Source organism: Amblyomma mixtum, chromosome 5 (assembly GCF_055824585.1).
Source record: "Amblyomma mixtum isolate Tamu chromosome 5, ASM5582458v1, whole genome shotgun sequence".
NCBI classification, from domain to species: Eukaryota; Metazoa; Arthropoda; class Arachnida; order Ixodida; family Ixodidae; genus Amblyomma; species Amblyomma mixtum.
Window position 1 is genome coordinate 139,745,390 of NC_143016.1, and position 72,089 is coordinate 139,817,478.

The window sequence follows — 72,089 nt, forward strand, 5'->3', positions numbered from 1 at the left end:
GATGGCGTTAACGGCACGATTAGTATAACGATACTGAAGAAGGCTGAATGCGGCGAAAGCCGCAAATGAAACTGCCTCCTATAGACTCCAGCGCTGGCATGCATGGGTTGCACAAGCATGGGATTGGTCATTTGGGATCAGCTTCATTTCACAATGGTGCTGTTCTGGGCGGGAATACAGACTGTGTGGAGCGCGGACTTAAGGGCACAGGGTAAGGTAAAATTATAAAAAAATAGTTTTTTTTTCTTTTGCAATTTCAGAAGTTAAATTCTTTCTACCCATGTTCCATGATTGCACTTTCCTCAGAAAGGCATATTTCGGGCTCAAAAACGCTTTTTCCGCACCCTAGTAGTCAGCGGCCACACCCCCTTTCCGGATACCCTCCGCGTTTATCGCCAATTTTTTCAACCAAAAAGTCCTCCACCTGATTTGAAAGCTTGTCTGAAATCAGCTACATATAAAAAATTGTTTGGCAACTATTGTTCAGCTGTCTTTTTTAGCCAAGATAATCCTGAGACGCTGCGCACTTTTCCATGTTTCTGCAACTTTCATGCAGCTGCGTCCGAGTGCTTTCCCTTCCGATGAGTATTGTACTTTACTTTGTGCCGGTGTTGGTTGTTGTTGATAAGATGAGATGCCTTGGGCAAAGAAGGCCTTCGGCAGGCGTGAATTTCACGGCAGCCGTTACACTCATCGTGAAAAATCAGAAGGATCTCCACGACCTAATGAGGCGCCGAACGCTGAACGCGCCATCTCCTCGACAACAAAGTTTTCAAGGTTTTCTGTGTGCTTCCAGGAAGAGGATGTGCTACAGAGCAGCAGAGAATATGCCTTAATGGACATCGACGGCATTTGTGCCGCAATTACACAGAGTTGTGTGCGTAGACAGTGCGGCGGAAGGGTTGAGCTCACCGAAATTCTGACAAATCGCGCGTTTGTTAGACTTCAGACCCTAAGGATGGCAGCACTGGACGCTGTTCTTTCAATTAATGATGGTAGCATCGCAAGGGCCAATGTTTTGAAGGCGTGTGGATTGAACCCGGGGCGCAACACCATCGAGTGGCAGAGGGAAGCCGACCACAAGCGTATGTACTTTGCGGACCGAGCAACACGACAGCTGACGAAAGAGGCCTGGCAAGCAAATTGACAAGCCCAAACGCAAAACGTTGACTGCGACAGTGACTACGAAGAAAGGGGCTATTAAACCAATGGCTATGAATGTGTTTGTGCGAATAAAAACTTGTGTTTCACATCTTTTTTCAGTTTAGGCTCAATTATCTCAAAACAGTGTTTTTTCTTACAAAGGTACCATTATTCCCATTGTCTTTCAAGACAGTCGGCTGATTTTCTTTTGAAATCATCTACATAAGTGTTGGCAACTACTGAACTAGAATTAAGCAATTTCACTCAGTAGTTTTCTCGTTATGAATTTTCAAATGTGAAAATAAAGCCGATATTTATATTCTACAGGTAGAAATTTCGTTAAAAATAAAATTTTCAACGCATTTCAATTATTCTAGTTCAGTAAAAAGAGCGCAAAATTTGGAACAAAATGATATATATATTACCAGAGTACACTTATTAGTTGGCGAGAAACATGTACCTCAACATGGCCTAAAATGCATGGGAAGTATAGAGCTTACCCTGTGCCCTTAAGGCGATAAAAGTTCATTATTACGCAGAGTGATTGCCGAAGAATTATTGCAGAGTCGGGGAAAGAGAACGTATTTATGTTGAACTAAGTTTTTACCTGATTAATTCAACACTAACGTCCTCATTTTCAGATCCCCTCCAGTCTCGAAGTGGGCAAAATGACGATCACAGTTGCACTAGCTGTTGCATTCGAGCAAACATATGTGTTGCATTTAGGTTGCAATTCGAACCATGTGTTTTGTAAAGCATAATAAAAATATGCCATTAAATTTCCAGGGCAAGGCTTTTTTCATGGTGTCTGTAAAGCGAAAATACTTTAAAGCCCTAAAAATTTCTTCATCACTATCGTACTGCACAAACTTCACCAAAAGTAATCAGTCTGTATAGTTTGCTAGTCACAACTATAATGGTGCCCTTAAAGCACCTCCAACGGTCAAAAGGTATTTAAATGTGGGTAAACCTGGCCAGTTCATTAACAGTGTCATGGCAATGTCGAACAGACAGCCGCGCAAAGGCCTGCGACGAAGAGGTGTGGCGAAATAGTGGAGAACACGCGCGTGCGGGCAATGTGCTCACCGTTTTCATCGTGTTTTGCCGCTCCGCATTACCACAAACCTCTGTACGGCTATTTGCAGGATATTCTTGTGACACGGTTTGAAAATTTCACTGGTGTACGAGAAATATCATCGCATATACAAATCTTGAGCTTGAAGGGTGGCACAACTTGTCCGCTACACTACTGAGAAGCCAAACATGTAGCCTGAATGTTTTCGCCAAAGCCGCTACATTTTATGAAGACATAGGCCACGCATGGCAATCAAGGAAAAATGTCTTGCTACTGATTTCGTGGACCTTGTTCGAAGCTGACCCCAAGCCCGCTATCGCATCGTTCCCTCTGTTCCCTTTTGTGCGATGCGTTTTGAAGTCGCTGTCGACCACTTCATCACCGCAATGCCTTGACTTTTTTTTATGGCCCAGGCATGCTCAACTTCCCGCAGGTGGACCTCGTGGAGATATACTTCTGTTCTTAGTGAGACGGCTTCTAAAGTATATTCTGCTACGATTTGAGAGAGTGTATTTGTATGCACAAGCATCTAAACTTCAAGAGATGCACGGAGAGAGCTGAGTGAATTGGGCATTCAGCAAGTGTGGTATGCATTGTCAGTGGGCGTTAACGAACCCCAGCGTTTTCTATTCAGACGCCCTTAACTGAAGTCATCCTTCGTAGCCCATGTACCGTTTGGGGATGTTAAACCTGTCAATCTACAATTTAAAAAGTAGAAGCAGTATGAAATACTTAAAGTGCACGACATGCATGGACTATGGCAAAACAACAAATATCAACATCATCATATTGGGGCAGCGTCACTCGAAACGGCGTTATAACCTCGGTGCGTCACTTTGCTGGCTGCGCTTTCTTACCAGGTAGAAAAAAGCGCGGAGACAAGCCGTTACGAAATGGCAGGTTCCTTTTGATCATAATTTTTTATTATGTTTTGCAGCGAACTTCTTATAACATGTGCTGGTCCACAAGACCAGTTTTTTTTTTTTTTGGAGGGGAAGGGAGGGGGGTATTGTTCTCACAATGCAATTTTTTCGCTCACTTTGTCTAACTCTATTTTCATTGCTAGCGACCACGAATAACATTTCTTAGTTCCTACCAATACAAATAGCACAGACGATAGATTTTGACGATAAAAACAAAAAAAAGAGAAACGAAAAATTAAGAACTCAAAATGCAGAACATTGACTGATTTTGTTAGCGTTGGCGCGAAAAATTTTTGTCGGCTAGAACAAATCCTTCGCCGATTGTGTATACTTGCGTAATAACCGGCATACATTATGATGCAATTTTAGTGCCACGATAGCTGCTGTTTAAAATGCACCCCCTGCGGTCAGCAAGCGAACTAAGTTGAAGACCACCAAAGCGTGCCAAAAGGCAGTCAGCGGGGAAAGGAGAAATTCCTTCTACAGCAATTGATATAACGAGCAGCGACGTCGCTCTTTGCAACTCGCTGCAAGGTATAGAAAGGAAAAAACGAGCGTATTGTTCAAAGGTGAAACCAAACTTGAGAGACCAGTAAAAATTCAGTAAAGAAAGACGGTCTTATGCGAAGTACAATCATGACAACACTACGGAGTAACCGTGCATGCTTTCGAACAATCGAAGTCACGTATGAGAAACAACTTCAATTTAAACATCAGTGCATTTCATGCTCTTTATAAGGCATGCCACCATTTTGCATGAAAAGCATTACATGAAAAAGCAATTGCAATTGAAAGCAATTGCATGAAAAGCATTCGGGCTGGCCCGTTTATATCCCGCAGAAAACCGAGCAGATGTAGCTATCAGAAGTGTTGGACCAGCCTCATTTGCCCATGTTCTGGCCAACAGGGGCTCCTCATCGTGTGCTGCTTGGGTATATATTTCTTCCCTTTCTCTCATTACCAACGCCAATCGCCGATGTTTACTTTGCGTCATCGCTTTTGGCGTGGTCTTTTCTACGATATGTTACGGCCGGTGAATACATTTTTCAGTGTGAAGGCGCTTCCAGCCGCACTCCACGCGTTTCAGTGGTTTCCATATGTACGAAACCTCTGAGCAGGAAATGCAACGGGGTCACTGGATCAGTGGACACCTCAGTCGCGCTGTGAGTATGGGGTGGCGCGCACCTACAAATTGAGGCAGTAATGCACCTTTCATTTCCTCAAAGCCAGGAAAGGTTTAGATATCCATTTTCGAGGTAAGGAAAGGCAGATAATTGGCTCCCTGGGTAGTGAACACTCAATCGCGCTTTGAAGTACTTGGCGGTGGTGGCACTCTTCAAAAACCGAGCTTTCGCACAATATTTCCTGCTGGCCAATGTTAAACCACCAGCCATTTTTTCTTTACGAAATGTTCTTGCCTTCAGCATCCCCTAACGGCACAATAAGATGTTGCTCATTACAAAATATTGCGAGGAAGTACGTCAAGCAAAAATAGTAGAAAATCCGTTATTTGTAGACGAGTAAAACCAGAGCTTTGCAGAGCTTTGCTCTGAGGAAATCTACAGCAGGTGATGCGAGAGGCTGGAGATATGCTAAAACCTGTCTTGCCCACGGTTCAGTTACCCTATGGCTCTCTCTCCTCTGCGCAAGCATCCATAACCAGCAGGGGAGCTTTGGTTGCGCGTTATGAGGACAGCCTGGGGAAATCTTTTGCCTCACTTTCGAGGCCTTTCGAGTAGCTGTTTGCCGATGTGTTCCAAAGCTCAATGTTCAATGTCGCGCTGACACTCGACAAAATTTTTTTTGGAAAATGTGTACAGCGGAATGTGACCGCGACCTCTATCGCAGCTGCTGCCTCAGCTGCAGAAGGGTTCTTTTTCTCGCCAGAAGTTCTGTTCTTGTTCCCCCACAGAGTACATAGAAATGGATCACTGATTTCACCCAGCCTTTCAATTTGGGCTAGACTGCATCATCAGTACATCAACTATGATCCGGGGAAGCAAACAGAAGCTGAGATAAGTAGCTGAAGTGCTCTGTGGGTGATAACTAGAACGTCACGAGGTAACTATTAGGACGGCCTCCCACAGGACCAAATTATTCGCCGTTACCGCACGCAACGTGATCATACTGATTCCACAAATATCGCGGCTCTCGTTACGTGCCGTGCGATTGGATGCAGTGAACACGTCACAAGGAACAAGGACGGCATCGTCAGGCAATTGCGGCGACCCGATCAATAGCTTGTGCACTTAATCGTGTAAGGCAAGAAAACTCTTCATGAACAGCTTTATTTTCTTCATTTACTTCACAGGGGTAGAGAAGAAGAATCTTTGTGAGCGATTCAAGGGTAAATTATACATTTAGCTATTTCTTCTTGAAGGCACAAGAAAAAAGATGGCAAAGGGGGGCATCTTGGTTCTTGTAAAACGTGATCGCACTTCCGTTGATAACGGAATGACACAAGGTGCGCTTTTGTATACTCCTCTTTATGTACTCTTCAGCCACTCTAGAGCAAACTAGTGATCTTTTGAAACATAAATGAAAAATTATGCTATATTTAACATGCATGCTGTGTCACCAAGGCGCGCAAGAACGCAAAAGGCTAACAGCTGGAAAGAAGCGCGAAATTGTAAAATTTGGTGGACATTGTTTTGTATGGCTTAGACCTAATTACACGACGAAGCTAATTTTCCCGGTTGTTTACAATTTCACTCATTGAAAAAGACGTTCAAATTTAGAAACAACTCAATTGATCCTAAACCATATTCGTAATATAGGGCATGGCAATGTCACTTACAGTACAGTGGAATCAGCTTCGCCCTGAGCGTACACGTCGGCCCTGTATCTGCATTTTCTTTTTGTCGTGTAGACCTAGAGCTTTGCTTTTGGCATTCCGGAGTGGAATATCGCGAGGAGATGGAACCTTGTTTTTTTTCTTTCATTCTCACAAACGAAGGCAGTCTCCTACACGCATTACCTCTTCTGTCGAAACCATGTCCTCTCGCATCGTATAGACTACAGAATAGAAAGATATATTTCAGTTTCTGGAGTTTAACTTTTTTACGCACTAAATTTGCAACGAGCTTGATGGTATGTGAAGATCGGACTTTTTCCTCAGCAGCAACTGATGTTTGTTGCCGCCTAATACGGTAACAAATATTATGGTAATAGGCGACCGTTTGTTCCCGCAGCACATTTATTCCACAACTGCTTTCGCCGCTGCATCATTCTCTCCTGGATTGCATGCTTCTTATTACAAATTGAGACAACGTTTTCAACAATGCCTTTTCGCAATAACCTAACGCATCAATACTTCGTACGCAAGTCTTTTCCGGCTATCATTGCTTGATGCTTCCGAAGCATGAATTCCAGGAAACTTTTAGTGAACGTGTAGCCCAGGGTCCCCACTCTTGCAGAAGCTACTCGACTTTATGCTTATCCAAATATATTCAACTGAAATAATCTGCTTAGGATGGCTTGAATACTCCATGATGTCTACCGTCTTCTTCATCCAATCTTTCAGAAGCGTAGAAAATTGCTTCAGTTTGTAAATCTTTTGAAACACATATTGAAATCTCAGACTCCTGCGTGCCTATGAAAGCATGACCGCTTCAAGAATGCCCTAATCAACCTCTTTGCTCATGATGCCATGAATACAATCAAGGGGATAATGTCAACATTCGAGAAATCAGTCCTATGCTCCTACGTTCCCAACACTGTGGTTTAATGTGGTAAGCTGGCAACGAGGTCCATATAAATTCGAATCCCATCATTCTCGCACGAGTAAAGCTGAGATTCATCTAATATATTTACTCTTTTCCAGTCGTTACCTATCCACAGCAAGGGGTATTTTGAAACCCGATTCTCTTCACAGATACGCGGGGTTGGAGCTTGGCTGTAGTTGTTTAGTTCAGCACATTGCACATGACGTATCACAGTAAATAGAATTACTCCAGACCCTGAGAAGAGGGTCAACTTTTCTGAAATGCCGGTAACAGGCAGTCTAGATTTTTGTTTGAATCGCGCGAACAATGCCTTTCTCAACAAATTTGGTTCGTCATTTTGGCGTATCTCCTGCGAAAATGAATAAACCAAACTTCCTCTTAACCTATTTCTCTTCTAAACTTGTACAGGCGTGGACCCCACTACTCTGAAATCCAGTGAAACCTTTTGTTGTGTTATCACATTGCTGCTATCGCAGGTAACTACTATTTGAAGAGATCCGGTGGCGTTATGTTTAGCTCACACTCCGTCCATTGCGAGTAAAATATACGCAGTAATACATTTAATCGTAGAATATGCTGCCTAAAAGTTACGGTGTTAATAATAATTCAGAACAGACAGAAAACAGAGGCCCTGAGAAGCGCCCATGAAAGAATAAACATGGAAAACTAACTGAAGACAAACAGTAACACCCCAAAGACTTCAAACACAAGAAGAGGGCATTATTATTATAACATATTCAGGAATAGGAAATAGGCAACTTACGCCCGTGATTCTTTGGATTTATGCGAAACAGTTGATAATAACATATATAATTATTCACTACCGTACGTCCAGCATGCTTAAAGGAGGGGGACAGAGTGCAGAACACCCATGTCTGGAAGCGATGGTTTTTAAACATATTGTCGAGAACCAGTGCAGCTAATGTCTTCATCTTAAACCAGTAGTCATGCTTCTAGATGTTTATTGCTGCTCACTGCACCAATATTTCGTCCGGCAGCCTCGGAACCAGAACACCACGGGAAAGCTAAAAAATTTCAACATCCTAGTGTACGAAATTGAAAGGCGTTAAGGTGAGCCGGAAAAAAATTTTATTTGAATCCGATAAGCAGTCGACTTTCACTTTTACTGAGGCCTTTTGTACTTAATGCGTGACACCAATATAAGCAAGGGTATTTTAATCATCCCTATTGCATATTACATGCTATGGCGGTGACACCGCAGCGCAAGTAACCTATCACCTGGGCTTTCGGTGCGCGCTGAATAATCTTTGGAGTACAGCACTCAAGGGCCCCCCTCAGGTGCACGCAGCAAAGATGAGTGACAAACACTCTTCCGGTTTCGGCGAATTTTAGAGCAGCCCATTACATTCGAATAGAACCAGCTGCTCGCTCTCTGTTCGCGTACTCTTTGAAGGAGCGACGCCGACATCCATGAGGTAATTTTTGTATCCTGGCCTCTCCAGAACTGCAGTTGCCGCAAGACCAGAACAATCTCGAGGGCGCAAGCAAATGCAATAGGAGCCTTTCAGATTTAACGTCCCAAAGCTGCACGTGGGCTATTACAGACGGTAGTCATGAATGTAGTCTTAATACCGCCTAGGGAACCTGTGCCTGCGGACTTCGCCCCCTGTATTGAACAGGAAAACAAAAGCACCGTTTTCTCTCCAGCTGCCACGACTGCTAACGACCATGATGGCACTTACAAAGCGGTACGGCATTCCACGGTATTTTTCAAAATACATACTTATTTCACTTGAACTAGAAAAACAATCTTGCTACCACAGTGAGTTGGGAAAGACAAGCGCCATGGAGGAAAAGACGACAGGCTAGGCCAGAGAAGATCACGACGAAGCCATTTCGGTCATCAGCTAGAGATTTTGTTCACAAAGACATGACGGCCTTCGGTAGCAGAGGATGACGCCGAGATGAACATCTTACATTTAATGGAAAGCTATGCAGGCACACTTTTCTATAGCAACGTGAGGAAATCATAACCCTCTCCTCGTGAACTAAAAAATCACGGACGCGATTCTCTAATGTGAGGAAGCCTGAGAAATGCGTGTCTTGAAAAGTGCAGAGAATTATCTCTGGTATTTTTTCGAATGTTTCGTGCCCGTTTACTTCAATAATTTCATCTCAAGCGTATATAATAAAGGCGACCGTAAATGTAACGCAGAAAAGCAACAAATTCACGTCAGCCTTCGAGTCGATGCAGTTGTTACTCGTATCTAAAATCCGAATTTCTTTCATTCATTTATCCACAGGGCGAGTGTACCTGCGGGCGGTACAGAAGCAGCCGAATAAGAAACGTTTTAAGACTGCGTCTTCCTTTTAGCTCCTATACTACCAAATTCTTTTCCGTGGATCTCATCCATATTTCCGTGATGATACTTATGGCAACGTTTACTAGACCCGCATTGCGCACAAATAGAGCTTCCTTTCCCGTTTCAAAGAACTTTTGGTAAATCACTTATTTACTTTCTCCTGCAGCTTCAATTTTCTATCATGCGTTTCAATAACAATGTTTACTTAATGTGCGACTCTGCGCCCAAGCTGCAGGTTTCCCACTTCTGGCTGTCTCTTGGTATCGGATGCAGACACACTAAATGATGCCTGGAACGAACGAATTTGTTGAACACCCTCAAAAAACAAGGTTAGCTTAACTCAGGCAGGATATTGGCAGGTATATTTTACTGCAAGTGTAAGCTGATGCTACTATACCGCTTCAATTCGCCAGTTCTTGCAGAAAACAGTGGCATTGTGTTCCTGTTACCTGGTCATTGAGGACTGCCGCGCAAACAACTGTTCCGAAAGAAGTCCAACGGTCTTCTTTTCCCTCGAGGGTAAGGAATAAGCAGTAAACATTCAATTGGCGCGACAGCAACAAACATATTAGTACGATGACGGCAGAAGCTATCTTTGCGGAAACAAATAAAATGTAGGATAGCATCAGAGAAGAGCTGAGATTCGCTGACGAGGAAGCCTTGCAAGAGTTGAGTCTCAAAGCACAGACAAAAGAGTTTTTTATTAGCTACATTGGCTGCTAGCAGTACAAACACGGTAGGATTAGGAAGAGAAAAAGTATACAAAATCCTTTTGAGAGATGTGCAACATCTTAGCCTTTTTTTCTGTGCACGTCACTGGGGACCACAGCTGATGATCGACATAACTACACTTACCTGTTTTCTTTTCTTTTTAATTTTCTCCGATAGTGCTTCATCCACTGACCAGTCTCCACTTTTCGCCTCTATTTCCTCGTCAGCGTTTCTTCCCTATTTTTTTTTGTGCTCTCTTCCTTACTGCTTTTGTTTTTTCTGTTTTCTGTCACAGAGTTGCCTTCTCTCATTTTATACTAAGTTATTTTGTAAATATTTTCACCGGCCTTGTCAGCCCTAAAAGGCCTGAGTGGAGGAAACCGTGGCTTCGTCTGTCGTGGTTTTCCTGTCGCGTCGTCATGAGCCGCCAGGCGCAGCGAATTAGGAACGACGTCGGGGGAACGTACAATAGTGGTCGCTGCGGTGAAGGCCTGGTGACCCAACCTAGGAAATGAGGAGTGAAAGGAAGTCGATAAGAGTGACGTGAATCAAGATGTACTTCCTCGGTGATAAAGATTCCACCAGAGAGAGGAGACATTGAAGCGCTATACCACGTTGGTGGTGGCTAAACAAGTGGACGAAAAAGACAAGTAAAAGTAGCTCCTGTCTACATTTTCGACGTGGGACGCAGACAATGCCAGTGAGCCAAAATTAAGCAATCTGCTTTTTTGCGACATCTCGAAACGTGTTTCTTCTTCAGTGATATGACGTGGTGATTTAGGATGTATTTCTTACAAGTTTACTTCATTAGGGAAGACTAAGGACGCACCAACTCTACTTAGAATCTAAATGTAAGCTTAGCTGAGAGGAAGTGAGTTCTTCCTGTTCATGTTCTTCCAATGTTGTGGATCCCATTTGATAGAAAGCGTGTTCACATGTAAGATTATGGAACAGGAGACTTTACAGAAGCGGTAATCATATACTGATTTCTTTTTGGTGAGGCGACCATGCGCAGCGTCTGTGGAATTGTATTTCTGCCAATATTTATCAAGAAAAAAAGTTCTGAAACTCGCGAAGACTTTCTGAGCAAAATCTAAATCACCATAAATTACCACGCAATATTTTCCATGCACACAGTACTGTACAGTGACGATGAGATCAGGCCAGACTGTGATGCGCTAGTCACAATGCCTATTCCACCATCCGTCATTCTAGAGCCGCACATAAATACCCTTGAACGGAGCGAAAACATTATAGGGCAAAAAATAAAACCAATCACCTTAGAGGGAACGAAAAATGTTGTTTCATTTATTATCACATTAGACTGCAGTTCTATTTTGTGCTCGCAAATGGGCAGCTGGCGGGAAAATAAAAGATAGACTGAATGGTAGGCTTGCGAAAGAAATATTGACGTGCACTTTCCTCATTTCCTATAATAAAGCAAGATAAAGTGCGGCGAAACGTATTTTCGTATTTGGCGTCGTCAAATATTTGAATGTGTAATCATAACTGAACAATAGCAAGCGTGAGGCAGCACGCGGCAACTGCAGCTACAAAACGATGACGAGATTCACCTTTCCAAAGGATGATAAAAAATTGGGAAATGAAGTTTGGCGAACGAAGAAGTGGTCTATTAGCACTGAATTTCTTCACGTCACATTGTTGGGTACTGTGCACCTAAACGAACGATGTTTCCTGTGTTACCTTAAGTATTTCTTATTACCATTTGTTACCGCTCTTATCCCGTGCGATATTTAAGAATGTTCGCGCCTATAGCTCTTGGAAAGGTGTTTAGACAGCAGAATATAAGTGAGGTAAAACGTAACATGGTCGCGTTGGGCTGGGCCTGAAGTAACGATAGCGATTTTATTGTTCGCTCCAAATATTTCTCCTTGCTTACATAGAAAGAAAATGGCAATTGCAGGCTGGTGTGCAGGTGATATGAGGAAAGCTGTGGAGAGCACAGAGCAGCGTGTTCCATAAGACACTCACAGAAAAACAGTAAAGAAAATGGGGGCAGGATCCGCGTGGAGTTTATTGTAAGCAAGCGGAGCACCCCTTCCGGCCATCAGCAACGGCTACTTTCGGTCGAGGTATTTTCGGTCTGAGCTGAAATTAGTCTCAAACATCGTGTCCACGTACTGCGCAATATAACTAAACCGGAAGGTTATTCTACAAGGACGAAGAGAAAGAGCAAAAACAGTGAAGATAAACGAGAAATTGATTGCCAAGAATGCCAGTGTTTCAAAAGACCGCGTAGGCAGGCTTCACACGAAGCTTTGCTGTAGAAATGCCCATTCTGTAGCTGGACGTTGATCAAAAGAGCGTCGGGTTCTGTCTGAATGCATTGCTTCTAGTGCACATAAGCTTACCAAGATTGTGCAGGTACCCAATGGTTAATTCGTGTGAATGTATTGCGATACTGAGTAATGCTTAATTTTTCAAGGGCGTCTCACTGTGCCCCGCCCACAGCGCTATTTTTCCTCAATGTCGGGGAAGGAGCATTTTCAGCTTCTCAAATATTATTTTTTCCTGCCTTATGCTCGAGCTAGTCAATTCTTATTTGCTCAGTTGTCAATTGCAAATTGTAGGGTCCAACCTTCCGAAGCGACACGTGGGCCCTGACAGACGCCGTATTGCAGGGTTCGGATTATTTTAGATCGCTTAGGATTCTTCACCCAGCGGCGACATCGCACAGCACACCGGGGTATTTTATTTCGCCTCCATTGAAATACGGCCCCCATGGCCTGGTTGGAAACGGCGAAATCGATGATCATTATAATTTTTTTGTGATGCAAGAGAGCAAGAACAACTTTATACTTGTAGAAGAACGAAAGGCCCTCAAGGGTGTGCGCCTACTTGTCCGAGAGTCCACTGGCCTGGGCCTCACAGATAGCTGTGTCCACAAGCCATGTTTTGTCAGCTGGTTCAGCAGCTCGCAGAGCGGCCTCCCATGAGGAGGAGGATGGGCTGGGTAACGGTGGAACTGTCACGGGCTGGGGGCGTTCTCGCAGGCAGCTTAAGACGGTGGCCTTGGACGCAAGAGCATCTTTGGCCAACGAGTGCCATGGCACAAGGTTTTCCGTCCACATAACGCGGGTTGGGAGACGCATTTCCTAAGCAGTTCATCCTACATAAGCCCAGCACCAGTGATGGGAAAGCTTGCTCCTATTGCGTCACCAGTTGGTACCGGGTGGTTTTGGGGATCAAACCGAGCGTCTCGCGCATGTGCGCAGGGCGGTAAAACAACCAAGGCACCGCTGATGGCACCAGCCACATTGGATTCAGGATTTCGACTCAAAGCCACTGATCCACCGCGGTGGATCTGCTCCTGGTACTGGCCACGTTGCCAAGGGGGCACCAAAAAATTCTGTAATATGCGCTTTAACGCGATCGCGTTAAATTCCCTGTTCTCCATAAAATCTGGTGCCAGCTTTGTCTGCGTTGTGAGCAAAAAATCACGAGCATGGATCCTGCAAGTGATCCCCAGAGAGCAAACTAGGAAGCAGGCGGACCAACTAGGACACTTGAACTTGCAGCGTCATCCCAGCCTGCCTCACAGGGCCAGGCGGCAGAGAAATAAAAGCTTGGTCGCTGGGGAAGACCAACCTAGGCCGCACAAGGCCCACTGCTGGGAGCACATGTCATCGTAAGGCAGCGGCGCACCGCTTACTCGGTGTACCACTACGCCAGGAGGGGTATGAGGACTCCCAGGGATCTATGAATGGAGAGGATAACTTTATGCATTTAAGGGAATGTGCCCGTTACGTTATGACATCATACCCTTAAGGCGGACCTTGTGTTTTGTCCCTTTAATTTTTTTATTTCTCATTATTAAAACTGCAACAACGCGGTAATTTTTGTGGCGTTTTATTCTATCTTCCCTTCATTTTATTGTAATCTCTATACATAAGCGCACCCATACTACGAGCGAGCAACTGCAACGTTGTTTCAGAATCTAAATGGTAGCTATCCTTATGAAGAAATAAGCTGCACTACACCAGCCGCAAAAGTATCCACATAAAGGCGGTATAATTTTCTTTTTTTTTTCACACAACCAATTAATACAACGGAAGAAAAACTATAACGCGATTGATTGGTTAGTAAACATTTATTAAAACAGCCAAGGGGCGAAGGCCCAGATCTAGGGGCCGGTCAAGACTCCTTGGAATCTGGCAGCTTCTAGAGCGAGACTGATGAGCGCGCGTTGGTCGTCCAGGGTAGAGCTGCGTAGACGAGCCTCCCAGGCATGTTGTGTGGATGTTGGCATGTGTTGTCGTGGAGAAGTCCAGACCATATGAAGGAGGTCTGCTGGGATATTGCAGTGCTTACACATCGGCATATACCGTTCAGAAAATATATTATGGAATCTTTTGGGATTGGGAAAAGTGTCCGTCTGGAGTTGGCGCCTTATGGTGGCCTCTGTGTTTGTAAGTTCTTGATGCGGACCTGGATAGAGTTGGCGAGGAAGACAATAGTGTTGGAGCATGTCGCGTGAAGTGATTATAGCATCCTTCCTGACCAAGGAGGGCATGTTGGGGGCGGGATGATAAGCTGCTCGGAAAGTGAGCCCTCGAGCTAGCTCATGTGCTCCTTCATTACCCTTGAGACCCCTGTGGGCTCGAGCCCATATCAGGAGGGTCAGGTGTTTAGGAGGATTTCACATGAGTACGCGAAACGCTTCTACTGAAATACGGCCATGAGTAAAATTAAAAATGGCGCGCTATTAGTCACTTATGACTACTTTAGCTTTAGAAGTGGAGAGCGCAAGCGCAACAGCTATTTCCCCCTCTGTAGTGATATGTGAAGTGCGTACGGAGCAGCAGGCATGAAGAATCATGTTCTCATCAGTGGCACCCGCTGTTGCAGCAGTACGAGTAGGATGGTCTGCCGCGTCTGTGTAAAGCACGTCAAGTCGGCTAGCATATCGCTGCTGGAGTGACGCGGCCCGAGCTTCTTTGCGATCTTGATGATGAGTTCGATGCGTGTTGCGGGGGAGAGGGAGAGTTTTGATGTTGGCCATGATGGCAGGTGGGAGATTTATCACCTAGGATGGCGGACGGAGGGGAGCGATGCGTAGTTGTTCGAGGGTAGAGCGGTCTGCCGAAGTTAGTGAGAGGCGTTGGCGCTGGGCTAGGAGGGCCGCCTCAATGAGCTCGTCAACCGTGTTGGAGACACCAAAGGCGAGGAGCTTGTGGTTGAGAGTAGACAGAGGAAGACCAAGGGCTGTTTTGACGCCGCTGCGTATAAGGCAATCTAGGCGGTGCTTGTCCGTGAGCGTGAGACGTGAATATCGCACATTGTAAGCAATACGACTTACGACAAATGCTTGAAGAGAGGAAGGAGATTGGCCTCCTTCATGCCTGCCTGCTTGTTGTCAACGCGCCGTATGAGACCGGCTGTCTGATGTGTGTATCGATGCAAGCGTTGTATTGTGTTGGCGTTGGCTCCGTTTGCTTGCAGGTGGAGGCCAAAAATTCGGATAGTGTCGACCGCAGGCACGGGAAGGTTGCTAATAGTAAGGCGGATATTTAGAGATGTGGGGGGGTTTCCGGGTGCCGTGATAACGCACAAAGAAGAGCTCAGATTTTGCTGCTTTGCACTTCAGTCCTTTTCCCGATAAGTAGTCTTCAACTGTGTTGATCGCAGCCTGGAGAGTCTCTTCAATGTGTCTGTCACTGCCCCCAGTCATCCAGTGGGTGATGATATCCGTGTAAATGCTATGATAAAGGCCCTCGTGTTGCGCGAGCCGAGCCGGAAGGCCCATCATAGTGATGTTTAAAAGTAGCGGAGAGAGGACGGAGCCGTGCGGCGTGCTCTTGTTGGCCAGGGAGATATCCTCAAGGGAGTGGGGACCGGCAACGAGCGTGGCAGTGCGATCCGTAAGGAAAGCACGGATATAGTTGTACAGAGTTTCGCCCACCTGCAGATTCTGGAGTTTGGACAGAATAGCAGTGTGTTGAACGTTGTTAAAAGCTTCAGCGACGTCGAGACCCAGGATGACCTGAGTGGCTCGAGTCTTGTGATCCAGAAGTTCATGCTTGATTTGGAGCATAACATCACACGTGGATAGACGGGGCCGAAAGCCGATCATGCTTAGAGGGAAGAGATCATGATCATCTATGTATGTCGATAGCCGCGCCAATATAGCGTGCTCCATGGCCTTACCCACGCAGGACGTGAGTGAGATCGGACGGAGGTGGTCGAGGCTTGGGGGCTTACCTGGGTTGGGGATAAGAATGATTTTTGAACGTTTCCAGTCCTTTTGGAGAACGCCGGACTCCCATAATTGCTGCATGTAGGCTTTGAGTGCACGGATAGAGCGGTCGTCGAGGTTACTCAGAATCTTGTTATTGATGCGATCTGGGCCGGCTGCAGAGCCCAGACGTAACTTAGCTAGCTGTCGCAAGCAGCTGCAAACTATAACGCTAGTTTGGTATAGTTAGCGACTATTCAGATTTCCCAACAGCGCTCTTCTTGGTAGCCAAACAAGCTAGAAATCGGTTTCTGTTCCAGTTACTTTTCACTAGAGCAAGGCGGTATCCGAAATTGGGAAGAGTTGGTCTGGCGGCACTATGACGGAATCCCCCTCAGTGACTCGTGCGCGCGAGATTTAATTGAGACGCACCGTTCTGGGCAGGTCGCAGTAGGCATACCTTCGAAGCGCTACTGTAGTTACCCATGGATTTATTCTTCGCCGCTCAGCAACAAAACTACGGCTTCTTACTGTGCCGAACGCCCGGATGAACGGACCTGCAGGCCGCCTCCATACGTAGACGTATGGGGAGACCTTCCGCACAGTAGGCCAGCGCTTGCTGTAATATAACTCATCAACTCTGTAATTTAACTGTCTCCCTGGGGTGCGGAAGTTGCTCTCTGGAGTGAATGTTCCTCGAAAAGCATGTGGAAGAAATAACTGTTTCGTTCTTTTGGTTTTAATGCGGTGAAGTGAGGAGCACTATGAAGGGGATAACTCTGTGGCGTCTGCGCCTGTTTGAAGCCTGTAGACGCCATACGTAGCAGGTGTCAGGTTGTGTTTAGGCGGATATCCTTCCCACCACCTGCCCCCTGCAAACCATTGCCCTCTTTCCGCCGCTTTACCCTCCGCCTCCAGACTTGTAAGTGAGAGTAAGGTGACTAAAATTGCCGTGCAACAAAACCGACCTTTGAGGCATTTGGCATCGATCCGTCCTCAAATACGTTCGCAGCATGAAAAATGCGGGGACACGAAGAAAACAGACACGTCAAGACGAATGCTGCACTTCCAAAAACATTTTTATTTAGAGAAACCGGGCTAAAGTACAGTGCTTTTAACACCTCCTTGCAGTCGACCGCGTTTGCCCAAAAAGGACAGTTTTTTACGGATGGGGTGCTGACACATTGGCCAACAAGAGTGGGGTACTGACACACAGACCCCCCGCTTTTTTGATGTGATACGCCTCAGTTATTTCTTTTTGAATCTTTTTCTGGCACCCAAAAAACTTAGTTTTCCTAAAAATGCGTTTACACTTACAATCTCGGCAGTCAATTGAGAGACTGCTACCTTTCCCGTCTTTGACCTGACCGCAGAGATCCTTGGCTCTCTGATTAAAACAACGTTCGGTTTGACCAACATAATGTCTATTACGAGTGGAATGCAGTAAACTGCCTTGCTAATGAACTGGGTCAACCAAAGGAGGTATTTGATAGTACACTTTGGCTTTACCTTTTTCACTAGCACAGAACATACTTTCGATAGCTTGCTTTGCGCGGAGAAGAGCACGTTTACATTGTATCTTATTGCACCTTTAACATTATCAGGTACTCTGTGAAGGTACGGAATTACTTGAGTGGACAGCCTCTGATCTTGCTTATCTTGCTTTTTAATGCTGTTTTTATTTTTTAGCAGGCTCTCTGCGGGTGCTGAAAAAGTGTCTGGAGGAAACCCGGACATGCGAAAACGCTCTGTTTGCATCTTAGTTTACTTGGAAGTGCAGCATTCGTCCCCGCTTTTTTCGTGTCTTAACGTGTTTCAAGAGAGACTAATAATTGCGCTGCAAAAAAGAAAATGGCCTCAATGACTCTTCAAAAATAAATAAAAGTTACGACTAAAAATAGCAATAACACCGAAATCAGACTAGGAACAGAACAGGGGTAGAATCCAAGTTGAAACACCCTCAGGTTTGGAATGTAATCAGGAGTCGAATAGGTAGGCGAGTAAATGTAGTGTGCTACAGTATTTCCTCTGCATCAGTCCAGTTAATCGTCCCAAACTGGTTCACCGTAATCTCGCCGTCCAGCCACCCTTCTCGTCTGAAAATGTGGCGCCTCTGATGCGGCCAAAGTACTATGTATGCTACACCCAAAAGTCGGCCTATAATCTTCGACGGTCCGTTGAAGAGCATGCAGAGAAGGATATCGAAGTTCCATTTTAAATTTTAGCAGCAACTGAGTGGCATTGATGCGAAGGAATACTATTGTTCGCTTTCCGGAGCGCTGTCTGCTAATCAAGCGCAACTAATTAATCATTTAGAATCACGAATTTCTGTAAAGCTGAAATGGTGACTTTTATCACGAACCACTTTCGATGCGTGACGCGCAGCATAGCATGAACCTTATGATATCATCGCAAGCTGCCTGCCGTAGCACGTCGAAATATGCCTACCAGATTTTGAGCCACCTTCTTACCGTGGCAGGTGGCAGTTAATGATTGGTCGCGAGTGGTCGCTCAAAAAGAGCAACCTGTGTCTCACAAGCCCCATCAGTGGCTGTGTTTGAAACAACCACCTTCCGGAGCAGTGGCGCATTGCTCAACCAGGGCACCTCTGCGCCAGGAGTGGCAAGATGACCAGCAGCGATCCATGAATATATATAAATTTTCCATATATGACAACAACCCATTGACGCTACCGCATCGCACTCTTAAGGCGGAGCTACAAAGCAACCAGCAACAATGAAAAGCGCTAACGTATTCAAGTTATCTAAATATACCAATATTGCCACCAGTTTCGCTTTGCACAATTGTTGTGCTTCTATGGACCTTTATCTGTATGCATTCTTTTTTTTAATTCTCTACCAATAAAAAAGGTGATTTCCCCTTTTGCTGCATTCCAAGTCGCATCAAATGCATTGATGAGGTAAATGTTGGTTCCGGAGAAGAAAAAAAAAAGATTGCGCGTCAGCAAGCCCATTGTATTTCTACATCACAAACAGATTGGGTACAATGATCTTACTTACCAATACGTGCCTTTGGTTTTGTCGCTTGCTTGCCTGCCCCCGCTTGGCTTATATAAAGGCGTTTTCGGTTAATAATTTTCAGTTGTGAATCAATGCAGTTGTGTTTCATTGCCACTCGTCCATGTCCTTCTCGATATTCCTCTTAAAAATAATAATACATTTGATGGTGTTCCTTTTAGCTGCCGCCATTGTGCAGCAGGCCTGCCTTATTATCTTATCAGATCTGCAAAGGAAAAACTTTCAATGTTTAAGCCCCATCAGCCACTTTGAATCTCCTGCACAGCCTTTCCGAAAAATGGTCTGCCCACGGTCACTTTGCAAGTAAGAAAGCAACTTCATGCTGCTTTTTTTTGAGGCGACAAGCGCTTTATGGTTTATGGGCGATCAACGTCTCTATTCGACTCAGGCTATGGGGACGCCGTAGGAAAAGGCTCCGGAAGTTTCGACAAAAGGGAGTAGCAACCTTCACACAGCGAAGGAATGCATTCATCTAAAGTGTTAGTGGGCTATATTGTGTTATTTTCGTGGATTTCCGTAAAAATATTAAATACGGCATGTTTAAAAAAGCCAAAAGTGCACATGTGCCAAGCGTATTTACTCAGAGGTCTTCTGTGCGTACCTTGTGACGAACGACGAGATCATCAGAGACCTGCTGTTGGTAGGCTAAGCCAATGCTGCTGGGAAAGAACGCGGTGTGCACCGATCGAAGGTACGACATTCAAGCCAGAAAGGCGCAGATGCTTCTTAGCCCGAAGAGTGTGAGAAAAAGAAAAACCAACCATCGCCTTTAGTTCCTGTCGCCCCCAGCTTCCACGCAGGATATTACTCTCAAATGTTTACGCTGAAAAAGCTTTCAGACACTCCCGCCTTCTTTGCATGCGACGTACCGACAGTTTCTGTTTGGTAAAGCAAAAAAAAAATTCCGCTGCCTTCTTATAAGCGTTGATACACGCGCAATACAGCATATGGTATTGGCATCGGCTGATATTTAGCATTTGTTTTAGATTTTATGTTGTTCCGTGTTTGCTGAAGAGTTTCGTCATCAGGGGCACTCTGTACTTTTTCAAGTGCGCACACATACAGCTAACTGTTCGCAGGTGCCTCATCCCAGGACCAATTAGGCAGCATGGGTGCGCAGCTCGATCCACCAGGCGGTGTTTAAAACATATGCTTTGAGAAAAACTCGTAATTACTACCTATTCGGCGCGCAAGGAGTTTTCTACTCTGGATCAATATTTTCTGTTGTAGCCGCTCAGTCAGCGCTCCACAGCGCACCTGCCGCACGGTTTTCGAACGAATATAGTTAGCCACGATATAAAAGGCCCGATGCATCACTGTGAAAGAGCTTTGCAAAGGTCTCCTTCATGCATTGGAGTCTTCCACTGAAGATTCGTCTTTGGTAGGAGCAGTGACAGTTATGCTGCTCTCTCACAGTATCTTTAGCGCCTAGACTTACTGGTGAAACATTATCTACCTCTGATTAGAATTATTCCGAGCGCTTTTTGCTTTGAGCAGCAACATTTACTGTAGGTTTGTGTTTTTTCACCGGCGTAAACATGGGACAAAAGAAATCTAAATGAACCTCGCCTACAACAAACACCGCATTTTTAAATGCACACGGTAATCGAAATATTGCCGAAACCATAGAGAAAGGGGATAAAATCGTAGAAAGCCATACAGAGAGCGCAGTACTTCCTAATATTTTTCATGTTGTGCGGACGCCGCACTTCCACAATTTCGTAAGTACAACTTATACGGAAACGTTAGAATAGAGAGGGAATTAAAGTATTTGATTTCTTATTAAGAGCAAGCAGCGGCAGCCTTGCGTTAAGGATTGTCTATGTCGTATCTACCACCGCCGACAGGAGCTAGGGCACACTCTTTGTCCACGGAACGGAGTCCGGTTACGATCAGGATGAACAAATCGTTCAATGACCTTTATTTTTAATATGCATTCGTGGAACCCTGCTTCTGACCTTTTGTACTGCGCTGGCATTTATAATGTATTACAGGAACTGTCGTGGTAAAAAAGAACTTATAACTCCACTCTCCTCATGTTCGCGCGCTGACTGCACCTACCTTCGGAGAGGTTGCCGAATTCGAAGCTGTTTTTTTTTGTAAGCGGCGGCGGCTCATTTACGAGGCGGTCCCTGAACTTCATCTTGCACTTCTTGCAGTGAACCCAAGTACCTCCCGCTGTCGCGCTGGCTCAGTGGTTATGGTGCTCGGCTGCTAACCCGAAAGACGCGGGTTTGATCCCGGTCGCGGTGGTTTAATTTCGATGGAGGTGAAGTTCTAGAGGCCCGCGTACTATGCGATGCCATTGCATATTAAAAAAACCCCAGGTGGTCGAAATTTTCGGAGCTCTTCACTAAGGCGTCCCTCATAGCCTGAGTCGCTTTGGGATGCTAAACCCCTATAAATCGAAACTCAAGTACGGCCTCATCAAAGCATTGCTGCTTTTCTGCTCTGTCCTTTTTCACACCGTAATGCGGAGTTCCAAGCTGAAGATGGCTGCAATGAAACAATTTTGATCGCCTTCCCGAGGCCAGCGACATAGCCGGATATCGCTGGTCTGCAATACTAACAGCTAGAAGCCAGCTCCGCCTGATTTCCGTCGTTGAGTTGAACCCGTCATTTGGCAGCGGCGGCGGCTCATCTACGGAACGCTCTCTGTGCTTTTGTCTTGAATTTTTGCAGGTTAGTTTGAAGTTCACCTCTCTTTTATACAGCTTCCGCCGCTGCTGCCAGTGTGGAGTGTTTGAAATCAGTGGTTGCTGTTGGACGAATATTACCATGTCGCATTGCTGTGCTTTCAGGGGTGTGTTTCTTGGGGATGTTCGTCGCTTGGCTTGTACTGAATGCGCGTTCCTTTTCCATTTGTGGGAGTGGTCTGGGATTGCTGAGGAGGCACTTGGAACCAAATCAGAAGAGACTCAGTCAAGAAAAATTAGAAGTACGGCTCATGCATGTCAGGTGTGTTAAAAGAAAACACTTCTGATCCTCAGGTAAACTGACCTCTCTTCTTTGGGTACCAAGTAAAATCAATTCAATCGATAGTTAAATTGAGTCCCGCTCAGCTCAATTCGACAACTTTACTACCCAGCTATTTTTGTTAAGAAAAAGAAGCAAACCAGCTGAAAGAGAGGGTAAACATCATCGAAACCGCATATGAATTGAATGATTTGGCACACCTTAAAGCTTAACTGAGCGACATTGAATGGTGGAGATGAATTTTTGAAGTTTCATAGCATGGAAATTGCAAATAAAATTCTTTTTTAGCAAGTCAATGAAACTGCAGCAACTTTGAGTCTGGAAGCGCTCGTGACGCAAGAAGTCACAGCTATACATGGGCTACCGTGCAAAAGAAATAAAATACATGGCATCATCGTTCTGTTTACCCGACAGGAACTAAGAAACAAATGACTTGCTAAGAGACCTACTGAGAGTGCTGAGAAAAGTGAGCAGTAAAATCTGACAAAACACAACCTAAATCTGCTCTTTTACACAAAGAACTAGGCTAAAGAGCATGGTTATGCGTTTGTTTCACATGTAAACGGTAGGATTCTTATCAGAAAAAAGCTAGGTGATTCAGTAGTGGTGATCCGATCTGAAGCTTACCTTGCTCAGTTGTCTTAGACTTATCTACATAATTATACAGTACCAGGAACATCTCCCACATAAAGTGAATAGCAGCTTGGCAATAAAAGCTTTTTCGGCTTTACATCTAAATGTTCAATCCATAGGAAACAAGTCTGAAAACTTTCTATATTTCGTAGCGCACGTTGAACACAGCTTTGATGTGCTGTTGTTTAAAGAAACTTGGGCGAGGCATCAAATCTATTTTAAACTTTCCTGGGTATTCGTTTTTCTATTTGAATTGGAGCACAGGTGGTGCAGGTTGTCATTTGCGTGAAAAGCCATCTTCAAGCAGAAACGTTTCAGTTTTCATTATTGAAGGCTGAGTTCGAGATACTTACTAGTAAAATTCCTGATATTATTGTCTGCGTGGATTATACGCCGCCATTTGGTTATGGAGACACGTTTGTTAAATCTTTTCATGCCTTTCTCCACTTTTTCTTTTGAAAAATGCGCACTGATTGGAACATGGAACATATTGATACATGCATTCGAAGAGACAGAAGTAGTGCATGCACGATAAGAGGAAGAAGTTAGTTCGTTCTCACTCGCGCGCTTGGCCACTGAGGGACCGCGGCAGTTTTGTCGTCTCAGCTCAGGTGTTCTATTTCGCGTTGCACGCTACAGTTTGGTGGAGCAGTGCGGGGTACGCTTCCCGACCTGCGCACTCCGTACAGCGTCACTACGGACCTCACACCGGTTCACCAGCGACCCAGCCGCCGTCTCCGCGGAGAGTCGCCTGAATTTGGGCCCCTTCCCCCGCCAACAAGGACGACGCAGCCTCGACCGCCGAGTCCAACTGACATGGCCACTGACACCAGGACCCCGCCGCCGACCCAGCTCCTACCGTCGAGTCCAATTGCCACGGCCGCTGACACCAGACCCCTGGCGCCGATCCTTTGCCACCCACCGCGAACACCGCCATCTTTCCACGGTGACGTGTTCGAACACGCTGAGGACTGGCTAGAGACCTTCGAGCGGGTCGCACGCTACAACGGCTGGTGCGACGAGCGCAAGCTCAATAACGTCTACTTTGCCGTTGAAGAGTCTGCTCGGACATGGTTTGAAAACCACGAGGCTACCCTTCCCACCTGGGAGACGTTCTGCCGGAGTCTCCTGGCTACGTTCCCCAACGCTGACCGCCGGGAGAAAGCTGAAGCTGCGCTGCACTCCCGAAATCAGCGCACGAACGAAAGCGTGCGCATGTACAACGAAGACATGACCTGTCTTTTCAAGCGCGTCGACCCCAACATGACAGAGGAGAAGAAGCTGCGCCATCTCATGCGTGGGGTTAAGCAGGAGCTGTTTGCGGGCCTCGTGCGCAGCCCACCCCGCACGGTGGCGGAATTTCTAACCGAGGCGACCACGATGGACACGACGCTGCAACAACGGGCCCGCCAGTACAACCGGGACATCAACTGCATGGTGCCCGAAGGCTTTTCGTCGTGTCTCGGCGGCACTGCAGACACCTTGCGCGAACTAATTCGCTCTGTTGTCCGGGAGGAACTTCAACGGATCCATCTGCCCCAGGTTGCACCTGCGCCGCTGGCAGAGCTGACAGAAGTTGTCAGGGACGAGTTGTCAGGCACCTCCTGTCCCCGAAGCGCCGTCCCGGTTGGATTTCCGACCCACGTACGCATCTATTGTACGTCGCACGGCAGGCTACGGTCCCATTACCCCAACGCCCGGCTTAAGCAACATCGGCACATGTCACGCAAGCGTGCCTGGCTACGGTGTGACCCCGCCAATCCCTGTGAGTAACATCGCCACATATTCTGCAACCGCATCTGCTACCGCTCGGCCACGCCATCGCAACTCGGATTTGTGGCGTACACCGGACCGCAGGCCTCTCTGCTACCACTGCGGGGAGCCTGGTCACCTCTACCGCGCCTGTCCGTACCGCCAAGTGGGCCTTCGCGGTTTCCATCCCGACGCACCCTGCCCTCAGAACGGCGAACGACCGCATGAGGTTGCGCAGCATCTCTGGGCACGCCAGAACCCTGCCTACTCTGGAAGGCGCGAGACCCGTTCCCCTTCGCCTCTCCGTTAGCGCTCTTCCAGCCCTGGCCGCCAGAGAAGCTCTGCTGGCCGTCGCTCGCCGAGTCCGCGTCGGGAAAACTAACACCAGCGACCTCTGGAGGCAGAGCCGCTGACGTCGGGACGTGTCAAGATCCTCCATCGCGAAACCCTCGAGCCGACGATACCCGGACAGAGAGAGGCAGCAACAGTATCAGATACGCTGCATCCGATTTACGTGTGACAGTTGGTGGGACTGAGATTACCGCGCTGCTCGATACCGGTGCTGATTACTCTGTTATGAGCCGTGCCTTTGCTGGAGAACTTAAGAAGGTTCTGACACCGTGGACGGGGTCCCCCTTTCGCACCGCTGGTGGCCACCTAATTTCCCCAGTGGGCAAGTGCACGGCTAGAGTTGGAATTAGTAGTTTCACGTACGTTGGTGAATTGGTCGTACTCCCCGAGTGTTCCATAGACTTGATTCTGGGGATCGACTTCCTGCAGTCGAACGGCGCCGTGATTGACTTTCAGGAGGCACGTGTCACGTTCTCGACCAAACAGGCCGTGGCGCGCTTTCACTCCCGCGATCCCTGCAGCAACGCTCTGCGCATTGTCGAGAACGACGTTACGGTGCCGCCGCGGTGCAGTGTTCTGGTGCTCGTGCGGAACGACCTCTTTCAAGACTACGAGGGCCTAGCGGACAGCCATAGTCCACTGCTGCTTAAGCGGGGACTTGCCGTTGCAAGAGGTCTCGTCCAACTACGTGACGGCCGCACCCACGTCCTCCTGACTAACTTTGCCAACGAATATCAGCACCTGGCCAAAGGCATGGCTATTGCCTTCCTCCACGACGTTGCTGAGGTTCCAAGTTTGTGCACCGTGGGAGGACCCACTCCGGAGTATGCTGGCCCCCATCACGTTCTTCAGTCAGCAGAATAAATCCTGCCCTGCCGTCGGTTCAAAGAGATCTTCTGTCGGACCTCTTGGCAGACTTTGCGGACTGTTTCGCTACGTGCTCGAAGGTCGGCCGAACTCCACTCGCCAAGCACCGTATCATCACTGATGACACTACGCGACCCGTCTGCCAGCGCCCATATCGTGATTCCCCGTTGGAGAGAGAAGCCATTCAGAATCAGGTTGCCGAGATGCTTGCAGACGATGTCATTCAGCCGTCCACCAGTCCGTGGGCATCGCCTGTGGTTGTTGTCAAAAAAAAAAGGACAATACTCTGCGTTTCTGCGTGGACTACAGGAAACTTAACAACGTGACCAAAAAGGACGTTTACCCGCTGCCCAGGATAGATGACGAGCTCGACCGATTGCGGAACGCCAGATACTTCTCGTCATTGGATCTTAAAAGCGCATACTGGCAAATCGAAGTGGACGAGAGAGACCGGAAGACAGCTTTCGTGACGCCTGACGGCCTATATCAGTTTAAAGTGCTCCCATTTGGTCTGTGCTCAGCACCGGCCACGTTCCAACGCATGATGGACACTTCTCTCCGGCTTGAAATGGCAGTCCTGCCTGGTGTACCTGGACGATGTCGTTATATTTTCGACCACCTTTGACCAAAACTTGGAGCGGTTGCGCATTGTGCTACAAGCGCTCAAATCCGCGCAACTCACCATCAAAGCCGAGAAATGCCATTTTGGCTTTGAGGAACTTCGCTTTCTTGGTCACGTTGTCAGCGCACAAGGTGTTCGCCCGGACCCTGACGACACCGCTGCCGTCTCAGGTTTTCCACGCCCAACTGACAAGAAGGCCGTTCGCCGGTTTTTAGGCCTGTGCTCCTATTATAGGCGCTTTATTCAAGATTTCTCGAAAATCGCGGAACCGCTGAACGCACTGACCCGTGACGACACGCCCTTCCTTTGGGGGCCGACGAAGAGGCTGCATTTGTCGAGCTTCGCAGCCGTCTGCAAAGCACTCCGGTACTCAGCCATTTCGACGAGCATGCTGCCACGGACATCCACACTCACGCCAGCAATGTTGGCCTTGGTGCACTACTGATCCAGTGGCAAGACGGTGCAGAACGGGTCATCAGTTATGCTAGTCGAACACTTACGCGCTCCGAGACCAATTATTTTACGACGGAGGAAGAATGTCTTGCAGTGATATGGGCCATTTGCAAGTTCCGACCGTACCTCTACGGACGACCCTTCCGTGTGGTAAGCGACCACCACTCCTTATGCTGCATCATGGGAAGTAGCGGGGCCAGTTGGTTCATTTTTCTACTTAAACCAGTGCGCAGGGACAGGACACAGTCGAGAAACACACAGACACAGCACTGACTGACAACTGAGGAATTTACTGCTTTGCTTGCAATAAATACAGAAAGTATCGTCTAAAAATACAAAGAAAGCCTTGAAATCGTCATTTTGTCACTTCTGTCGTGATTGCTTGTCCAGATAACCCATTTCTTTTTTCGTCAACGTTAGTGATGGTGTGCTTACGCAGGCTGGCTGGCGAGCCTCAAACACCCCTCAGGACGCTTGGCTAGATGGAGCTTACGCTTGCACGAATACGACTTAACAGTAGTTTACAAGTCTGGCCGTAAGCATCAGGATGCTGATTGTCTGTCGCGCGCGCCTATCCCAATCAATACCGAAGAAACCACCGATGATTTTCCTTTCCTGGGCTCTGTTAGTACCACCCAAATGGCACAGCTTCAGAGGGCGGACACGGAGCTGGCGCCGCTCATTGATTACCTCGAACGCAGTGAAGCTCCCATTCCGCGTGTTTTTCTTCGAGGGCTTTACACCTTCACTTTACGGTCTGGTGTTCTCTACAAGCGGAATTTTGCCAACAGCGAGGAAGTGTTCCTACTTGTGGTACCATCACAGCTGCGGTGTGAGATCTTGAGTGCCTGTCATGATGCACCATCCGCCGGCCACCTTGGAGTTAGCCGTACACTCGCGCGCATTAGACAAAAGTATTATTGGCCCAGGTTACTCCCATCGGTGCGGGCCTACGTCAAAACATGCCGTGAATGTCAACGACGGAAGACTCCGCCATTGAAACCGGCCGGATTTCTTCACCCTGTCGATCCACCGAAGACCCCTTTCCATCAAGTGGGCATGGACCTCCTTGGTCCATTTCCGAAGTCCTCGTCTGGAAAGCGTTGGATAGTCGTTGCGACTGAATACCTCACACGGTACGCTGAGACCACGTCTCTTGCCAAAGGCACTGCTGCTGAAGTGGCGCAGTTCTTCGTCCACAACATTGTCTTGCGTCATGGAGCACCCGCCGTTGTTGTTACTGACCGGGGAACTGCTTTCACGGCCCGCTTAACCAAGTCTGTGATGACTTTGACGCACACGAGCCACCGACATGCTACGGCGTATCACCCGCAGACAAACGGATTGGTAGAGCGACTCAACCGCACCCTAGCCGACATGCTATCAATGTACGTTGACGTTGTTGGGACTGGGTGTCCGAGCCAGGAAACGGTCGAGGCGACGGTGAGTAAAATGACTTTTATGTACAATATGTACAAGGGCTTTTACATGATACAAGCGTCAAGAGCACCACGGGCTAGCACAAAGAAGAAGGGCGGCCCCGGCGGCGTGCGTAGCTCCGGCGTGATGGCTCTTCTGCTGCCCGTCTGCTGGTCGGGTTCAGCGCGGCTCCGCTTTTAAAGCCGCTGGTAACGGTTGCGGCAGCCAGCCGTTCAAATCCTCCAATCAGGTCACGGCACTGGCCACCGTTCAAATTAGACCAATGGTCGAGAGGCGCTGGCCGGCGACGCGTCGGAGGAGCCCGCACCGACAGAGAGGAGGGAAGGAGGAAGGGTCCGCGTCGGCGCCGGCGAGACGGCATGAGTCACGCTGCACGCCGCGACATGCCCGAGAGAGTCTGGGCCTGCTTTGAGCGACGGCGGGGGCGCAGCGCTTGTTTCCAGAGAAGCCAGCTAGCGAAATGTGGGCGCCGGCACTACAGCACCACCGCCGCCAGACAATGCGCCACGAAGACGAGCTACTTCCGCGTGGCTCGGATGCGGGGCGCGCTCGTACGCCAGGCTCCTCCAAGTTCTCGTCCGGTGTTCAGCCGCAGGTAGCTCCAGGCTCCTTTCCGAGAACGGGTCCCGCTCGTCAGGACAGGATCACTGTTCCGCAGCTTTGTCGCCCAGGTGACTGGATCAGCTTCGCTCGCTCCTTCGGAAGAGCATGCTTCTCAGCATCGGTCGTTGATCGTTCTGCAAGTTGCCAAGAACCGACCGACAACAGGCAACACCCAACACGAGCAAGAGCCCTCCGTCACCTGTCAAAACACCAGACTCAAAATCACAGAACTCTGCTGGCTATATTTCTGTCCCCTTTTTGTTCCCTCTTCCACAAGAGACACATGTGGGATACTAGAACTCCAAAGTAATTAACTCAAACAAAGTGTCAAACACAGGAAACACTCGGAATGAAATGAATGCAAAGTAAATTCGCTCTCTTGAGATCACTCAGCCAGGAAAACACTCAGCTGAGGCCACAAATGAGGATATCAATGTTCCCCCGATCTACGAGCGAACTTCACAGCTGTTCGCGAAGTGGCAAAATGTAAGCCACGAGGAGGCGAAGGCAGCCTTGCTTAGAACACACGGCTCAGTGCGTCTACGCCAGCGTTTAACTCGGTTAAACGACACCCGCTACTGCGGAAGCTAATGACTCAGCCTCTTTCGCTGTAGCTGCGCTTTTCTTTCTCCCTGTACTTGTCTCTCCAGTTTCTAGGGGGGGTACAGGACGAGAGCGATTCGCTTTCATTGACTTGCGACTTGTCCCTTTCTTTGCGCTTCCCGCGCCAGTCGCGACGTTCACCTGCGAGTGCGCAACGCTTCCGGTGGGACGGTTCTTTCTTTCTCTTTGTTCGTGGTGGCACGTGAGACCCACGAGTCTTCAATTTCTCGCGTACCTTTTTGCCTCTCCGCTGAATGTGAGGTTCGTATCTACACGGCCTTTTGATTTCACGCCTACCGAATAGCGTTATCCTGACACGCGGCTTTTCATCGCGATAACTGTGCTCGGCCGAGCGCTTAGACAGTTTCTTCTTGGCAATTTTCTTGCCCCTGTCACTGCGGCCTCGTACAATCCTTCGCTCTTTGAGCCTTTGAGCCGTACACGCGCTTTCCTTCCGCGCGCGTGCCGCTTTCTGTGGGAGCGCGGTTTCTCCCGTGACAGCAGCGGAAAGCGAGAGCCCGCATGAGAGCACGTGCCTTTGCGCGTCTTGCTCTCTCTGTGCTCGCGGCAAGATTCACCCCTGCCTCGCTCCTTTATTTTGAGCTTCTTGAGCACCACTTTCTTGTATCTCGGTTTCATCCCTTGATACTCTTTCTCGCGTGAATGCTTGTATGCTTTCTTTTTGCAGTTTATTCTACTGCCCAGATCAATCTGCCTCGGAACAATTATGTGCTTCGCTTTTCGCGATAGTGATGCCTCGCACATTTGTTTAGCTCCGATTCTCACGCTAGATTCAGGGCTAACAACGTTACTGACGTTGCTGCTGTCAATGTGCCGGTGAAGCTGATACTTCCTACGGCGGCAACTACTTCTCGCGCGCTTGCCCTTTCTCTCTTTTCGGCGGCGCCACTGTTTCTTACGCCTGCCTTTCATTGTCTTTCGGTGACAGCTCTCTCTCTCGAGCTTGCCTTTACTGTCCTTTCGGCGGCAGCACTGTTTGTCTATCACCTTGTGGTGATAGCTCACTTTTCGAAACTGGCGGTTCCTTTCCTTCCGGTTGCAGCTTGCTCTCTTATGCTTGCCTTTCATTTTTCGGTGGCAATACTGTTTCGCTAGCTGGTTGTTCGAAAGCACATGCTGATTCCGTAGTCTAGGTTCCTGCTCTCTGACAATACCGCTCTGATTGTTAGCCGATACACCTGAGCTACCTACATCAGGCCTGTCTCTAGCGCCTTTATTAAGTTCCTCCAAACTGTGCTCTTCCTCGTCAGCCTTTACGAGTGCACATTTGTCCTTATCTATCTCGGATGGAACGGCATCTACAGCCCCGATATTGTCTGGAAGGTCCTGTGCTCCACTGTCGTCCAGCACCTTAGCTTCTTCAGGCGCAGACGAGCCAGTGTTTTCTACTGACATGAGTGCTGGTGTACAGCTCTCGTCATGCTCCTGACGCGTTTCAGCCAATTTCGGATGAGGGTCGGCTCTGCACTCAGTCGCGGTGTTCCCGCTACTGCAGCTGCTTTCTGAAAAGTCGCGAAGCTCAGAGCAGTGCGAAAGCACGGGACTCGTTTCGCATCGCTCGCTGCAAACACTAGCGCACAACTCCGCGTCCGCAAACTCTATATGCGTCCGCATCCGTTGATCGGAAGTCTCAGGTTTCTGCATTTCTGTCGAATGCGATGCACAGCGCGGTGTGTCATCCTCGTTTACTTCGCTAGCGTTGGTACTGGCGCTTTCATTAAGGTCCAGACGGACATCCTCTCTGTCCTGTTCGGCAACTTCCCCTGCTTTCGACATGCAAGGAGATCCGCTTTCCGGTACCTCCGCCACAATTTCAATGGGCGAGACCTCTGTAAGTGCATTGTCCGATGCTGTGACTACGTTATCCGATGGTAGAGAGGTTTCCTCGGTTGGTGAATGCGGGGCAATTCCCAATGTTACAGCAGCAGTTACATCTGCCAAGTACGGACTACGTTCCTCTGTGCCGCACTGGCAGTGCTGCTCCACAGCGACGCACTCTACCTCTGTGTCACGATCTTCCGACCCTTCAGCATTTTCGAGCCACTCTAAAATGTCGGCTTTAAACTGGTAGGGAAAATCGTTAAACGATGGGGTGCTATTCTCTCGCAGGTACCTTTGGCGAAGGTCCAGCGGTGACACGTTATATTTCGCCAGTAAGAAGCTTTTCAGCTCATCGTAGTCTGCCAAGCCGCCGTCCAACAGGCGCTTGACAAGGTCATACGCTTCGCTGGAAAGCAGGGCTACCAACATCTGTGCCCAACCATTCCGCTCAACGCGCTTTCTCTCGCAGACGCTCTCAAACTCCGCCAAATATTTCGCCATATCCTCGGCGATCACGAAAGGCTGTGGCCTGTCTCTTGGCTGCCGACTATTAGTCTCATTCAGAACGGATAATGTTTCATATCTCTCGAAACTCATCTCATGCGCCTCAAGCTCGAGGCCCCTCAGATTCCTGACGCGAGCACGCCGTTTTGCCTCAAGCTGCTTCGGTTTTTCGGCCTCTTCGCGCTCACGGCGTTCTGTGATCTCTTCCCAGGCCTCATTAGCTTCCTCAGCCGTTACATTCTCCTTCCGCATGACCTCAAGAATCGCATGCTTTTGTTTTGCGGGGCCCAAATCAATGCCCAACTCTTCACAAATTTCGATGAGTTCCTTCACTTTGAAGTTCTCCATCGCGCACAATAGCCTCTTGTAGTTTGCCCTTTTCTTAGAATTCCCTTACCGTTCACTACTATAGCGCTACTAGCATGACACGCGCAAGTAATTCTTTCCAAAACGCCTCGTTTACCCCCTCTGCACAGGTTTCGTTTCAAAGCGCTCTGACTTGGCTCGAAACAGCAAAGCTCTCTCCAGTGCAACACACAGCCCTACTCTAAACTACAATCACGTGTGCTAGAGCAGTCTGGCGAATTGAGGGGAAAATATCAGGCACTTACCGAGCCGAGGTAGCTGACGCCGGTCGATCCCGCAGCTGCCATCCACTGTTTGGACTGGGTGTCCGAGCCAGGAAACGGTCGAGGCGACGGTGAGTAAAATGACTTTTATGTACAGTATGTACAAGGGCTTTTACATGATACAAGGGTCAAGAGCACCACGGGCTAGCACAAAGAAGGGCGGCCCCGGCGGCGAGCGTAGCTCCGGCGTGATGGCTCTTCTGCTGCCCGTCTGCTGGTCGGGTTCAGCGCGGCTCCGCTTTTAAAGCCGCTGGTAACGGTTGCGGCAGCCAGCCGTTCAAATCCTCCAATCAGGTCACGGCACTCGCCACCGTTCAAATTAGACCAATGGTCGAGAGGCGCTGGCCGGCGACGCGTCGGAGGAGCCCGCACCGACGGAGAGGAGGGAAGGAGGAAGGGTCCGTGCCGGCGCCGGCGAGACGGCATAAGTCACGCTGCACGCCGCGACATGCCCGAGAGAGTCTGGGCCTGCTTTGAGCGACGGCGGGCGCGCAGCGCTTGTTTCCAGAGAGGCCAGCTAGCGAAATGTGGCCGCCGGCACTACAACGTCGAGCATCGAACTTGGGACGCCATTCTGCCGTACGTAACGTTTGCGTACAACACCGCCCTGCAGGAAACCACCCGACTGACCCCCTTTCAGCTTGTCTTCGGTCGCCAGGTGACCACTCCGTTGGATGCTATGTTGCCCGTTGACCCTTACTGCGACTCTGACGCTGACATCGACGTAGATACCTTGGTTCAGCGTGCTGAGGAAGCGCGTCAACTGGCCCGCCTGCGCATCCACCGTTAACAGGAGACTGACGCCACTAGGTACAACTGTGGACGCCGTTTCGTCAGTTATGCTCCCGGCGACCTTGTATGGATTTGGATACCTGTTCGTCGCCGCGGGCTCTCTGAAAAGCTGCTGCGCCAATACTTCGGCCCTTACGAAGTAGTGCGCCGCATCAGTGATGTGACTTATGCAGTTGCTCCCGCCCCGACAGCCTGTTCATCGCGCCGGTCGCACCGAACTGAAGTCGTACACGTTGTTCGCATGAAGCCTTACCATGACCGGCTACCTGACTGAACTGCGGTTCACTGCAGCTCTGTTCTCCCCTTTCGGTGACTTTTCTCTCCTAGCCGCATCGCGTCGATGCTGCAGAAGAGGGGGGCAGTGATACATGCATTCGAAGAGACAGAAGTAGTGCATGCACGAGAAGAGGAAGAAGTTAGTCTGCTCTCGCTCGCGCGCTTGGCCACTGAGGGACCGGCGCAGTTTTGTCGTCTCAGCTCAGGTGTTCTATTTCACGTTGCACGCTACAATATTATTCGTAACAGCAGAGACATTTTAGGAGGAATCTTGGCAAGTGGCTTCCTGAAGTCAATAAGAACGCCTACTGGGTTTACAGTAATTTTTTCAGGCGGCTTAATTTTTGTTGACATCGCTTTGTGTGTAAATTGTTCTAGAAGTGTAGTTCCTGGTATTAGTGATCATTCTGCTTTACTTATCACTGTTGTTGCTCAACCTTCGTCTGCCAATTGGGAACGCGATGTTTTCCCTCATCAATTTATTACTAAAGAATCGCTTCACTGTTTTACTCTGTGAATACTTTCTGAAGTACTTCAAGCCGGATGGTTTATAAAGTTATTTCCTGAACAAGCTAAAAGTATACTACACACAGTGCTTTCCCTGGAATGCGAAAATTAATATCTAAGATCCGAAAGCCGTAGATAACTCCCCTACATATAAAAATTATGGTACGGAAAAGCAACCTTATTAAGCGTCTAAACTTACTAAACGCCCAGCTGATTTAGCTACGATGAAAACTTATCGTAATAATTTAATAACTGATCTAAGAAGTGCTAAGCCAACTCACAAAGAGCGCCAACTTAGTAATAACAGGCACAATATCCCACCACTCTTGAAGGTTGTGAATGAAGCTTTTGTTCACAAAAAGACATACCCCAGGATTAGATGAACTATGTGCTTAAAATGACCTTTACCTGTCATCTCATTTCCTGAAAAACTTCACTGTTTCTTCACTACCTATGCGCCAGTGGAAATGCTATTGTTGATAGTAATATAATTTTTAAGATGTCAAATAAATCTGCGGTTTTTTATCAACTGGTTTCCGAAAAACCTGTTAATGTATTAATGATTTCGAAATATATAGCCCTGCTGACTATATTGATCTGGTAGTAAAGCCGCTTAAGTTTCTTGTAGACTTAGCAGCCCCGTACCTTGCTTTCATTTTTAATCTATCTATTTTATCCGCTATTTGTCCAGATTAAAGGAAGAATACCAAAGTAAGATTTGTCTTTAAAGGAGGCGATAACGCCGTATTAGATAACTGCCGTCCCAATTCGGTACTTCCATTTTTCTCAAAGTTATGTGAAAAGATAAAACAAAAAGAATGATCAACTCTTTTACTAACTGTACCTTGCTAACTGATTCACATATCGGGTTTCGAACGGGACACTCTACTGAATCTGCTCTTCAACCACACAGAGGACCTATCTTGCAAAATTCTGAGCACAAATGTTTAACTCCTGCGATCTTTGTTGCCTTTCGTAAGGCATTTGACTTTTTTAGCCATGATATTTCGCTTGCTGAGCTAGGAAAATAAGGCGTTCGAAAAATTTGTCTCAATCTTCTACGTACTTACCTCAGTAATCGAAAACAGAGAGAGAGAGAGAGAGAGAGAGAAATCGAAAACAGGTTTTCTTCTGTGATGGACATGTGAACATTCTTCAGGTGATGAACTTCGGTATGACCCAGGGTAGTCTTCTATGTCCTTTACTTTTTAATGTGTAAATAAAATACCTTGTGAACATTGACAGTAACGAGAATTTCATTTTTTACGCAGAAGTGCCCCTCAACAAGCGATTAACAAAAACGCGTCAACACCGTTCTTAAAACATGGCATGCATGGTCCCGCAGCAATGCTTTTTCTATTATTACCGCTAAATCCAAAGTGGCTTGTCTAATACCCAAAAGCTTCAAAGTTAACCCAAACTGAGATCTTCTACTTGGGAACCGCAAAATAGAAATAGCGGAGGCTTTGAAGACACAAGGCGTAGTATTTGACGCCTGTATAAGCTGCACCACGCATGCAACACATCTCGTTAAAAAAACGGCACCTTTCTTTCGCTTTCTTGCTCGAAATCGCACTGAATTTCCGCTATGTACAACGCTAATAATTTGTTATGTCCTATACCACTCACACTTTAACTACTGCCACCTAGCTTCTGCCACCACGCCTAAAATGAAACTTCAGAAAATTGTAATTCATCAAAAGAAAGCTATCAGTCTTACCACAGGTGCTAGTTTTACTGCTCATAGGACTGAGTCATTTATCAAATAATAAGTAATCCGCGCAAATGTTTTTCTCGAGTATCTTCTATTATACAAACTAAAGTTTTCTGCGCTAATATTCTTTGATTTTTTGCTTAGTATCGCAATGTTTAAGCAGCAGGAAAAGTATGTAAAAAACAAGATTTACTGAGAACAGGTCACTTCCACGCACTAGCACAAATTACGGGGAACAAAGATTTATTTTCCTTATCTCTGATAGCGTTAGTGGGTACGAATCTAGCCGACTTAGAGCGCATAACTTCCGGATACCTGATTTTGAAAATGTACTTTCTAAACAAATTCATAACCTCTATCTGTTGCAGCATCCATGTCAACCTTTGCTGCTCCTGCTATCACCGCCCCACCAATGTGCGACACATAATATGTATTTTCTCCGGCTCAAATGTGTTTCCTAAGTAGTTTGTTCACAATTTCTCTCTCTTACTGAAGTATGTACGATGATCCTGTCTGCTGTTTCTTGCTCATATTTGGCCACAAGTGCGCTCATGTACAACCTGCCTCCGAAGCATTTTCTTTTTTTTTCCACGTGGCTTTTGTAAAGGGTCCACGCAATCCAAAACTATATTTAAGCTTTTGTCATGTGGCCAGTACACAACATGTACACACATTTGTAAATACAGTGGTGTCTGATCTTCTTCGCCGTCTGCACAAACTGGTGGATTGTGGCCGATGGGCATCAGTTCTTGTTACTATGTCTACTCTTTCCTATTGTGCGCTATCGTTCCGGCAAAGCGCTGTATGCAGTTTCCCCAAGCGTCGTTCAGACTCTGTTGACAAAATGATCACGCACTCAGAAGAGTGCAGTAGCTGCACTACTAGTGCAGCTACTAGTGCATTGTTTCGTATCTATGCAAAGCAAAGACGCGGCATGATTGCACGGTAGTAAAGAAACAGATTTACTGTTTCTATAAACCGAGTTCCTATTGTTAGCGTTCTCTGACACAAAACTTTTCGTGTGACGCGCACGTAATAATGGTAGCGGGAGGTGAAAACTGTCATAATTCAAGCAGTACAATGCACGTCACTGAAGGTATGGTGTGTCTTCGTGTACCAAGTACTAGACTACCTGGTTAGTCACGAAGGGCAGGAGCTCTCCTGTAGAGCTGTCTACTGCACATTTCCAAGGATTGTTGAAAACGCCAACTGCACCACCCGCATAAGTAATATTGGCAACGAACGCATTAGAACGACAAACATATTCTACAGGTTCATTTCAGGTCGGGCAGAATATATATATATATATAATGCAGAAAAAGGGAAAATCTTGGCATAGTTTGTAGTAGTAAAAACTTAGACCAACGTTTGAAACGCTTGAAACAAATTATTGACGTTTCGACCGTGGAACGCCCTTCGACAGAATGTCTGCACCGAAAGGGATAGCACAATATATGTTGTGCCATCCCTTTCGATCCAGACATTCTGACGAAGGCCGTTCAACGGTCGAAACGTCAATAAATTGTTTCAAGCCTTTCAAACGTTGGCCTACGTTTTTACTATATATATATATATATATATATATATATATATATATATATATATATATATATATATATATGTGTGTGTGTGTGTGTGTGTGTGTGTGCGCGCGTGTGTGTGTGTGTGTGTGTGTGTGTGTGTTTTGGCTCTAGAAAAGAGAGGCTCATAGAAAAAATTCAGGTGGCACTTTGACTGTCTAAAGTGCGTAGAGGCGAAAGCGTTTTCCGAACAACTTTCGCTGCTTCTGTGGCACTGGTGGCGTCATATATCATTGAGTACTAAATACTAAGCGATGACAAATCACTAATTAATGGTTCATTACTGATTAATACCAGAATACTAATTAACTGTTAATTAATGACGCTTAAGCTTCGCCTGTAGGAGTGGAACGCGACTGCGTGTTGTAGCGCTGCCAGGGAGTCCACGGAACGCCATCACCCGTTCGGCGCGATGCCTTGCCCTTTGAACGCAACGCTTTTTGAGGAAAGGAAATGGCGCAGTGATTTTCTGTCATCTCGTTGGACACCTGAACTGCACCGTAGAGGAAGGGTGGAAGTGGGAGTGAAAGAAGACAAAGAGGGCCCGTAATGAAGAAAATGAAAATTGTATGTGAGGAAAGGAAATTACGCAGCAACTGTCTCACATATCTCGATAACACCCGTCAAAATTCGGTGGGGCACTTTTTTACCTAAAGTGTGGTCACTGATGTGTGTGATTAGGATGTTAAGCTTCGCCTCTAAGAGTGGAACGCGACAGCATCTTGCAACGCTGCCAGGGAGTCCATAGAACGCCATTGCCCATTCGGTTCAACGCCTCGCTCGTCGGTAAATTGGATTTCGAGGAAAGGAAATGTATCTGTCTCTCATATCTCGGTGGACACCGAAACCTCGCCGGAAGGGAAGAAAGGATGGGAGTGAGCGATGACACCGTATTCACTAGACGCGCCTTTGTTCATTCCAATCCATCTAGCTGGCATTTTGGTTGTGCAATGTCATGAGCCAAAGCCAGGCACTAAAGAAAATAAAAGCTGGCATGGCGGAGTGGATAGCATGATCGTCTCGCACGCCGGAGACCGGGGTTCGATTCCCAAGCTCGACTAATTTCCTACTCGGTTTTATTTATTTATATGGCCTGACTGGAAAATTTAATTAGGCTAATTGGGTAATTAAGCAATTAACTAAGCTCAGTCCCACTTACTTGGAGCATCACTATACGATCCCTTCAATTGGTTGCGTAGTTACTAGCCAAAGTACAATTGGCCCCGATTGAAATTCGCGCGCTATGACGTCACGGCCGTTTCGACCAATTGAAAAGCGCCACATTTCTGTCGACAACTGCTGCTTACAACGATGAGACATTAAAGGCTTTCGCCTTAATATTTGACCGAGAAAAGCAGGTGCTTCTGTCTGTATTATAGTGTGCTGGAGTGACACGTGATGGCGCCCTTATCACCTCCTTGGATCTACTGTATTTCAGTAGTCGGTATATTAAGAGTGTTACCATCCGCGTGAGGACACAAAGCCCCAACATGTAACTGACTCCATTTTGACGCACTACTCAATGCGCATTTTGACTTTGCGATTGAATCGACGTATCTACCCGCCACCTCACAAACTCCTATCTTCGTAAGATGCCTGCATGCTCCGCCGAATCCAGACTCTTACATTCTTGCTTGCCTCCAACCAACGTATTTAACGATTCATGGTCATGGTACGGCGTCACAGCTACATTTCTTCATGTAACATAGACATGCACTCATAAACCACACAAGCAAAAGCAGCCTAATACCTCCTGGAGCAGTGGGAGGTGCTGCTGACCAGCGCCACCTTGTAAGACCAGGAGGCGCTCATCGCCATCTTCGACACGTCTTGGAATGACGACTCCTGGTTTTATTCAACCACATACTTGTTCACTCACAGGAAATGTTTTTGCTTCATTCTTCATTCCCACGCTAAAAACGGTGGTATTTTATTGGCACCAATGAAGAGTAACGCTCAAATACGTGCATGCCAGTACCGAGCCTCTTGAGCGGTTCCTGCGTTTATTTCTGAGAAATTCAACCTATGTTATTTTGGTACCATTTACTTCTTATTTTTCTGCGTGATAAATGTTTTTGCGACCTGCAGACTAACCATTGTCTTTTTTTCTGGCGTCTAACATTAAATTATAGCCGAGTTTTTAACCTGATTACGTTCCATTAGACGACAGTCCAAGGAAACAAGCCTGCTCTTTCTGTTTTGAGCTAATCGTAGCAACTGGTGAATATTATGTGAAACAAAAATAGAGTGACGACCACATATTTATTTGCGATTCAGGCGCGATGTACTACGCGAAGAGTACTTTCCATGTCCTTCCCAAGTTGACCTAGAACACGTTGCCAAGGAAGGTCGCACTTGATATCCAGGAGCCTTAGGAATCGACGGCGAGCTAAAGCAGCCGCATTTGCCAGGAAATAATGCCGGCAACAATATGGCTGAATTGGGTGGGAGCTGGAACGCTGTTTCTGTACGAAACCAAAGTTTCCAATGAAAAGCAGCCAGTTTGCTGCTTAAACAATCGATACTGAATAAAACTGGCGCAACAGCCCCTTCGGACGTTTGCGCGAACGACAGCAGGTGGCACAGCTCTTCCAGCTATATAGCCATATTCTGTGCTTTTGCGAGAACTTCTTACTCGCGAGTCCCCATTTGGTGTCTTGCTCCTCTGCCGTGGCCCCGTGGCGCACAGGGTAACAGCCTGCAGCGCATGACCCTGACAAAGTTATCGCTGCGAGAGTCTACAACAAAATAGCATCTGGTCGGGCATACGACGGAAAAGCGAGTGTTCTACAGAAACCGTAAATTGTGCGCCGTGACCTTATGGGTTCTTTATTTATTAATAAGTGCGAAAAGGGCGCAGTGACGCCTGAAACGTATACAGACAATAAAGGTGTACGTTGAGCAGAAAAGGTACACATCACGTTTATTGTTTGTCAGGTATAAGAAATAAAGTTTTACATGAAGAAATGAAGAAATGACATGCCGCGTGAAGAACTAGCGCTGAACCAACGCCGAAAATCTGGTGCTGTCATTCCCACCAGATGCTGCTGTTCGGGGTGGAAAGCCTGCAAGCGCCAGGTGTTCCGCTCATCATCCTTACTTGTGGCCCGTTTAGGGCTCTTACCTCGCCAAACATTAAAGATTAGTAGCATTGCCTCACAAGCGAAACCGCAATCGCATCTACTTACGCGGCTAGCATTCATTTTAACTGGATGCCGAACCAAACTTCTGCAGCTGCAGTTCTGGGTGCAGATGGTAGCTGAGAGATAAGACTTATAGTTTAGATGAACTACCTCGTAAGCAAAGGGCATAACCACATTTTTTAGTATATTCCATCGTCTACGCAGCAACTGGCGGCCACACCCTCAAGATGCAGATGCAAAGTCATAACCCCCCCCCCCCCCCTCCCCTTCATTCGCGGGCTCATTTTAAGGGTACACCTTTGACCAGAAGAGTTTGCAGCGGCGAAAAGAAATGGCCGTGTACTGCAGCGCTCTATAGGCATTATCTAGGGAGCATTATTGCTCGAGGTAAACGTTCCCATCCTTTTATGAGAAATTAGAAGCACTGAAGGCGGTGGTTGCGTGCTGCGCAGCCATCATTATTACTCTAACCGCCTTTGAAAGGTGACATCATTTCTTTGAAGCATCTTCCGCACAAAAAGTCTCCATTCATCCTCATTGCCCTCTCGCTTGTCAGGTCTAGAAAACGCCTAGCAAACAGTACTAGGTATGCGTTAAAAGAAAGACGTGATGCTAAATCGCAGCTCTTTTGTGTTTATGCACAGCTACAGCAGAGAACACGATCGCAAGTTCACGTGTGCTAAGTATTACGCATACGAAAATAAATAGAAGGAGATTTTCTCCTCTGGTATTTCATTGTCGCCAGGTAGGTGCTCATTTCCAACACCTCAAAAAAAAGTTTTGTTTTAGTATTATACGACATAAATAGTAAGCCTGCTAAGCTGCGAGAGTCAGTCATTCGAAGATGTAGCTGTTCAAACGTAACTAATGCCGTCCACGTTACAAGCGCCGACCACAAGGCCCTGTGCACTGAAGCCACCACGAGCATGAAGCCGTCCAAGCGCGCTCACCACAGCATATCCCTTGAGTACTGGTCGTTTTTCATTTCCTGACCCACAAGCGCAAACTGAACTTGTCCTGATTGATGTAAGAAAAAGAAGAGGTCAGAACAAGTTAAAAATATGGTCTTGAGGTGCAACGGACGCCAGTAAAACGCCATGAAGCTCGCATCACAACAACACAAATTCCGCACGCTTACAACACCTGCGCCGATAAAACGCAATTGCGAGGACGGGCTATTGCAGAGTCAGTTTTCCAAGCCTATACCCATGCAGGTTTTGATGCTTACGTGCAACTCTTTATCTCTGAATGTTTTGACCTGAAACGTTCCAAAACTCAGTTCAGATTCATTCGCTGAAAACCGCTTGATATCACACAGGCTACATTTATTTTAGTGACATTTTTTCGACTGTGGTAGGCGCTTGTATTCAAGATTTAGACGATTGCCATACATTGTTTTTTTTTTATTCGGTGTATACCTTGCAATCCTCAACATGAACAAATCTGTCCGCATGTACTGAAAGTTGCCGGCAGCAATTTAGCCAGCCAGTGGTCCCGTACCTGAAAGTAAATAAACTTCAGCACAGCGTGGACCGTGCGCAAAGTTTTCACAAAGCGTCAGTGATAAAAACATTGCGCAGTTATCCATAGAAAAGTACGTATTGTACACGCGTTCGGCGACAACAGCGAACACCGAACACAGTTTCCAATAATGCGAACAATACTTGGGGATATGGACTGTGCGTCATGATTTCGCATCAGGCCGTAGTGAGTATAGTCGCATGAAACCGCCTTAAGCTGCGCCTTGGTAGTAGAAAGTGGAAGGGCACTGCAGTTTATAATTCATTGTGAGGGCGAGGGAAAATGAGGTGATGTGGGGGACACCTTTAGAAAGCTCCCGAAAAATTCTATATTAGAGAATTTATCACGTTGTTCGTAGCCGTTATGGACGTGTGAGCGACCGTTCGCAAAGTGGGGCGGTGCCGCCGTCTCACGGTTAGTACAGCGGAAATCACATGCTTGCTGGCATTCTGCCAGCACTTGCCGCTCCCAAAGGACCAGACACATTCACGAGCATTAATTCACCGACGGAGCGCACCCAACGACCGGACGCTCCGAGGAGCATAACACACCGGTGTAGAAGGGTTCTTGGCGCATTTTGTTGGACTTGAGAAGGGTTGACATGCATATGTCTGCAGTCGGATGAAACCATGACTTCTCACTTCTAGAACTCTTCACTTTTAGTCACTGAATAAGGTGTTGGCACGATACCGCTCTTGTCTGTCGGCCACTCTTCGCGACAGATGGAAAGAACGAAACATTGCAGGGGCATTATCCAGTCGCTTATATTTCGAGCCCCTACTGGAAACGTCAAGCTAAAGAGTACCTGCATGAATCCTAGCTCTTTTTGGTCAATCTCACAAATTTCACTTCGGCAGTGTGATGATTAAAGCTGAATAAATCTTAAGGGCCAATGGAACACTGGTGTAGAAGGCACAAGTCTGTGAAAGGTGTTTGATTTAGCTTCTACCACCTAGTTTTATACATGACCAACGAACTATGAATACACAAGTGATTTTTTTTTGCAGTAGCCTAGGTGTGGCTGCCGCAACGACAATCAGTGACCCATCGCAGTAGGTAACGACGAGCGTTCCGACAGCATTATCCAGGGTGTATCAAGAGTTAAAAAGACACAGGCTCTGGTTGCAGCAAGGTGCTACGCCGACCCACGAAATGTGCCCCCGGCGGTTTATTTCGAGGGCCTTTTATCAAGACCACGGAACGAAAGGAGGGAAAGGGATTGGGAGGAAGAAAGCGGCAGGTTGCTTTCATAAACTGCTGATAAACTGCAATCTGATACACAGGGGACGTAGCCATCAAGAGAAGTGAACTTCCACTAAGCGGATGCGAATGCTTATGCACCGCTTGAGTAATTCCATTCCATTTTGCACCATTGCCTTTTACTATTTAACTAGGTTTCTGCTTCGAGCTGTTTGTCTCTTTGGTATCATATTGCAGTCATCTAGCCGTCGTGAATAACTTGTTTCATAATCACTTGTGAATGTGGCACTGGAGCTGTGGTTAGAGAATCTGCTAGAAGCCTAACCTTGAGCATAACTACGCCCTCTGCTACAATCCATAAAACCCCCTCTACAATCCCCTCTTCATCCTGACTCCGCTGCATTTACATTTCTTTGAAGTATGCCTAGAACCGAGTCGTACAGCAGGAAGACACACACGCACACGCACTCGCACGCACGCACGCGCGCACATACACACACACACGCACGCACACACACACACACACGCACACACACACACGCACACACACACGCACACACACACGCACACACACGCACACGCACACGCACTCGCACGCACACGCACGCACGCGCGCACGCACACACGCACGCACGCACACACACACGCACACACACACAAACGCACACACACGCGCACACGCACGCACGCGCATGCGCACACGCACACACGCACACACGCACACGCACACACACACACACACACGCACACGCACACACACACACGCACACACACACTCTCGCCCAGAACAATGGCCGCATGTTACTACAAATGCGGCCGAGTGGAACCACCGCTGCGGTAATAAGGGCAGCAAGCATGAGCGACAGGGTGGTTGCGCAGTTGTAGCTGCCTTTATCTGCACATTTGCGATATTATCATCAAGGAATCTATGCAGTAAAATGAAAACAACTAGAAAATGGAGGAAGATTTTTCTGGGAGGACGGATACTGCGATAAGCATGCGTCACCCCACCAAACCCAAAACAATTTTATTTTACATCTCTATCCAAATTTTAAAGACCTTATAAAGGGAGCTTCAACACCGGGCATAACATCACAGAGGATACACAAGATATGCTGAGCACTTTCTTGATAACATACTTACAATTCATTTTCTTTTACAGTATTTCCACCTGTACGTCCCTAGATTGTTGCGATAAGAGTTTACAAGTGCCGAAAAAGGCTTACCCGCTTCATAGACTGGCTGTAGCATGTGATTCGTGGAAACTTCTCGACCTGAATCTCAATGTAAAAGCAGCTCGTAGGTGAAAGAAAGTGCATAGCTTTAAGTGGTCTTTTCAGGATCGATCGCTTTGTCAAAGTTAGTGCCCGAAGAAATAAAGAGAGATGCGGTGGCATAGCGTCTCTGGTTTCCAATTAAATATTCGTGATCATGCCACATCGCGCTACCACCTTGGAAATGGCAGTGACGAAACTGTTCGCTAGATTACACTCGCATATTCGTGTCTCTCGCAGCATTTAATTTATTCAAACTTACCTCCTGTTTGGCACGAAAAGGAATGGAGCACAAATGCGGTCCTGGGGCACTAATTTTCCTTCGACTCAAGTAGTAACCTTGAACCCTGCTGGCCACCAAAAGAAGAAAAGCAAGACAACTATATTTTTCGAGACCAGAACCGACATACTTATCGTTAGACCCTCTCTGATTTCACTTCCTAGGTGAGATCATGACTTTCACATACACTACCTGTCTTCCTGCATCCATTGCATATAACATCTGTAGTCAATACGCTGCTGCCGCTCGAAGTGCGCGTGTTCGAAAATTCAAAAGAGCTGAGCCGCAGCGCTGGCTCAGTGGTTATGTTGCTCGGCTGCTGTCCCCAAAGACGTGGTTTTGATCCCTACCGCGCCAGTCGAGTTTCGAGGAAGGCAAAGTTTAGAGTCCCGCGTACTGTGCGATGTCAGTGCACGTTAACGAAACCATAGCGATCGAAATTTCCTGCGCCATTCACTAAGGCGTCCCTCATAGCCTTAGTCGCTTAAGGACGTTAAACCCCAAACAACCATTTACCATAAAAGAGCTCAGATTCGCATGATGCGCCAAGAAATCCTTTAAATGCTTTGCGTGTAATTTTAAAGTAAGGTGAATTGTGGTTCAGTGACGAGTTAATACTTTGGTATGTTGTTATTGTGCTGCCATGGCAGCTCAGTGTTCATGATATCGCTGCTTTTCCGGGGGTCGTTGCATCGAATTCCGGTCAGGCAGCCGCATTGCGATGGCTGTGAGACGCAAAAGTTTCCTCGTAAAGTATAATATCAGCGGACGTTACTGAATCCCAGCTGGTGGAAGTTAATCCCGTGCCCTCCACTACAATGTTTCTCAAATCACAAGTTGTCTGGAGCATTAAAAATCGCGTATTATACGACATCATTTAGTTTATTTTAGTCTGTGAAATCATTTCACTCGTGCGATTTGTGTCCTTTTTATGCTCTTGCCTTTCCGTGATTGAGACAAAAGCATGTTATGTTAAAGATGAAATTTGACCAGAATTGTACTTCTCTCTCCCTAAGATGAAATACTGCTTTGACCAACGGTAAAGCAATCAAATATTCAGAATAAATAACCGGTTTGACCAATGGTAAAGATATAAAATATTGAGAATAAATAACAAACCCAGAGCACATTTTCTATGAAAGATATGCATTGCAGTAATGATATAAGGTGGCGCTATAGAGCAGCACGCACTGGTAACTTGGAAAGCACGCAGATAATTTCGCTCAGTTTCCCCTCAGGGATAACTGCGCGGGTAGAAAGCTTGGACGTCCAGACAAGTGCTCTAGGAGAAATTGTTCTATCCTGCGTGCTAAGCTGTTTGACACATGAAAAATCACCACAAAGAGGAAGAACACATAAAGCCACTAATTTTACTTCATTTTAATATACGGCAGACAATGTAAATCTACTTTACTAGGCCAAATATGTTGACATCAAATAAGAGATCCCGTCAAAGCATGAATAAAACAAGGCTGTACTAACACAAAAAAGCGTAAAAAAACGACGCCCATTCATGCCTAATTAAAAGTAGGTGCTGTGTTCAGCGTGCGATTAGCATTACGGTGTGATATTGCGAAGGTGTCAAAACTAGTTAGATGAAGTTCCTTGTTTTCTCTCGTGCCCTGTTGCTAGGCAGTCAGGAAGGCTGCGGCTGCGCTAAAGCTTCCGGTAGCAGCTCCCCTAAGGACTTTGTAAATCGAGAAAGATTACTCGCTTTTTCCGTTATTCAACGCTTGTCGGAAATCACTGACAATATTAGCAGAAACCTCTTTTCGGAAAGCAATTTATGTAGATGTTATTCTCGTAGTCTCTATCCTATTTTTATCTGTCACTTTTTATCCCTGAAATTTTATCCGCGATATGGCTGGGCCCGGGTGATAACACTATCTTGTGGCCGGTACAGTTTTCCTCTTATATTTTCGACTTGTCGCCATACATTCGCTAGGCTTTCAGGGGCAGTTATTAGCCGCATACATAGGACAGCCACGGTCAAACCTTGCTCTCTCGACGGTGCGTCGTAAAACTAGATGTTTTCCCGCTGACCGTCGTAAAGTGCCAAGCGGTGCGATGCGGGGACTCGTATTTGTGCCATCGTAGATGGCCGAAAGAAATGTGAAGGAATGTGTGGCAGTCAGCTCTTGTAAGCAGGGTGCGTGGCGCCAGTAAAACCGTGACGATGCACTGTAAAATTCGGCGTTGCAGCACCAAGAGCGCTTTAGTTTCGTATTTGCGGACACTGTATTCGCATTTATAGTGCAGTGATATCTCTGTTTACGTAGAACGAGGCGCATCTAGCTGCAAACGAAAAATGTAAAAGTATGAAAGCGAAGAGGAGAGTTTCATATTTTATTTAGACCTCCTTTATTCCTCTGAGACTGCAGATTTACCCAGTGGAAAAAAAAAAAAACGTTTTATTTTCCTCTAATACAAGTGGCCCTTTCCCACAAAAAGAGGCATGTCGCGAGGACTGGTTATTCATCTTTCTTGTACTACCTGTCCTAGTCAGTATTACTTCCAAGTTCCAAAGGTAAGCATTCTGTACTCTAAGATATTTAAAAAGAAGGGCGTTAAGTGCATTGGAGCAGTCAAGCTGAGTGCACAGAACGTTTTATACAGCCTGTATGATCGCACGAAATTATCAAAGGCGCTATACTTTATAACCATTCCATAGCGCCAACGTACTTCCTTTGATTAACGGGAAATGTTTATATCAAGTGGCTTGCTACAAATCCGCTGCAGCGCTCTTCCGTGGTGTGTGAAAAGTCTGCCTGGAAAACATAATTGTCCGCTCAATCCTGCTGTCACCTTCAGCGTGCTAAACCATCCTTATGTATGGAAGTTTGGAAAACGCCTGCCCTCGTGTGGTACTGCATTTGGCCTTCCTTTTCCGAATCAACTCGAAGCGCCTGGTGCCGATCTGTGGCGAACTGCTCAGAAAAACATATGCTCAGAAAAACTGCTCAGAAAAACATGGCTCTCAATAGAATCTCTGAAAAACAGTCCTTCCAGACTCTGCATATAATGTCACAATTAATGCGGCTATCAAGAGGGCTATTTAAGCTTAAAGCGGCTCGTATTAGAGACGGTGACGATGCACTGAGATGAAATGTGGCTTCGTATGTGCACTTTTGGAGAAGGCCGATTTTCACAAACAATGTAGGAAGAAGAGAGCAAAACGCTACAATTTACTTCATTTCGTCTGTGCTTTTGCGGCTCCTGCTGAGATATCCTCAACTTGAGCACCATCCAGTGCCAGGACATTTTTCCGGACGTGCATTTGATGAAACACCAGTGGGCTTATTTCAACGTTACTTTTCAAGGTGAACTATCGATCTATTTTGAGAACGGCAAGGCCATACGCAGATCGAGGTGGCACTCAGCAACCACTTAAAAACTAAATTTTATTCTGAAAGACGCGCTCGGAATAGAAGTGGCCTTAGACGGATTAATAGTGAGCTACAAGAGCGCATATGTCTGGAGCCCCTTCATTCTGCATATAACGAAATCACTCATTTCGTTACGCGTATTTTTCTAATGATACCATGTTTCGCTCCACAAAAGTTCTTTTCAGTTATCAGCAGCCTTCAGTCCAGCCGCAGTGTTACACACCAAGCTAAGCGAATAACAGTTTGCTCTCTTCTTTGGTTGCTCATCCAAGGAGATATGACAGACTCCAACAACAAATTGCAGCCCATTCGCAGTGCATATCAGAAATACTGAGCTAGTAAGCTTCATGATCTAATAAGCAGTAATGTCGTCAGTGATAAAAAAGCGTGCTGGTTCCGCTTTGCCTCTCGGCCTACAATATTTTAATTTCGCTAGTTTAAGCCTGTAATAAACTTTTTCTTTCCGCATTTCAATACTTTTTTCAATAATAAACTGCCACTTTCACGTTTGACTTAATCTTTATGCAGTTGTTATTTGGCGTTTGATTAGTTTCAATTGCTCTTTTTGTTTCGCCAATATTCGAAATTATATTTTTTGGTTTGGTTTGGTTTGGTTTATTGGGGTTTAACGTCCCAAAGCGACTGAGGCTATGAGAGACGCCGTAGGGAAGGGCTCCGGAAATTTGGACCACCTGCGGTTCTTTACCGTGCACTGACATCGCACAGCACACGGGCCTCTAGAATTTCGCCTTCAAGAAATTCAGCCGCCGTGGCCGGGATCGAACCCGCGTGTTTCGGGTCAGCAGCCGAGCGCCGTAACCACTGAGCCACCGCGGCGTGGCAAATTATATTTTTAAAATTTTGGGATCTTTATAATTACCTTTGCGACATTCTTATATTTTGCAGTCTATATCACTAACCGAATAACTTGTACTTATAAGTCCTCTGCAATCAACTACGTTTTCGTTCACCCCACTGTAAGACATCCATGCCACATTTTATTATCGACTGAAACAATACATCACGTGACGTAAACTGAGCAGATGATGCTAAAAAGCTTTGCAGTCTTATATGCAGTAATGTAGCAAAGTTGTTTTCTTGATCTCTCACGTTTATATGAATACGTTTCGCAAAACCTGGATGTGTATTCGGGTGTACCCCAGGGATCAGTACTTGCGCCTGTTCTGTTCCTCATTTATATAAATGATATTCATTCCAGTGTTAGTTCATCGATCCAGCTTCGCCTTTTTGCAGACGATTGTGTCATATATATAGCTGTAAAAAAATCTGACGATCAAATTCTCCTTAACAATTCCCTAGAATCAATCCACACTTGGTGTATGACCTGGGGAATGAAACTTAACGCAGATAAGACCAAAAGTATTACATTCACTAATAAGGAGCATGCTCTAAGTTTTACATACACACTTGGTGACACACAGGTTAAAAAATATGATCAGGTGAAGTATCTGGGGCTCATCCTAACATCTAACCTGCGTTGGGAGCCCTACATCAAATCCATTTGTTCTAAGGCTGAAGGTAAATTACATTATTTAAGGAGAAAGCTCCGTAACACGCCGGCCCATATTAAACTCAGTGCCTATAAAACTCTTATAAGACCTACCCTAGAATATGCGGATGTAGTCTGGAGCCCCATCAAAAAAGTTTAATCAACAAATTAGAGCCCATCCAAAAACTAGCAGTGAGGTTTGTCTATTCAAAGTATTCACGCCAAACTAGCTCTACCAGTCTAATAGTTCAGTCAAATTTACAAAGCCTGTCACAGAGAAGAATCATTTCAAGATTAAAGTTTTTGTTACAACTTCTTCACGGTCACTTCAAAATAGCCAATTCACAATACTTGCACCCGCCATTCAAACACTCGTCTAGAACAAACCATAGTCAAACACTTCGTCAACCAGTCAGCCGTGTAAATATCCACAAGTACTCCCTGTTTCCAGATGCTATATCATATTGGAATAAATTGCCTGAAGATGCGGTGAAGTGTACGTCCGTGGAACTATTTCTTAATTATATCGCAAAAATTGACTTTTCTGTTTAAATCTCTCCTAATCTTTTTGTGTTTGGGTCAGAGAACATCTCTGTATTTTTGAATTTTTGTTTTTACTCTGTTTGATCAATGATGCATTGTAATCACTCCTGCATGGGCCCGAAAAGGGCCTGCAGTATGTTCAAATAAATAAATAAATAAATATTGCGAGTTCTAACCCTCTTAAAGGTTTTCCAGCCTGTCTATACAAAATTTCACCTGTTCAATTCTCTATATTTCTAGATATTTCTTCTACTTTCCTTCTGAAAACACCCTCAAAACACAATAGCCTACAAAACAGGCTGTAAATAACTCACGTTCTGCCTGGATTATGTTTCTAACTAACCTGAATAACACGATTATATTTCGAATGAACACCGTTGCAACGATACAGCCAATATTGCCTGAAATTTTTTTTAACGTTTTTCAGCACACCAATGTGGGCACACTGATGGAGTGCGTGGAAAGAAGCACAAATCTCAGATCTCAAACGGCGAGGAATCGCGAGAAGGAATAACAGGCTTTGAGCATATAGTCGGCTACAGAGGAGGTCGCCCCGGACGGCAAAATGCGGTGCTTTACTGCCATAAATTCTGAAAAGGCGCAACATTCCCAGATGTCAACACGACGTCGGTGAGGGACGCAAGCCACGGGTCATTCCGCTGCTCCGCAGGCATATCAGCAAGGCTACGAGATGAGAGGACGGGTTCTGCATCCGAGGAGCAAGCAGCGTCGCCTGAAAGGGGAATACGAGACAAAGCACCGGCGTCCATGTGCTTGCGGCCAGATCCGTAGATGACGCCGATGTGAAACTCCTGAATCCGGAGAGCCCATCGAGTGAGGCGGCTGGCCGGGTCATTAAGAGAGGACAGCTGTAGAGCGCGTGATGGTAGTTACGGCGTTGAACTGGTGAACGTACAGATAGGGCCGCAATTTCGTTAGTGCCTATACAATAGCTTAGCCCTCATTTTCCGTAAGAGATTAGTGGCTTGCAGCTTTGATGGGCCCGCGGCTGGAATACGCAACGATGTGTTCTTCGAAGCTATCTTTTCGGTGAGCCGAGACAGCTCCGAGGCCAACGCCACTCGCATCCGTTTGGAACTTAGTAGATGCTGTTGGCTCGTAGTGACAAAAAATTCCCACATCATCGAATGTAGGGTGAAGACGCATTGGTAAGAGCGAACAGCTACGTGTAGAGGAGGAATTATGGGGCGTATACGGACGTTGGCCTAAGCATTTTCAGAGGGAGCACAACGAAGTAGCTGTGGTGAGCAGGCAGAAGACGCTGTCTCAAGAGTAGCGACCATGCGACGACGACGGAGGCGGGCCACATGTCTTGGAGCAGACTGTGGAGCGGACTGTGTCACTTACGTCGGTTGTCGTGCACCCACTTTCTCCTCAAATTCGGTGCGGAGCAGCTGCCCCGAAATGCAGTGAAGAAACCTCAAGTGCGCCTTTCAGCTAGCTGTTTTATTCACACCATTTCTGCTGGGCTAGATCGGCACCCGAGAAAGAACGAACTCGACTTGCTTATATAATCTGCACGCTTGAATATTCATATCCTAATACGATTTCCTACATTCAAGCGTCCGCCTCCGCTGGTTTCCTTTTATGGCAAGAGGCCTATGTTTGCTGCTATGGAAGATTTTTCCTGGAAAGGTTTATTGGCTCTGCGGTTATGTACTCATGCGCAACGTGGCTTCTCTATCGTGGCCGAAGGTTGTACTATCGACAAATAAATTAACTATCTCACCAGAATGCAGAAATTAGAGGGGCTAAGAGCGTTATATTTGCGCTTTCTCGGAGAAGACTGGCTATGAGAGGGCCCTCAAGTTTGCACATCAATGAGCTAGAAAAACAGGACCATCTAAGCTATACTGTGTTCCTTTAATAACCTTTTCTTGAGCATATTGAAGAAAAAGACAGCCTATTTTAAGAAAAAATTAGGCTAAGCATAAAGCTTCCTCACACTGGGCTCTTATAGTTCTGCGTTCACTGCTATTGGAATGAGCGATGAAGGCAGCATGTCACCCTAAGGACGCTGTACGCCTATTCAGATAGCAGTCGCGAAGCTCTTGATGAGGCGAACAGTTCTAAACGGAGCGAGCGCTGATCGCTTTGAGCCAACGAAAAAAAAAGCTGGAGACAAAAAAATAGACTAAAAAAACTCGTGACCAATAACAAAGCCCTGAAAGTAGAATTTGCTATCTGTGGAAAAGACTCCATAATAGCTCTTCATTAAGGTTTAGTTTATGGCTTCGCACTATATGAAACATTAGAAAACGGCAGCGTCTTGTTAGTTACCAAACGTTAATGCACGCATACGCGCACTCGCAAACAACAGGAGCAGCTAAGCGCTGTGCAGGACTATGTGAATGCGGACAAAAACTACTCAACGCTTCATTAAACTAAAAATTGCTCTAGGCTCAGCATTTTTGCCTTGCTAACAGGGCATAAGCCTACATGTGAGTAATGAACTTGACCTTCTGGGAGGTTTGTTTGGAGGTTTGAAGCTTAGATGCTTTACTCCTCATAAAAAAAGTTGGACTGCGAGAAAAAATTTGGCATGCTGTTGCCGGCACCGCGATCTAACTGCCTGCAGTGCAAAATCGCAGAAATAAAATTGAAACTAGTTCACAACTATGCCCGTTATACCCGGCCAAGCATATTTCTGACTAAGAAACAGCGTAAAACTCGCCTCTCTTCTAGACCGCAACCGCATATCAAGTCCTTTTTGATTTATGTTTTACTGACGAGACAAATAAAACAGTGTAGTCTTCCGACTTTGTCTTTCGAGTGCAATGCCAAGCCTTTTCAACAAAGCAGCCCTGTTTGCACATTTCACCAGAAGAAAAAGCTCCGAAATATGTCCCCAGGAAAAGGCACTCAGTTTAGCCTTGACTGCTGCTACACGATTTCAGTGTTCCGTGCTTTTCATCTCTCAGAAACGTACGCGAAACTGTACCTGGATCAAAGATTCCGTTGTAACAACTTTGACCCGAGCAGTGCCTCATGATTTTGTTTCGCCGCACTGAAAACTTTATCTCGAAGGTGGGCCGTGCGGGATTGGAAATTTACTGAATACTTCTACACAAAAAGCTAAACCCCGTCGACAACGCCAGTGCAACGATTTGAAATGCGCGGAAGCAGCCGGGGTTTTATGAGGTCACATGTTCCGCTCACAAAGGCAGCCGCCAGTTGCTGTGCTACGATACAAAATTGCATTAAAAATGTCTTTTGACCCTTCTTGTTCTTAAAAGGCTTCTCGAATTCATCACATTTAGCAGTTCAACTCTCGCTTGGTCGGAAACTGCAGCTGCAGACTTCTGGCTGAGTGTTCTTTTAATTCAAAGCCTAAACGGAAAGGAGAGCACAACAGAAAGTTCCTGCAGATGCAGGAAACACTGCATATAATCTGATTTTCTCACGAAATAATCACTGCAGCCTCCAGTTTCAGATTCCTGTCTTAATTTGCTAGGTGTAGTAGCTCCCTGTAGTAAAAGGCAATCTAGAAGTACGCCCACTAACTCGTTATGATAACCTATGTTCCCTGACTTCGTCGAAAGCTTGCAGCAGAGGTGTAGTGGCGTCAATCCTTGAACTTGTTTTTCCAGACACAGCCTCTTTATCATCCTCCGTGTAAAAGTACTCGACAAGGCAAAGCGGGACCATATGATAGGTATTTATAACAAGCGGAGAATGGTTTTTTTTTTTTTTTGCACTGAACGTAGGAAGTGAGCAGTTCCCCGCCAAGAGAGCTGAGAAAGAAAAATGAGTTTTTCCTGAAGATTTCGGGGCGTCGGACCGTCGGTACTGAAATGAACAGGAATACTGGCAGTAAATTTTGGAATAAAGTTTTCAAACATGAGTTGATTTTGACTGCAAATTTTGTTTCTTTACTTAAGAAATCAGTTCACACTGTGGATGAGTTCTATGAACAAAGTACGGAGGTGCTGGGCTGAGTAAGCGGCATCCTTAAAAATTGTAGGAAAGAAATTGAGCTTCTTTTTTACCGTGCGTATTGTCCTTCACCGATGGAAGCCTCAAAACTGTTCGTGTGTTCACTGCATCTACAGCCCTGAGCAAATGCCTCTTGACCACACTGCTGTATGTTGAGCCCTAATCAGGGCATTTGGGGAACCGCTGATGATCGAGATGTTCTGAAAGGTGAAAACAACAGCCCTTATCAGCAGAAAGGGTCGAAGCTTCAAGTACACCACATTCTCATCACCACTCTGTATGACACTACATTGGTGTGAAAGTTGCGTCTGTGAATAGCAGTCCTTAATCTGTGCCAATTTAATGCTGATGGTAGAAAGAGGGCAGGCCGATGGTTTCGTCACACACGCAAAGTAAACAAGAGATGGGAAAGTGTCTGAGTGCTTGCCAACGCTTCGAGAATGTAACTTTCCTTCGTCTCGGCAAAGCGTTCATCACAGGCGGGTTTTATGTAGGTCCTTCAATCCAAGTTGGAAGGCCTGAGCAACACTTTTCTCATTTCATGCCATGCTCCCGGGCCTTCCTTCTCCGAGTGAATGCCGCTGTTTAAAAACCGCCAATTATGAACGCTTTCTCCAGACGAAGACAAGTTCTCTTGTCGAAACGTTGTCAAGCACCATGAGGCTTTCTCCTTCCTTTTTCACTTTTTGTATTTGAAGCTAAGGATTCTGCACTGCAGGAAGCTTACCCTCGCAGCAGCCGAGCCTTCATCGATTGGGCCTTAAGAAGAACTTCCGCGGCAGAAATTTATCAAGCTGTGCTAGTAGAGAGGCGCGGCACAAAGTTGCCGCGGCAGAAAAGGGGTCGATCGAGAGCTCTTGAGACGGTGTTTTTTTTTTCTTTTTTTACCGCTTCCACTTTCATCTTAACTTTCCACCCTATTTGACGTTGAGCCGCTTAATCCGATCAACCACGGCACTCTTGGAGCTCATTAGGGATAACCTTAAAGGTTGAGCAGTTCCGGGTGCGCGGTCGTTCAATCTTCCGGCGCCAATACCTGGATTGGCCGCGTTGATTATCGAGTCCGAAGAATGCCGCTGCCACGAACGTGCGACAGCCATGGCCGGAAGTAAGTAATTAAAGAAAGGCGAAATCCTGGAAACCCAGCAAGAAGTTCGCCGTCAAGCACTTCCCGAACAGAGGGTAAAGGAGGAGAACTTCACACTTTATGTGATTATCAATATTATTCCTCTGCTTTCGCGTGTCCCGAAATTGCATAAAATGAGCGAGGTGAACGTGTCCGTGGGTGGTTGCAAGGTATATGGGATTTTATTTTTTTAGGTAGTGCCGGGGCAGGCCCGAAAGGTTTCGGTCCTAGATGTTTTTTTAGCTGTATAATCGAAAGTTGTCATAAAAGGTGTGCTTCGAAAAATTTCAAGTGCCATCTCGAAGCAAAGACAAAGAAACAGGAGAAAACCGAGTTAATTATTTTTTATCCGCATTTATATAAGTAAGGTAGACTATGGGCCAGTAAGTAGACCATATTGGCAAGGACAACTTTGAAACAAGGAAATCTTAGCAGGCAGGAGTTAACACTAATTTACACGATAGTTTCATGAGCTCCTAAGGGGCTGAGCCGTGATAAACAAACGTGCCCAAGACATGTGTGAATTAGAATGAGATTAGTTGTTTTTAGGTCAAATGCATAGTACAAATTGACACAATTCAATGGACGGAGCACAGCAAAATCTCCCGCCACCGCTTCCTTAATAATTGTTTAGGTCCTTTAAATTACCTATTATCTGACCTGAAATGTAGGACACGCGGATGATACATTTCAAGCAAAAGTTAATGAAATCTATGAGACTCGATCTTCCTCTCTGCGAACTCGCAGCGCGTGAATCCGGTACTCTAGTTTGGGCGGTCCTTGTTTTAGCACTGTGTTTATTAAAGTTGTTTCGCAAGCAAGGCGCCAACTCACTTGATTTCAGCAGTTCTTTTGCAACTTTTCCTTGCATGAATCCAGAAAAGACAGAATGAACGAGCTGCCTTTGTTGCACTTGAACGAGCTGCATTCTCTTCCCAACAGGGACTTCAATGCCGAGGTCCTGGTACCGGTACAACTATATGGAGCATGGCACACATAGAGAGGGTAAACATAAATAGAAATCAACATGACCTAATTCTTCAATGCAGCCTTCTTCGTCATTCTGTATTTTGTCGCGCAAAGAGCTTTTACCAGCCCTGTAAGATTTAGTTCGGGCTGGCAAGTACCCTGAGTGAGCGTTGCCGCACTTAGCTATGGAAGAACGAACTCGCGCTTAAACCCTAACTCGTCTTGGTTAATTTTCCTGCCGCGCTACGTAAAAGTGCTTACGATGAACCATTATTCTTGCAAGCGTTCGTTTCTCTTCTAGTTAATTCAAGGTTGATGGCACGAAGATACGTACGTGACTCTTGGGTGGCGCCGGTTAAGAGGCGTCACAGGAACCAGTGTCGAGTGTCGCTTCGTATCGAAGCAGACAACGTTTCAAACATGCTGCCAGTTATTCCTCTTTCTCCCAGGAACAAAAAAATAGAAAGAACTCTGATTCTCTTGGCCTTATGACTTTCTACCGCTTCGCTTGTTTTTTAGTCGCGTTAGTTAGGAATAAGGACAGAATTAAAGCAGTGCGGTTTATAAGAACGCAGAGATGTTTGGGCTTCGCATGCGTACTAAAACTGGAAACGCCGGCGGTTCTGGAAACCAGAGAGACGGTGGTGCCACTTCATGCCTTTGAGGTTAAAAATAAAAACCACTTTAATCTTGCATTCAATGAAAAATACCTTCGAAATGCATGTAAATTAACATTTCCTAAAACAATGTTTGATCTCAGACTTATCAATAATGAAAAAATAACCTTACAGAAAATCAGAACACTTGACAGTCAGTACACAGGAACACACTTGCACCGCATGAAACCCTTCCTCGTTGACTTGTGAACACTTATAATGGGAACATCTCCATCGTATGAATGCCGGATGTAGAGGAAGATATTTCTGCGGCTTTTCACCGGCAGTATGGATTGTCTAGGGCAGGGGTTCTCAAAGTTTTTTGCTTCGAGGAACCCCAAAAGCATTCAATAAGTTCCAAGGAACCCCCCCCCCCCCCTGCTTTCACTCATAAGCAATGTTGTCGAGTGCATTTTTGCAAAGAGAGAGTTGCAAAAGTTAAATGTTTCTTGCGCACATTGATACAAATACTAATGTGATGGGTGGTACTGCTTCCCTTTTAAGAGTAATTCAAAGCGTGGCTCAGTATCACTCAGAGGCAGTCTCATATCAGCTGCCGGGTCAGGGCTGGTGAGGGTTCTCGCGGAACACAAGAAGACAGCCCGCGGAACCCCTGTGTTCCGCGGAACCCAGTTTGAGAACCCGTGGTCTAGGACTTGAATGAGCTGTCGTCTCTGCACTTGCTGCATGCAGCAGTGGCAGAAAAAGAAAACGAAATGCAGATGCTACCACGGCGCTGTTTGTTGTACTGGCAATTGATGAAATCGCTTTTGTGGAAGACCCCCCGTTAACGTTGAGAGCCCGCTCTGCTGGGAAACACGAACGGGTAGGTGGCACACAGACTGGTTGGGAACTCGAATTTGTAGTGGATATGTATGTATTATGTTTAGAGTTCTGTGTTCTGAAGTCATCCAGTCTTTATCTATTTCTTTCTTGATTTTGTGCTTCAGTAGAAAGGACGCTTAGATCTGAGTGGTACCGGCATGCAGGCTGTACCGCTGGTGGCGGTCATTCTGCAAAAAGAGAGAATTGATTTTTTTAATGAAGCGTTCATATTAAATAGATATGACTTCGATTATTTTACAAAAATGCTTCTTTGAGTTACTCAGTTTTGAAGATAGGGAGCGCCTCTGAAAACAAAGAAAGGAGAGGCAGCAAAGAAAACTGCTCTGCTGCGGAAGAAGGAACTGTGCGCAACGATTGTCAGGCAACATATAGAGACGTTAATGCGGCACTACTGAAAACATTGTTTCCAGTGTGGAAAATTCCCACCTGGAACCTTCGTGTCGCAAAAGAATCAATCTCACATCGAAACTTGAGCATTGACTAATCAGGGAAAGAGCATTGCTGTCAAGGCGCTCCACTAAATGATAATTATATTGGTAATAACGATTGGTAACCATGCACGCCAATCTAGTGAATGAACCAGCTTACATCGATGTTTTCATTTTCGTATCTTCAAACCCAAATCAACTAGCAAACTAGAATAACCCCGACCTGTAGCTATAAATCTGACGTTAATTTTCTGCGCGAAAAACCATGATGATGATGTGTTAACTGTATCTGCGGAAGATTGCTACTGATCAATGCTGTGCAGCAGTGCGCTTACAAAACGTTTGAGGCAGCAGAAATCACCATTTTTTATTTATTTATGTTATTCACGTAGTTTCACCATTCTTGTAGAAGCCATAAAGGAATACTTGAAAAAAATCAACAATGCAGTTCACAGACATGCCTATCGAAAGCTCTGAATTTGATAAATGTGCTACTACTGAGTCATTCGGCCCTTTATGATAACTTGTTGTTTTCTATGCATGGACACATGCTCCAAGACGCGAAGCAGCTGTTCCCACTTAGTGAGGGTTACATTGTCTTAATTTAGAAAACACTGACACATAGGAGGGCATTTTTTGGAACGGCCTTCATGGTTTAAGAAATGATTAGAATGTCCCAGCGAACTTAATGACAAAAAGTAAGGGCCATAATGTTTCATCCACAATTCATTTTAATGGGATATGATTAGAAGTCTCTTAAAGGCGAAAACGTACATGGTGAGGCTACTCTCCGGCTGCGGCGTCAGCCTCTGTGTGAAAACGCTAGCTGCAAGATGGTGTATGGGTGGCTTGCCTCCCTCCACCCGCAGCCTGCCAATCGTCACTGTCTTCCCTGCCTTTCTCCCTCCTTTCCACTTGTAGGGAAGAGGTGGCAGACGTCAAACAAAGAATGACGCAACAAAATGGCAGTGACTAAAAAGAAAGTGACTCGAACGACAGCAGGCTCACGTGCAAAATACATCCCCTCCGGAAGAAACATGTATACAAAAATGAGGGTTGCGGGAGGTTTTCCTTCTCAAATTGCTCGGAAGGAGACCTGGGTTCCACAAGCTACACCTGCTGCTGCATTACTCAACCGCTGCGCCACTGCGCTGGTAATGGTATGAGAACCCGTCGGCACCTACGAATGTGACGTAGCCACGTTGTTGGAATTAAAATAGGATTAGAATTGAATAGATTAGGGAGTAAAAGACAACAGACTCAGAATTGGAGTACAGTCAGAATCAGATTAGATTGGAGACTGAAAGAAGAATGATGTCGCATTTCCTGCGAATCATTCCAGTCGACCGCCCCTAAATTTTTTTTCACATCTCAATTCTTACATCATAATCATCTTAATACCTGAGAAAAGCCAGTGCGCCACCTAACCTAAGTCATAGAGTGACTTGTCCCAGAAAATCTATTTACCACAACTGGGTATTTGATCGAGATGCTCACACCAGCAATATTCCTCTTGAGAGGTATTTGCAGCGCGAGGGTGGCCGTTGCTACGCCGATCTTGTGTACGGAAACTCGCTGTGCGTGACTGATAGCGCTTGGGTTTTCTTCCTGTTTGTGCTTGTATCTGTATGGCATGTTTTAAAGTCAGGAGCTGCTAGGTAGTATGGGCAGGCTCTTTGGCGGGAGATGCATTTTAATCGTTCCTGGCGCTGCACCCACCAGAGGGTGCTCCCGAGGAGATGCCTTCCGTACCCGGAGGTTCCCCGGAAGGTGTCCGAGTGTGAACCGATCCGCTAGGAGCCGTCAAGGGTCCGGCTTTCCTGTAGAAGAAGTTTTTCGCAGAATTAGGGAAAAAAACGGGAGCAAAAAATCATTAAGAGCTCTCACAGCTTGTGTAGTGTTTACCGGAACATTAGCTAGCGCCCTCGATAAGCTCTCCAGAACAATTCGCCAACTCAAGGTACGTCCAGGTGTCATCTCGCGTACCCTATGTCATCCATCAACTCCTGCTGCGAACAAATTCACCGACGACCTCCAATCGAAGGGACAGACATACGACCGAAAGCTGCACCAATTGTCGCGTAGCATTAAGAATGTAGCAAAAATCACAAAAGTAATATTTATTCACATATCTGCTTTTGGTTCGTTGGTTATTTGCCGGTTTGTCGGGAACTTTTCTTTAGAGAAAGTGATTGAAAAGACACTTGGGCCGCTTTTTGGTAAACAAAAGAGAAGCTCGACACGTGTGCTCGCTGTCGAAATATTTAGCCTTCGTCTCTTTGGCGGCTACCATTGGTGCACTCCTGCCATTGAGTACGAAACAGGCTGCATTAGCTGTCGGACGCAATATGAACATGCGTGCTCTTCGCAAAATCTCTGCGCCGACAGCACTTGATGGCTACATACTGCAGTTTTCTTGCAATATTGGGAGGAACTCATGAAGCCGTAAGACTTGGAGAGACTGCCGGTAAAATTTAGGCAGTTTTGATGCTGCGAGACGGAAGTAGCACTTGTAACAAGTGAAGGCGGGCTAGTTGGTTGTTGACAATGGAGTGCATATTGCAACCGCGCAAAGCGACGCAGGACGGAGAGAGGAAAGCACAGGACAAGACGCGGAAGTAGGTAAGGAGTCATACGCCCTATTTGTCAGGCAGTTCCACAGAAGCAGGTTAGTCATTGCGAAAAAGTAAAGGCTCGTTTGATACAGTTTCGTAGCTATTTTTACACGGGATAAGTAAAAATAGAATACAGGATGCTTAGTAGCTGAAGTTAGAAAAAGCTGGGTAGGAGGTATTTGGATTTTTGATTATTTGCCGCACACAGAACACATCACCGCATAATGAACCGGTAGCGTCGTGAGAGTCAGCGAATCGTTGATGCCCTTTCCTCTTCTGGAAAGAAAGACTGGTGACGAAAAGAGTTTGCACACGCTGCAAGAGGTCATAGTGAGTACTGATATAAGGACCTCCGTACAGACGAAGGTAGTACTCGAATTTTAACACTCGGGTTCTTTTCGTGCCAGATGAGGAAACGTACGTTTTGTGATTGTAAATACCTTCTTACAGCAAGTGGCCTTGCTGCAGACGTCGAATCTTCAGGTTTGTGCAAGCGCTGTCGCGATAACCTGGAAGCCCTGCCTGCTCGATAGAACGCTGGGCAGAGGCTTCCTGCAGGGGCAGGTGAAATTCACAGCTGCAGGGTGCAGTTACAAATGCGGTTGAAGGAAAAAAGACCGACACTAAAGAAAAAAGACCGACAATGGCACCAAGTCTATAATCTCTTATTTCGACCTCCATCCATGCTTCCTATATTCCTTCCTCCAGGAATTATCGGCGCATGATGATGCGGCGACCAAGCCAAGACATTTCCAACTGCTGCAGACGGCGAAATGAATGTCATGCCCGATTGAAATTGTTTACTTGAACTCATGCTAATCCGTAAAAATTGCTGCGCTCCCATTCGGTCACTAAGACACCATCCGGTTATGTGCGTCCTTTTCGCTGGCCGACTTAGTTGTAAATACGGGAAAAATTCCAGAACAAATATTGAAACGTAATTCCTGCAACCCACAAATAAACACAGCTGAATGGGAAGTAGTGTGATCGAAGGATAAACTGCTGAAAGCAAGTACAAGAGGAGAAATGAAGGAAATCATACAAAAGATATCGCGCACCTCGTTTCGACAGAGAGGGGACATGGTATAGGTGAGAGAAATGGTTTTGTCTGAGTGCCCCGGGGAGGCCTGAAAAGAACAGGCCTGAACCTCTGACTTAAATAAACACGGTGCCCTTGTGCTTGCAAAGTGCAAGAAACAGAAAGATATGCTCCAGGGGATTTGTCCGCGCAGCATTCGACGCACACAGAGAGGGGGTGGCAAGGCCGTGCTTACGAGCGTTGTCCACGGAAACCTACACTTTACAAAAAAATTAACGTACCTAACTTGTAACGTTCTGTGGTTTACTAGCTGCTGTGCAACATCCGTGTGAGAGAAGGTGAAGACTCAACTTGTGATCTTGAGGTAAATCTTCTGTATATCGCACTCATAGCGACGCCACCTTCAGACACTTTATCGTCCATCTCGTTCCCTGAGACACACGGACGAGAAGGAATCGAGAGGAGTGAGATCTGGCTGCGAATGTCTTCGATCATTAAGAGTTTAGCGATCAGCAGTGGTCTGTCACCTGACAGAAGGAGACGACCGAAGAGCGCCAGCGCGACTTTCAGCGTATCAGGTTTGGTGTGTGATGTAAGATGTCTTCGAGGAGATTAGCAGAGAGACTAGCATTTATTAGTGTCAGTCTACAGCAGCTTAAGTGGGCCGGCTGTGTACTTGAATATGTACACGGACGTCTGAGTGCGACATAAATCGGCACCATGTGGCCAGTGTACTGATATTGGCGCACAAGTAGCGCCTTTTAAACGAATGCTTCTCGATAAAGCCCATTGTCGGTGCCTCAAAGAACGATGAAGTATGCCGACAATCCCAGATGAAGACAGGTGGGCGTCGAAGAAGGCAGGTTGTAGGACGGAGGGGGAACACTGCCTTCGTAATCTCTAAGACCACACCCAACCTGCTTGAAAACCATCCAGGAGTCCAGGGTCTGCCCTCATCGACGGCCCAGGAGTGCGTTGCTGTTAGGAGTATAGCACTTCTGGTATTTGTAGAAGGCATATCCAAAGGGCAGGAGAGATTTGCGGAGAAGCCTGGCTTGAGACAGCTAGCTGTGTACGTGGGGAATGCAAACTGTGTATTTCATTGTAATCGCATGTGCACCGCCGCCAGCGCTATTGCATCGCTGCATCTGTCGGAGTGATCATGCTTTCCACCGTGCTCACCTAAATTGCTGCACATATAGCTTCAAGCTCTATTTCCTGTTTAATTGCGAGGATTACTATATCACGGTGAGCATAAAAGCTTTATTATAACATGGCAACCACTTGTTTCCCGCGTGAAATTCTTGTTATTAGGAACTTATCCCCGTTGAGACGTCCATAATACAGAGTGTTTACAGTGTTGAGGCTTTGCGGGGTCGCAGCGGGGCACCAGAGCAAGATGACCAGCGTGGCAGGCTTCTATTTCCGAACGGCCCGTGCCGGGCATGCGCTCCGAGCACGCGCTGTCCATCTTTATTGTCCTCTATCGCGGGCTGGTAACGCCGATCTCAACGCCTGCGCTTTATAGCGTCGCCGGGCGCTATAGCCCCCCCCCCCCCCCCCGCCTAAATGGAACGGCGAAATGTACGCGCCGAGAGATGGAGATGGAGATGGAGGGTCCGGTAAGTTCATGTCAGGGGCCGGGAAGAGCCGCCAGGTGGAGTGCGCGGGCTCAGGTGGACGAGCCTGCCTGCTGCGCAATGGTCGAATGATGCAGGGTGCCGAGCTGACAATGGACATGGAAGCAGGGGAGGCCATGGTCGGGCCGTCACCGACTGTAGTGCTGCACGCGGACACAAGTGTCATCGGTGTTGGAACGCGTTGCAGCTGATGTCGATGGGAATCTGACACGCGTGTACGCGGTCACAAGCACAGGAGTGGCCGAAACGGCTGCATGGACTGACAGCAGCTGTGGTGTGACCGTCGACACAACGGTGACAGCTGTAACGATGCCGGATGAAGTTACTGGGCTCAATGCCAGGTGTTTGGCTGAAGCGGAAGTGGCAGTCCGGAGCGACTGGCCAGTGCTGATTCGCGTGTGGGCACGGTCGGCTGTGGGTGGCTGCAAGAAGGTTGTGGCAGTTACAGGCCGTACAGCTGAGACTGCTACATTAGACGACTGGCTGACTCAAGAGACACAGCTGGTGGATGGACAACTGCCGCACTACACGGTGTGGGTAACTCTACCAGTCGTTGCTGAAGGTGGCTCAAGCCAGGCACCAAAGCAGACGCTTGCTGCGACAGTGCCGAGCTGCCAGGGTCAGACTCCGAGAAGCGGTTGACAGTGCTGAGGGCTTGGGGTGGGGCCTCTTTGGCAGGCGGTGCGGCCGCCTAGGTAGTGGGGCTGGTATCTGACAGATGCTGCGGTGCCGGCAATCTCACTTTGCTCTTAGCACGATCGCTCAGGTCATTGACTGACAGCTTTGGCGGAATGAGCAATTAAGAGGCAGGTGAGCTTTCGGCTGGCAGCGATGCTACGCAGTAGGTTACAGAAGTTGGCGGAGTGGGGCACTCGCCGAGGAAGAGCTCGACTGACGTGGGAAACCGCGGTGGGCAAGGCACCTAACCGAGCTGCTGAGGGAATGACTGCGGACTTGGGGCCGTGGAGTCGTCGCACAGTGCTGCTAGCGTGTCCGGAGTAGCAGGATGTGCTGCCGGAAGTGATGCGGCAGCCTCTGGTGCGGTCGGTGCTAAAGAATCCGGGCCGGAGACGCTGGACTGGAGCGGCAGAGTACTTGCCAGTGACGGTTGCGGCGTGCTGTTTCCCGAGGATGCCGGAGACGAGTGCGATGCTGGTGTGGGCGCAGGCGCTGGCGATGGCGAAAGCGGGTCCGCTTCATCATAGAGCGTTAGCGGCTAGTAGGATGCGCCGTAGTAGGCGAGGACGGCAGCGCGCAACTCGTCGTACGGCCGGCATCCTGAGACAGGGCAGGCGAGTCAGCAGAGGAGGTCGAGCAGGAAAATGTCGCAAAGGACTACGTGTTTAAACGGCTGGATGGTAATGCCGTTTAAGTACATCACAGCCTCCAGTTGGGCGAACCGCCCGCCGACGCATGCAGGCCGGAACGCTGGGAGCGGGCGGTGGAAATCCAGGTCTTGCCAGCCTTCCATGCTGGGACGCCGCTGGGAAAAAAGGCACGGCTCGCCGGGTCACCACTGTTGAAGATTTGCGGGGTCGCAGCGGAGCACCACAGCAAGATGACCAGCGTGGCAGGCTTCTAGTTCCGAACAGCCCGTGCCGTGCGTGCGCTCCGAGCACGCGCTGACCATCTTTATTTTCCTCTATCGCGGGCTGGTAACGCCGATCTCAGCGCCTGCGCTTTATAGCGTCGCCGGGCGCTATAACAGTTTCGAAATTTTAAAAACAAATACAAACATCAGTACACAAAATTTGTTTTTGTGCTTGGGATACGTGGCCAGGTGGATACATTCGGTGAGGATAATTCTCAGGGCAATATCAGTAGTTTACTAAATGCAATAAATAACTTTTCATTCACTGCAGTCAGTTAGTATAGTTGTATAGTGAGATAGTGTAGTATTTGATGACTAATAAATTTGTATAATTTTAGTAACGGCCCTGTGTCCTGAAATATGCGTGTAAAATTTCAACCCAATCCATCTAACTATGTGTGCGAGACAGCAGCACTCATCATCAAGCTGCTCCCTGGTGTGTCGTAGCAGTTGCGTAAGACGCTCCATATCTGACAACAAAGTGGAGTGGGAGGTTACGGTGATAACTTTACGCTCATGGCGAGCACTGCGCTATCGTTGCGCTTAACTCACGAAGCAACCACTTACAGAAACAGGGCTCTCCTCACATCGCCTACACAGTCATACTGCGGTTCTGCTGGCCAAAAACGAAAGGTAATCACCGTCGCCTGTCCCTCGACTTGTAAGACGGAGCGTCATATTCAGTAGCTGCGCAATATGCAACACATGCGTCTCACCAGGCAGGAGCTTCATGAAGTGTGCCGCGGTCTAGCACGCGTAATTTGACGAATTGCGCGGAAATATTAGGCGCGCATATAACAGGGGCGCTACTAACGTTGCACAAAATAGTTACGCGTCAAATGCCACTCTAAGTTGGCAATATAATCAACCATGCTGAATTCAATGAACTGAAAGTTCATTATTGCAGTTAGTAAACTACTGATAATACGATAAAAATTATCCTCACAGTTTGCGCCCGCCTGGCCGCATACCCCAAGCACAAAAACGAATTTTGTGCACTGCTCTTTCTAATAAAAAATGCTAAAATTCTTAAATTTGAACAGCTTGTATAATTTCAGTGATTTTCAGGTCTCGTTTGCCTGTTTCATTTTTATTAGTGGATTGAGTAGGCGGTCTTTAAAGTCAATGAAGGGTGCTCTGAAGCCAAAAGGGAAAAGAAATCAGTGCTTTACAAGGCTTTCAACAGACCTCCAAAACGTTGAACGGTGAATAAATTAGCAGCTGTTCCTTTGTTCAGCCCGTTATGCAAGCTGACAGGTGAAAACGCAGGGCTGCAATCACCTCAACTAGCAATGGCTTCGAATCATCACAAACTACAGAGCTTGCTCTGGCTCATCAGACAAAGGGGCAATCTCTCTTATCGCCTTGCTTCGAACTATTATCAAACACATAAAGAAGAGACTTCAAAGCGAAAACATATAATTAAATCGCCGGTACCAGCTGCGAAGCACATAATATGGAAACTATGCCAAGGACGAAATCCGTTCAATCTCCCCATTGATTGCGATCAATCCTACGTGTTCCTTCTCAGCTAGTGCTTCTCCCTAAAGTTGAAGTAGTTGTGGGATTGAAATCAAAGGCCGAGAATGAGAGAGCAAGACAAAGCAATGGACGCAGATTGCTTTTATTTCTTTCGCACGTAATCGAAAAACAACACCACCACGCAGCCGTTTGCAGCAATGCGCGACTGCCATCCCTAGAACAGCTCCGATGACATTCTCGCATCCCGTAATACTGTCATCTTTTTGTTCAGTTTTGTTGTTCTCTGAGACAAATGAAAGCTGGCCCATACGTCTTGTCTTCCTTCTTTTCGACGCCGCTGTTTCTTTTATTTCGCATTTGCGCTCCTCGCCTACTTTAGCTGTTGGGTCGAGGCCCCTGTGTTCAGCGAGCTGAGTGGCATCCCTGCAAAGTGCTCTCAGGTTGGTTTGCGCCGTACATGAAAAGCGACTGTGTACAGGCGCATTCCCATTTCTCTTAGTCCGATGCGCATACATCACAATTCTCTTTGTGCGGAAGCGAACGAGGTATTCATTTCTGCATTTCCCTGTCAGTTGCGTACTGAGCTACTTCCTATTTAAAGATAGCTAAAGGTCCAAATATGATGCAACGAAAAGGGCGAGATTTTTTGAGAGCGGAGAAATACGAAGATTGTTTTTTTTCTCTTTGCACTCATATAGGTTTGTTTGATATAGATCCAGCAGTCAAGCAATAGAATGACTTTTCGGCATTTTCTCACTTTTTACAGGAGTGTAAGCGAGAGCGGCGACTGTACCGCAGTCCGCAAGAAAGGGTCTCCTCGGGTCATGTGACCCCTTTATCGAGAACACGCAGCCTCTGTCCTAAACTGTACCTATGGATGAGGTGGCCCAGGATAGCGTTCTAATTTGCCATCAGGTCCAAGAGAAGGCTGTCAATAACTATTTGCTCCACTTGTCTACTTGGTTAAGCACAAATAAATTATGCTTGAACATTGAGAAAACCAAATACATATTGTTTGCGCCACTAAACAAGCCTAGGAATTCTGCCATAGATATTCTGTTTGATGGTAAAGGAATAGCTCAAGTCAAAGCCCAGAAATTTTTAGGTGTGTGGTTTGAGGAAAGCTTATCATGGAATTCTAATGTCAACAGCCTCATAGCTGACCTTAGTAAAACAATTGGTTGCTTCTTTAAGATTTTCCCACTCATCCCTCAATGGTTACGGACTGTTCTTTATTACTCACTCTTTTATTCCAAGCTTTCCTACTGTGCTTTAGTCTGGGGTACTACTACAAGTCACAACTACACAAGATTAATTAGCCTGCAAAAAAAGCATTAAGAATGTTTGAGCAATATCACGGCCCACCGGAATTACTGCGTACAAGACCGCTTTTTCTGAAATATAAAATGTTAAAGGCCAATCAAGTTTATTATTTCAAATTATTTCACTACATAAAAAAAGCGAAGCTTTACAGTGTACGAAACTCTAGTGCAGCTCCTGCATACTCACTTCGTAGGGAAACATTACGGCCACCCAAAGTAAGGACGAATTATGGGCGACAACTTATTGAATATCAAACAGCTAACCTTCTGAACAAAATACAAGAATTAACAGATCCGAGTGCTAATGTCTCTAAGAACACGCTTAAAGCTCTGCTGCTCGAAAATAACTTAGAATTCAATTAATCTGCGATGTTTCTGTCCATAGTTTCATTTTCTGGGTGTGCATTATCGTTTTGAACCTTGCTGGCTGTTGTGTGTTACTATTATGATTTTGCTATCATGTTGCTAAACTTGCAACAACCATGTTTCAGAATTGTGTACTTGCTTGTGCTTCTTTGTACTAAGTATTCTGTGTTGGCATGCACGGTCTATTGTTTGCTACATACGCGTTTTTTTTTCTTTTTTTTCTCGCATAATTTATTTACCCTTTTTTTCCCTCAGTGCTGTGACTTTTTTCTTATTTCCCCCCGAAGACCTTGGTGTGGAACTTTTTGTGTAAAACTGTGTTAAATGACTGTTTGTGCCAAACTGTATGCGGGGCAAGAGCCACCGTCAGGCGTTCCTCCTTTTGCTCTTGCTCCTCTTTCTGTATCAGAAAGGAAACAAATAAATCAAATCAAAAATCAAATCAAATTGTTGGGTTCCAACTTAATACCAAAGCGTAGACATTGGCCAGAGGAACCCTCACCTTCTTATTACCGTAAATGTTGTGAAAAGTAAATAAATTACTCTTCTGCAACACCGACTACCTCACATAGGCAATAGTGCATCTAGGTTTTTTAGACAATTGTTTTCATTCGCGTCTTCGTTAATACGTTTATCCGTGTCATTACTGCTGCCTAAGTCACCCGATGCACACATTGCTAGCCGACCAAAAGCAACTGATATCCAGAGAGCATTATATTAACGATTGCTTTTAATATCTGTTGTTACATAATGTAGTTAAAAACGTGAAATAATGCAGTCAAAGATAGAGGAAGAAGCCCAGCCAGGAGGTTTGGTCCATGTGCTTTTTGCCGATTTTCATTTCGAGATTAGGCGCACGTTGACATGTCTTCAGTATCAAATTTCAAAGCTGGGAATGATAACGACGTATTTTTTGGGCACAAATGACGCGCCCCTTACGTGTTCAAAAATATGAGTGATTCACACCTAAATTCAGTGCTACCCTTTGCTTTGGGCCAACACGGCTAAGGAGGCGGCTGATGCTGACAGGTTAAGCAAGCATTACAGCAAATAATACTTGCCAAAAATCTCTCTTTCATCCTTCCTTTAGCTTGCCCGCTCGCATGAGTATACGAGAGTGTAATGTGGTGGTATATGTTGGCAGTGGGTACTGAGTCGTCCACATCACCAGGATGCACCTGAAGCCCAGGAAAGGGATCAACATAAGCAGTGCTTTGGCCGCTTTTTCGCGTACATGGAATATCTTCCACTCTATTCAGCGTAGATGAACGTCAGGCAGCCTGCTCTGCGCAACCCAGTTGAATACGCTAATTTCTCCGTGTCTCGTGTATTCTGTGATACAGCGAAGCCCAAACTAGTTCCTTAGTCCGCGAAACCATAAATACAAGAAGCCACAACCTCACAATAATATTGTAGCGGCTGAAATGGGTTTTATACAGGGGAAGGCTGGGCGGAACCCAGCTGGCCGGAAACGGCTCAGAGCCCAGGGGCGCTATGCCGGAAGGCCCGAGTTTGGCGCTCGGCCGAGTTTTATCCGAGTTTTCGATGACGGCAGTCAGTGAACGAAGATAGCGCGGAACGTGCGCAGGCAGCGGACAATAAAATGTTGAGATAAAGCCACGTAAAGGCGATACAAGCGCACCCTGCGCGCCTGTTTCAGACTTCAAACACAATACATTGCGCAATACCAGGCCGCAGAGCTACCTGAAGTTATCAGCGCCATATCAGCAATAGCGAAATCGTGACTTCTCTACTATCTATCTGCACACTCACCGCTAGCTGTTTGACACGCCTTTTCGGGCGCGTCATAGGCGTGTCTTCTCTTTCAGGTTCTATCTTTCTCTCCATTTCCGAAGACAAAGAGTGCGCACTAGGTGCCGTCTTGTATCAAACCTTTGTGTTCTCTCGAATACATTAAAAGGCAACGGATAATATTATGAAGATTTTGTTCATTTCCAAATGTATTTTAAAATCTGAGTACAATGAAGCGTTGTTGAAAAGCATAGCTTTAGGAAATTAACAAAGATTTGACACCTTCTGCCGCTATTGGCGATAGTGAGGTCGTTGCTTGCAGCGGGGCTTGCATACGAACTAGAGCGGCAGCCCACCGTGCCGAAAACGATAGAGCTCCTACGTTGACATGCCGCCGGTAGCGCTGCCTTCGACTGGAAAGACTAAGCAACTATTACGCGCTGAATCTGTGTTATTTTTCGGCCATTGCGGTAATATACTTTATTGTGTCGTATATCAAAACATAACAGTCATGCCTCTTCTGGCTTGCACAATACACAAAAGCAAAAAACGGACTGCACTGCACCCGCGCGTCACTGCTGCTCTCTGCAGACGTGACATCTGCCTTTCCTGCAGCCTTGAGCGGGAACGAACAAACACTACAATGATACGTGGCAGTATCTCCTTTCTGGTGGTCACGTTGTAGTGACGGCATGCAAGCGGTCAGGAAACACCAACCAGTCTTGGAAACGAAGCTCTTTATTTGGGCTGACTTGCGCCCGCAAAAGAACTGAATCACTCGGCGGCGGCGTAAGCAACAAAGGTGCTCGTAGGTCGTCGAACTACGAATATCCGCCGCACGCGGCATCGCTCAATTTAAAGCCGGCAAGGAAACTTCAGATAGCAGGACAAGATCATCTACAGTAATCTGGAAAAACCTAGATGCAGCCTGTCATGGCTGCGATCAATCGAGATTAGACTGGTCGCTTCCCACGAAACACAAAACGTCTTACGAACGTCTCGGAACAGCTTCAAATGACTACAAACGTCTTGCGCTGTGTTCAAACGTCTCATAGATGTCGACAAGAAGAATTTTCCTCTGCGACGTCTCTTAAACATCTGCAGTCAGACGTTTGCTGTGAAACTTTTGTGAAACATCTGTAGTCACATGTTTTCTAGACTTGTTTCTAACACGTGGAACTTGAGGCCACGTCAAGGAGATGCGCCAGCAATCAGCAGAGAGTTGCCACCGTGGATTAAACATGCTGTAAATCACGGCACATAAATTAGATGGCTCTCCTGCTTGACGTTTCGAAGAGCAGGCGCGCCGGTGCAAAGACCGCTCTTTGTATTCGAACACAGAAAGCGCGTTTTCTCCTACGGAGCCCGAATCACCTTCCACATCGAGTGCAGCTAACCCGCCACTCGTAAGGCTGAAAGCCGACGGTAGTTACGCGAGTGAAAAATTTGCTTCATGTTGCGAACGCCTCTGTTACGCCTCGGCTAGCTGGCGTCAGCATGCGGATTGACATGGATTGACAGGCGCAGCGCACGCTGCCTTCGCCGCCGCCTTCCCGCCGCCTTCGCCGAGCTCGCTCGCGCGGTTCATCGCGCAGATCACCCGCGCGCTATCTTTTCGTGGTATCTTGCAGGCAATCTTTCTTGAGTCCCGCCGCAGCTTGCTGCTTGGTGTCGCTCCGCACGGTGGCGATGCAGGATAGTTTGCCAAAGTGGTTTTAACCGTTTAAAGCAGAAAAAATCTTAGTCGAAGCTGCCAGTGCTTATGTTTTACATGAAAGTATTAGATTCAATTCGTTTTTTTGGTTCTTTGATGATTTGTTTATTTTTATGATTAGAAATTAGTACTTCATTTGGTCATTTGGCGTTCCAGAGGCTGGCGATAGCTACGCACGCGAAGTTGATGCTGCGCACATTGTAGTACGTTTCGCTGCGCACTTTTTTCCGCGCTGGTTGGCACTTCCCGCCGCTGCAGTTTGCATTTTCCCCTTTTTCTGCGGTATCGTTTACTACCAGTGTTGCACTGAGATGTGAGCCTCGTTTTCCGCAAAAGTAAGTAACCTTCCATTTCTCTTCTGTGGTGAAAGCGTCGGCTTTGCCGGCTAAGCCACTAAGTTACGCGCCTGATTGAACCTTTGGTTTACAAATCGCAAAACAGTATCAGCCA